Source organism: Glycine soja, chromosome 18, assembly GCF_004193775.1.
Source record: "Glycine soja cultivar W05 chromosome 18, ASM419377v2, whole genome shotgun sequence".
Taxonomy (NCBI): domain Eukaryota; kingdom Viridiplantae; phylum Streptophyta; class Magnoliopsida; order Fabales; family Fabaceae; genus Glycine; species Glycine soja.
The window spans coordinates 9118582-9190670 of NC_041019.1; the positions used below are offsets into that span (position 1 = coordinate 9118582).

At 30.4% G+C, this 72089-nt stretch overlaps 4 protein-coding genes and 1 pseudogene across 6 annotated transcripts; 2 read left to right on the forward strand and 3 right to left on the reverse strand.

Moving 5' to 3' along the window:
- The first annotated feature begins 13327 nt into the window (after positions 1 to 13327).
- Positions 13328 to 15197, forward strand: LOC114395048 (annotated as a pseudogene).
- Positions 15198 to 29808: 14611 nt separating this feature from the next.
- LOC114394599 lies at positions 29809 to 31137 on the reverse strand. Its single transcript, XM_028356231.1, has 2 exons — positions 30916 to 31137; positions 29809 to 30359 (listed from the first exon to the last, which is right to left on the reverse strand). Exons 1-2 carry the CDS (start codon positions 31006 to 31008, stop codon positions 30138 to 30140), a joined length of 315 nt encoding a protein of 104 aa, XP_028212032.1. The 5' UTR covers positions 31009 to 31137; the 3' UTR covers positions 29809 to 30137.
- Positions 31138 to 34455: 3318 nt separating this feature from the next.
- LOC114396879 (zinc finger CCCH domain-containing protein 65-like) lies at positions 34456 to 38330 on the reverse strand. Its single transcript, XM_028359054.1, has 7 exons — positions 37785 to 38330; positions 37621 to 37701; positions 37073 to 37126; positions 36733 to 36861; positions 35927 to 35977; positions 35682 to 35822; positions 34456 to 35528 (listed from the first exon to the last, which is right to left on the reverse strand). The coding sequence occupies exons 1-7, from the start codon at positions 38328 to 38330 to the stop codon at positions 34689 to 34691; spliced, it is 1842 nt and encodes a 613-aa protein (XP_028214855.1). The 3' UTR covers positions 34456 to 34688.
- A 14421-nt stretch (positions 38331 to 52751) lies between these two features.
- Positions 52752 to 56792, reverse strand: LOC114395643 (WRKY transcription factor 6-like). Of its 2 annotated transcripts, XR_003663077.1 has the most exons (7): positions 56407 to 56792; positions 56228 to 56323; positions 55770 to 55910; positions 55198 to 55491; positions 54638 to 54751; positions 53055 to 53723; positions 52752 to 52972 (listed from the first exon to the last, which is right to left on the reverse strand). XR_003663077.1 is itself a non-coding variant. In XM_028357473.1 (6 exons), exons 1-6 carry the CDS (start codon positions 56608 to 56610, stop codon positions 53136 to 53138), a joined length of 1437 nt encoding a protein of 478 aa, XP_028213274.1. In that variant the 5' UTR covers positions 56611 to 56792; the 3' UTR covers positions 52752 to 53135. The 2 variants fall into 2 exon arrangements, 1 of the variants encoding a protein (XP_028213274.1); XM_028357473.1 differs by having other exon boundaries at positions 52752 to 53723.
- Positions 56793 to 68782: 11990 nt separating this feature from the next.
- Positions 68783 to 70763, forward strand: LOC114396733 (protein transport protein SEC13 homolog B). Of its 2 annotated transcripts, none has more exons than XM_028358871.1 (2): positions 68783 to 68972; positions 69656 to 70763. In XM_028358871.1, exon 2 carries the CDS (start codon positions 69663 to 69665, stop codon positions 70566 to 70568), a length of 906 nt encoding a protein of 301 aa, XP_028214672.1. In that variant the 5' UTR covers positions 68783 to 68972; positions 69656 to 69662; the 3' UTR covers positions 70569 to 70763. The 2 variants fall into 2 exon arrangements, with proteins under 2 accessions (XP_028214672.1, XP_028214670.1); XM_028358869.1 differs by having other exon boundaries at positions 68784 to 68972; positions 69659 to 70763.
- Positions 70764 to 72089: the final 1326 nt, after the last annotated feature.

A 72089-nucleotide genomic window follows, 5' to 3' on the forward strand; every position in this document is an offset into this window, starting at 1 on the left:
GCTTATTAAAAAATAAATTTAAACTTTTAAGATAGCATGTCATGTAATCCGTACAAGAGATAATAATTTCTAAATGTATATTCAATTTTCGTGCGCGTAGACTCATTTGGTTTTTCACGGTTGAATCGATGGGAATAGTTTTCATTTTTCAGCTGAATTGGAGTAATTTAAAAAAAAAATAAAGATTGACTTATATACTTAGTGACAGAGAAGTAATCTCAACTAAGTTGATACTATTATCTAAGAATAAGAGAAAACACAAGTAAAAAAAATATCATTACAAAAAAAAAAGTGGGGATGAGGTGTACAAAAAGTCATGAAGGATAACAACCAAAACCCATGAAAGTTCAACTAGTTAGAGAGACCTATCTTATTTCTGTTGTATTCTGTTGTCACAAAAGGAAAAATTTAATTCCACTAATAAAAATAAATAACTGTAATTAAGTAAGAGAGGCACGGGAATCTTCACAAGTATTGTCTTCTTTATAAATGTAGTGCAAATTAAAAATAAACTAAGTTAAATAAAGATACAAAGAGTAACAAGAGAATTGGACAAGTTATTTAGCACAATGCCTAATTTTCCTTCTAATTCTCCGATTAATAAATATATTTGTATAATTTTCCTTCTAATTTTCAATTGACTTGTTGTACGAATTTGACACAATCCTAAGATTCATATATCCTATCATTTCACCATTATTTTTACCTAATTGTGGGTTTTTTAATAATAGAATTAGATAAGATCAATGCCTTGAGTCCACTAAAAGGGTTCTCACTCCGTGAATAGAGCATGAGTTTTGTCCCATTAATCTCTTTTTGACTTAATTAGAAAAATAATAGTATCATACAATTAGAATAAATTAAAAAAAAACATGTTAATTTATGTTTGTTCTTATATTTTAAATTCTCATAGAAACTGAGCTGAATGCATCTTTTTATTTGAGACAGTATTATTATATAATTTGTGTTTGAATTGGTGTTAGGGAAGAGAGGTAGGTACCTTGTTGACCTTTGCATAGAAAGAAGATAAAGAAGAAGGGTCAGAAGCCAAAAAATGAGGAAAAGTGTATGTGCAGGTTTTGACCATGCTCATTGCCCAGATCTCTTGCCAGAAATTGTTCCTCACATAACTTGCAATCCAATTTAAATATTCTCCTACTTTTGCTTTTCCACCCTCTCCATCAAGCTCAAGAACACCAAAGGCTTGCATCCAAATTCAAAAGGAGTACATTTCACAAGAAAAGAGAAAAGGCAAAAGAATATATATGTTAATAATCCAAATTGAATTCGCTGTATTGGAATCAGAAAATGTGCTGCAAACTGTTGTTTACTATCAGAGTAAAGGACTGGTTTTCCCCATAGTGATGTTGGAGGGAATTCCAAACATCATCAAGTTCTTGTTTAGATTTTATTTTGAATTTGATTCTTTATTCTACGTACCAACCAATTGTATAACAACTTGCAACATACAATTTTACATTTTAAAATCATGTACGACAAATAAATTTGTTATAAAAATTGTATGTTAATGCTATATATGTATTTAGTTTAGTTACAATGTGTTTTAGTTCCACATAAAATCAATATCCCAAAAGTACGTAAGAATTAAGAAGCTATATAGTACTGTTGCTTGTACTTAGACGTGATAAATAGATACACATAGTGCATGTCTGGTTCAGCGTTTTCAACCACAGATCCAAGTCTAATTCGAAGCAAGTTTATAAATTGAGTTTTTATATGATTTTGACCTGAAAATTGATAAATATGCACGTTCTAAACTTGAATCCAAACGCACCAAAAATCTTTGATGTGATGCTGAATCAAACACTCACTTTAATTTGATTGCATGTTCCACGTTTGGGCTAAAGCATAACAAGTTATGGCTTCTGTGCATTTCTTGATGATTAACCTGGAAATTTGGCAAAACTTGAGTCATCACGAACTTGTGTCCAAACATAGTTAATGTGTTTGAGTGAGAGACAGATAGAACGCTAAAAACAACAACATTCTCTTTATTAAATTATAAAAATGCATTTTAAGAAGTCCAATTCAATTTTTTTAATGTTGACAGGAGATTGCCAATATACACTGATACACCAACTAAAAAATTAGAAGATGGATCTTAGTATTCACCAATTTTTCTTAAAATAAAAATTAGGTTAAAATTCAGGTAACTAACTCTCTTGTATTAATCAATCTTAATTCTCATCATTATTTTTTTTGTTATCACGTCATTGATACATAAAATTCATTAATTTTTTTGACGATTAATCTTTATCGAAAAAACTGACGGAGTATATTTAATAAAATTATTTTCTTTCAATCATATTTTTTTATCTAAATGGTTTGAATCGAGATTTTACTTAAAGAAATCTTACTACTGGTATCAACAATTTATTGATTTATAATAGCCAACTTATGCATTCAAACTCAGCGTCGGATACCTTGACAAGAGTCAAGCTGTTGAATGTTAATTAATCATATAGAGGAATTCTCTGCATTAGAACTTTTTTTACTTAAATGAAATTTCTTGCATTGTAACTGAAATTAAAGATAGTGTGATAATGGGCCCTACCCGAGGACGACAGTTATATTATATCATGCCCGTATTTTTTTCACACTTGCTATTCGCATCCCAATTTTTTGTACAACTCCTCCCTTCTCTATATTTTTTATGCCAATTATACCTTTTATTTATTAAAACATAGTTTTGGAAATTATTTTTGGAACAACATATATTAATTATGAAAACTAATTTTTGGAATTATGTTTTAACAAAATACACATAATTCCTGAAACTATTTTTCAAAACAACATATATCAGCTCTAGAATGTAGTTTACAAAATTATATATATTTTGTTAAAACATATTTCCTAAAATAACTTTATGAAACAACACATACCGATTCCAGAATATAATTTCCAGAATAATGTGTTAACAAAATACACTTAGTTTTGGAAACTACTTTTCAAAATTAAAATATGTTGTTCTAGTAGTCATAAAAACATGTGAAATATAGAACTTTCCTTAAGGAGATGCGATAGTTGCCAATTGCTAATTATTGGACAAATACTTATTTTGACGCTAAATACAGATAACCCATATAAGAATTTTTCGATGCACGAAACATGAGAAGACGCCTAATAGTGTGTCAGCAGCTTTGTAAAAAAAAAAAAATGAAGTATAATGTACACCATATGATAGATGAAGTCATCCATGGGCATATGTTGAAACACAGTATTACATGAACGAAAATGCACATTATCACAAAACAATTGATGGAAAATGTGGTATTACAACAAGATTTAAAAAGTAATGAATAGGAATGACGACCGAGGTTCAAAATTATGCTTTAAAAAAATAATTAAGATAGGGTGAAAAATAGGATTTAAAAAGTAACAAACATGATACTTATATGTTGTTTTGAAATGTAGTTTCTAGAATTGTATATTTAGTTAAAACAATTTCATAAATTACTTTCTGAAATTGCTGTATGTTGTTCCATAAAGTAATTTCCAAAATTATGTTTTGATATACACAAAGAGAAAGAGGAGTGTACTTAATAAACGTGGGATGTAAATAGCAAGTGTCTGTAAAGTTGCTATTTAGGCCTGATATGTTACTTATGCACCCCACTTAATTTTTTTAAAACACCCCCTTAATGCCTTCATCTTTTTCTCCATTTGGTTCTCCTAACTCTGCCTCATTGCATCCCCAATTCATATAATACCCCAAGTCTATGAAATTGTGCCTTTTAGCATTCTTTAAAACATATTCTTCAAAGTATATTAAAAAAGAGTTTTCTAGTAAGGCAATGTCGACATCAAATAAATTGAATCCCGTATCCAAACTCCAAGTCTTTGAACAATAATGGATGATTGAGTTTTTCAAAAAGGCTAGTGAGGCCAATATAGTGGTTCATCAATGAGGCTATTGGCAACCACCCACAATGGTTGCCTTTGCAATTAGGAGGTGGGGATCGAGAGAAAACTTGCTTACTATAGTTACATGTTTCAATGTTGGGGTTGAACATGGTAAGGGAACTCATGCAACACATTGTCTTGGCGACGTCGAAGGCAATGATGCAAAGGGTCTTTAACAGGAAGGGGTTGTTGTGGAAGAAGAGTTTCTCATCCCAAAACTAACGGCCCATGTTTGGGGGCTGCATGCAACGCACAAAAACTTGAGTTAAGTGTGTTTCTTAGGGTAGTTTAGGAAAAACAATATAGGAAGAAGGTATATTTAGAAAATAAGAGAGATGTAAATAGCAAAAGCCTTCAAATAGTTTTAAACCTTTTAGCCCAATGATAAAGCTTGTGCTTTGGATGTCTTACCATGACTTTCTCACTACCTAGCCTTTTTTTCTTCTCGCACCTCCTATCTCCTAGCACCCCCACCTCCTCGTCAACCCCACCTTATCATCTTCAAATATCTTCGCACTTTCACGAGGAACATATAGGTCCAAAATCCATTGTCCAAATGTAGATTATTGCATTACAACTTCAATCTTTTTTTATTACTACATTTACCTATTCAGTTGAATGATGTTACTTTTTGAAGATTTACAAGCTAATTATCGTTTTAGTAAATAGCTGTAAAAATGTATTAAGTGTGATGCTGCATAGTCTTATTAATCTTTCTTAACATAATTGGTCACAATCACAACAGACCTTTATTTTTTATTTTTTTTGAGTGGATAGACCTTTAGATTTTAAAAGTATCATCTTATGTTTTTCAATTTATCGAAAGTATTTCATACAAATACAAAATTGTACTCTTACAAAATTTTGTCTCGTGCATCGCTGTCCATGCTTTATTTGTCTATATTTGTATTTTCCTTATTATTTTAGAGTTAGATTTAGTTGTAAATAATTATTATCATTGAAAAGTAATTTATATACCATTGTGATTGTGGGGTGGTTTTTAAAAGAAGTTAAAAGATAAATTGGTAAAAAAAATTATGTACGTTAAAAATGGATATCCCCTTCATTATCAGTCTAGATTATTACATTATACAAAAAATATTACCTGATTTTTATTTTATTTAAGATGTTTGGATAAAAAATTGTAAAATTGTTTTTTTTCATGCTTTATGCTACATAAATGTTCAAAACCATAAAATAAAATAAAAATAATATGATATTTTAATAATTAAACATTAACTTTTTTTCTAAAAAACATTAAATTAAATAGAAAAATAGGAAACAAATATATATATATATATATATATATATATATATATATATATATATATATATATATATATATATATATATATATATATCCCTCTCCCTCACATTCACTCTCATTTGAACGTTATCCTCTTATGAAGTGACATATTTCATTTAGACATGGCAATGGAGTGAGGCGGGGACGTGTATTGTCTTCCTAATATCCGACTCTGACTTTCCAACATATTCCCATGCCCGTACTCGATATCCGACGGGTTAAAATTTATTATCCCATCCCCGTGCTTGTTTAGTATCGGGTATCCCTGATCCTGTCCCGTACCCGATTCAAATTAGAAAAATAATTTTTTTAAAGAAAATATTAAAAATTTGATTTTAGAAAAAATAAATTGATTGTTAAACATTTATTTTTAACTACTTATATATCAATAGATTTATTATAGCGCATGTGTCTACACAAATCTTTAAGAAGATAATATTAAATTATGTAAAAATTCTAAAATAAAATTAACTAGTAATAAATATTTTAGGCCTTTTGATTAAATTATGCAAAAAATCTAAAAATTTTAAGTGGCGAGACGAGTCTAGTTTCGGGGTCGGGGCAGATGTAGTAATCTCATACTCGTATCCGTATCCGACTTTTAGTTATCGGAGAAAATCCGAACCCTAACCCATACCCGATCAACTCGGGTATTACCCGTCAAAATTGGGACGGATTCGGATGGATACCCACAGGTACAGGGATATGTCTAATTTCATTCTTCTCACATGCATATATCTTGGTACATTTTTAATATCAATCAAATAATTTAAATGCAATTGAATATCATAAATTAATTTTAAATATATATATATATATATATATATATATATATATAAAAATAGTATTTTCAACATTTATAAATACTTCTAACATGCATATGATATATTCTCTTATACTTTTAAATTAGCATTTAATCTTTTTTTTTCAATCTATCATTTTTAATATCAAAAATAAAATCTTTAGTTCTAACTTGAATTTTAATATTTTTAAATGAAATGATCAATATTTAAAATAATAATATATCACAATTTAAATTATTTATCATTAATATAAAATATAATTTATAAGTACAAATATATTTATTAATTACATATTTTAATCATAATCTAATTTATATACTTAAAAATATTTTTTATTGTAAATTTTAGTCGTATAAAATAAACTACTAATATGGATTATTTAAAAGAATAAGATATGTATTTGGATATTTCCCTTCAATTTAACAAAAAATTATTTTTTTCTTCACACGCAAATAGTTGAAGGGAACTCTGAAAAAATTAATTATGAGAAAGGAATTTGTAACAAAAACAAATAGATGGAATCTAAATTCTAATTTAAAAATAAAAATGAATTGAAAAATTCCACATTTAGACCAGGAATACACGGTCAAAAATACTAGTAAATAGTGTAAAAAAACACTCCATCTCTAGACTTGAAAATTATTTATATACGTGTAACTTAGTTTGAAAGATGTAATTATTGTTATAAGTTAAAATAAAATGTTATAGTGATTCATAATAGTTGATTTTAATAACTTTCAAAAGATAGATGACGCCAAATATGATTATTGCTTTATAATGATTATAGATTTATAATAGTTATAGATAAATATTTTGTCAAAGAACATCTTAAAATTTTCTTTCGTCCATGCTTCCATAAGATTTAAATTCAAACTTGTAAGTTGTAAGTTCTAAACAGTCATGGGCTCATCGTCATTCAGATGAGAATTGGGCTTACTAGGCCCAACGAATGAGTTTTGTTAGGTGCACCCAGCAATTTAAGTAAAGAGACGAAATTGTCCTTCATTTAAATTTTTAAAACCTGAGTCTCTCCCTCTTGTCCGTACACCCTGGTGTTGCACCTCCTTTCTTCCTTCTTTGTTTTCTGCTTGTTGTTGTGTCGCTACTGTCATCTGCCTCCATTCACGTCATTTAGCCAGTCCCCGCCGCAGTTATCGCGTCCGCCGTCACCGCAAGTGTCTATCTTCCTTTTCCTCGTTGAAAATGGGTGTGTGTGTGACTTTATTGGATTCGAAATCTGTATAACTCATATGGATTGACAATGCTTATGAGTTATACGGATTGGTAATCTGTATATTTATATATTTTATTTTAGTAATTAATTAATTGATTGAATTAATTTTGTATAAATAAAAATAAATTAGTTATTTTGTTGTATATTTTTTTGATAAATAAATATTGTTGTATATTTTTATGTGTTTATACTTAATTAATTATACTTGTTTTTTGAAGTAGTTTTTTAATAAATAATTTAACAATTTTGTTTATTTAAAAATGAATGTATAAATATTATTGTTATTTATTGATTTTTAAAATATAAGTAATTTATTTATATTTTCTATTTAAGTAATTTATTTTTTTATTGATATAGTGGTATATATATTATTACACTCATAATATTAAATATTTATATAAATAGTGGTTGGAAGTATAAAATTAAATTTTTTTCTTTTGTTTAAAAAAATTAAAAGTTATCATCTTAGTAATTTGTTAAAAAATGAAATAATCAATTTGTTAGAAATAAAAACCAAAATTGTACTTACATTTTGGTCATTAATATAAGTTTACTAGAATTAGTGATGTCAACTCTTTAAATTTGAAAAAATAATTCTATATTCATTTATGAATTTATAAAATTAATAAAAAAATTATTTAAAAATAATAAATTTTTTATTTATGAATTATTAAATAGTAATTGATTGTAGTATTGTTTGAATGATGACTTTAGTTGTTATGACAGTTTAAATGTGCAAATTATGGTTAGAACCAAAGGTTTGAGTCGAACTTTAGATAGGGTTATAGGAAGAGTCCTAGGACGAGAAGTTAATCATGATTCGGATGAAGCCCCCCAATGGCAAAGGCCCACAACATCTATACATAGACAATGAAAAGTTGCACCTGCTGTTGAGGATGTTGAGCATGTGGATCATGCAACTAACAAGGTCCATGAATAACCTGAAGAGGCAGATGCTGATGATTTAGTTGTTGATGAGGGTTTTCCAGGAGGACCCTCACGATACATAAGTTTTAATGGACTATGTTCATCATGTGACAGTGATAGTCTGGAATAGAGAGATATTTATATTTTTAATTAAATAATATTTTGATAACTATTTCTTATTGTTGTTGAAATGATTTAAATTTTTATTTACAAGAGTGTTCTGAGTTGAAGTTGTCATCCCATGGAAGGAAGGTAGAGAAATTTGGCAGGCCTGATCCAAAGATTAAAGGTTTAATGGTTGCCACAAGATTAAGTCCTCTAATCGCATGTTCCTTGGACACTAGTGATCAAGGACTTATATCTGCTTTTGCGAAGAGGTGGCATAAGGAAATTAGTAGTTTCCAACTTTCGGTAAGAGAGGTGACCATCATCTTGGATGATGTGGCATCGTTGTTACATTTGCTCATTACAGGCGCATTCCATAACTTTGAGGATCTTCATGTGGACGAAGTCATCTTCCTATTAGAGGAATTGCTTGAAGTTATTTCAGAAGAAGCAAGAGCTAAGACAATACAATGCCATGGGGCATATGTTCGGCTATCCTAGTTACGAGACATTTATCCTAGCAAATGTGACACAAGATAGTGGACTATAGCAGCTTGAGCATATCTGTTGCATCTGGTAGGTAGCACACTCTTTGCTAACAAGACTGCCACACATGCGCATGTGGTATTCTTGGATGCATTTCGTGACCTTACCCAGGCTGGAAGCTACGCATGGGGAGCTGCAGCATTGGTCCATATGTATGAGAGTTTGAATGATGTGTCAAAGAGCAACCCTAGAAAACTAGCAGGATATATCACACTATTACAGGTATTTGTAATCTATTTTAAATTAAATTTTCAGTTTTGTAGTTTATATTGAGAATTATTTTGAATTTTTAAATATGTGCAATGTTGGATCTATGAGCACTTTCCTTATGTTGCTTCTTGTATTGTTGCTGATGATTATCATGAGAGAAAACCATGTGCCTGCCGTTGGAAGTATGGGAAAACATTACTAGTGTCGATGCATCGTAAGCGTTTGGATAAATTGACGTCTGATGCTGTGTGTTGGATTCCTTATGGTGACCACTGTGCATTAAGAGACTTTAAGTTGATCTCTTTATTTTCCGGACATACCCGATGGGGTCCTACACCAACTAGAGAGGGTTGTGTGACAGTTTGGGTATGTGCATACCATTCCTTCACACCCTGCTGCTCTTTCTTTATGTATAGAAGATATTGATGATAGATGAATTCAGTTTTCTAAATACCTTGCACCGATGGATCAGATATGTGCTATGCTTGGACAGTGTGTAGCAGACTACATGGAGTGGTTCTACATGATATCTCATCCCTTCATGAGTCTGACATAGCGTGGGATCATCTTAGACATCCACCCGTTGTGCACGATGAGACATTTTTTGAACCAGATATTCCTCAGCAATCGGTGGCCGTAGAGGCTATGGATGAAGCACCTGCAGATGCACCTGCTGCTGTTGAGCGGCCTCGACATGCAGTGGTAAAATATATTTTCAATTAAACAGTCGCTGATTTTATGTGTCATGCATTAAGTGTAAACTTTTTTCCTTGTTGTCAATGTGCTAGGAGGCTTGCTAAGCAATAGCAAAAAGGTTAGAATGGTTGATCAACCTAAGGGTTATCACTGAAGGAACAAAAGCATACACAGTCACCGAAGGGTGCCTAAGGATCGCAATAAGTGTGACTGCAAAACACAATGTATATGTTTGTTCAAGATGAAGGCGGCGTATGAAAGACGCATGAAGACTTTTAGGATTTTTTAGGTTTTATATGAATCATATTTGCAATATGACTGAATAATGTTTATTATTTAATGTTATAGTTTTTATTTATTTATTTTAGTTTGTGTAGTATGTGAATTTTTAATTAATCATGTAACAATAATCGTAGGTTTTCAAGTAAACATAAACCCTAATTACTCTCATATCCTTAAACCTAGGTATTCAAGTAACACTAAACTCTAATTAGTCACGTACCACTATACCCTAGGTATTCACATAAGACTAAACCCTAATTAGTGACATACCACTAAACCTTAGGTATTCACGTAACACTAAGCTGTATGTATTGTAGTAACCCTAAACTCTCTTTAGTTTGTCATCAAAAAACACTAAAACAAATAATTATATACTGGTTGAAAGTTAAGCAAAATAAATAATTATATGAATGTCCAATGAAACACGCATATATTATCGTATTACATGACAACCCCAAAAGTAACTCCATGCTCAATCTTTCCCTAAATCAACAAAGTCAGTTTTTAACGTCGACAAATTTGTATACTGCTGCATTTTACTAATGTATGATGTAGGTCACTGCTTTGTCTGATGATGACAATGTGTAGACCATAACAAAACTACTGGCAGTAAGGGACAATGGTCTCTTAGAAATACTTGTTACATATGAACATACACATTCAAAGTATCAGAAGACAATTTAATACATAAATTAGACAAACAGAATGATCATGCTTTTACATGAACAAAATGATTGTCATACACATGACCAATACATATTACATTTTAAGAAACGTCATGCTTTGTTGGAGAGATAGAGAAACAAGGATGACATTATACCTTGACGCAATCACACATCCCATGTCGATTATATTCATCCACTTATCCATGGTAACCTGCATGTAACAATTATAATTACATTTATTTAAACCGAATTTAATCCGATGAAATGTAACAAAAATTATATACCATGGATAATCCATCAACAAGTAGGGACCGCTTTAATTTCTCAAATCTGTCTATGCCACCAAGCAGGTTGGTATACTCATCAGACCATTTTGCAAGTTCTTTAAGCAAATGGTTACGCACCAAAGACCATGAATCTTTACCCATACATAATAAGGCAACAATTGCACGACATCCACAATTACAATCAGCTTTGACATCAACAATGTTTTCAATGGAATCATGAAAACATGGATGAACAAACAATTTCAAACTACTTAAGGCACTCATCGAACTCTTCCTCAAAAAGACAATCCACCAAACTCCTTCAAGCTTCCATGACATAATCTTATGCATTTTTTTGACCTACCAGGATTTTACACATTTCCTTCACATTTTTATCAATGTGAAACCGACACAACAAATTGGTACATTCAGGGAATACAATTTGCACTGCATTCATCAATGTTAGATGTCTGTTGGTAACAATAACTCCAAGGAGTGCACAACGTCTGAGGAAAATACCACGAAATAGTTCTAAAGCCCAAACAACATTATTTACATGTTCTCCCTCCAAATAGGCAAAAACAACAGATAATGTCATTTCTGTTGGTGTCACACCAACAATGTCAAGTAATGAGAGCTTATACCTGTTTGTTTTGTAGGTACTATCTATAAAAAAAATACCAAATTACATGCATTGGATAGCTTCACTGCATCAGGATGACTCCAAAAGATATCACATACAACATCATCATCCTTCAATCCATGCCAATGAATATTCTGATCTCGTTCAAGAAGCTTCATTAGTTGTTGTATTTCAATGTTACTGTCTCTTGTCGAAGAACGGTATGCATTTCTTGCATTGATACTTGCTCGATTGTTGTATAACTATTGACATTGTGCTCCTTCAACGTTAGAAGAATATTTCTTGGTTTCACCATTAACTTTGTCATATAAGCAATAATAATCTTCTCATCCTTAGTCAGTCGACCAACATATGGATGTCCAACTAATGACTTGCCCAATTCATGATTGTGACTCCCACACATTAATTTCACCATCCATCCTTCACCTCCCACTACTTGTTTCGCACGTAACTTAAAAGGACACCCATATTTTTTACTGCCAGGAATTGTTCTTACTAAATCTTTCTTCCTGACCCTATACTGACCACTCTTTTCACAACCAATTAAAACAAATGAGGTCCTTCCTCTGATACTAGTATCAGTGTCTAACCTCATAATGACTACCACAAAACCAATTTCATAAGCAACAAATCGAGCCCAATGCAAAATATCATCACAGGTAGCAAACACCTACAATGCAATCCATACAAGTTTAGTCTTCAAGGGACATTCATTTACTTACTTTAATAACAATAAATCATATTAATACTTGAGAAGTATTGAAGGCATCTGAACAACTGACGTGTTGATGCACACTATGTTTCTCTTCATTTCCTTCCTTCATATCAACTTCTTCAGACATTATGCTCTCATGCATCCAATGATCTTCGTCCATCTTAACAAAACATTAAAAAAGAATTAATAACAAGCAAACGACCACTAAAAGATACAAATGAATTATGAAACTATACGTATTTAAATATATTTTAAATAATATTACTAATTATTTTTCAAATAACAATAAAACAAAGGTTACAAAAATCAAACAAATAAATTTAGAACTTATGGATTGTCAATCTGTAAGGTTCTTATGGATTGATAATCCGCATGAACCTTACAGATTGTCAATCCATAAGAACCTTACAAATTGTAAATCCGTAAGTTCTATAAAACTTATGAATTATCAATTCATAAGTTTTATAGAACTTATGGATTAGCAATCCGTAAGTTTTATAGAACTTACGAACTACTAATCTCTAAATTTTATAGAACTTACGGATTACCAATCCATAAATTATATATGCAAAAATAAAGTACATCGAAGAGAACTACCTTACCTCCGTTGCCATTAACAGCCAAGCCAACCACCATCACTTGCTGACGAACCAGCTTAATGCTATTACCTCGACCAAAGCGGACAAAACAACGAATGATCTCTCCTCTCACAAAAATAAATGAGTAGAAACCAAAACCAACAAAATGAATGAGTGAATAACAAAAAGGAAGAATTAAGCAGGGGTATTTCTTGAATATCGAAAATATGTTGGGTGCACAAAGCAAAAGCCCCAACGAACCCATTCATCGGATAGCCCCAGCAAAAGCAACACGCAGAGGAATCCTAACGGTCCAAATCTGAATTCTTTAAGAGACCCTTTCACAATCACAATTTTATCAGAGCGTAGATATACGAAATTTGTCAGCGGTAACGAAAGGGGAGAAGAGGCATTCATTTGAAGAGTTAGAAGATGTCAGGTGTAACCAACAACAACGAGGAAGACAAGAAGCCAACCGAACAAGGAGCACACATCAACCTTAAGGTTAAGGGGTAGGTTTGTTTGTTCGCTCTTTTGTTTCGTTTAATTTCTAGGGTTTGATCTTTTGTCGGATCATGTTGCTTGAGTGCCATTGATTTTTGTTTTTTTACCTATGCAAATTATTGTTTAATTTTGTCATCGGTTTGTGGGGTTTATTATGATCGTGCATCAAAGATTTTTTTTTTTGTAATTATTTTTTAAAAAAATTGGGGTTTGATTGTGGGGTGGCTTTGATTACGGTTTATTTTTGGTTTGGGTTCTTGGGGTTGGGTAAAAATTGAAAATTGATGATTTCGCTTTGAAAAATTTTGGTTTTGTTTTCACTTTATGGTGTCTTTTTCTTTCTCTTGCAAATCTGTTTTTGATTGTTTAATTGATTAAGGTTTTTGTGTGGTAATTTAATTTTGTATTTGTGTTTGGGTTTGTTGCATGTCCCTGATGAAATTCTTGCTATGGTGATTTTGTTTTTTGATCATGATGATAGAGTTTGATGACTATCTATTGGAGTAAATTAAGTAGATTTTGTATTAGGGTTTGACTTTGTTCCATTTTCCTGATGAAATTCATGCTCCAGAATTTGATGATGATTTCCTCTAAACTTGTTTGTGTTAATTGTTTACTTGTTTTTTTTTTAAAAAAATTTGTGTTTATATATTTTTCTTTTATGATTGAATTTGTTGTAATTTTTTGTGTTACATTGATTAACTTGTTGTTTGTGGATGGATGAATTGATTCCGGGAAAGTTCAAAATGCTTAGTTAGTGTCTTTTCCTGAGTAGTTATTGTTATTTCCAGTAGTTTGAAATTTTGAATACCTGTGTGTTGCATGGGTAACTTGGTAAATTTATTGTACATGGGATACTTTATATTATCTAAACATGTTTTATATTATCTAAATTTGGTATTGATATTTTGGTTGGCAATTAGCATTATAGTTGTGTTCGTGTGTGTTGTACAACTTGCATTCCTCTATTTCTAGCTTTTGAATGCAAGTTTTATGGAATGAGATAGGCTTTAGTTTAAGTTTTTGGAAATTGAAATGATGTGTATGTGTATTTGAATTAATACTAAATTGGTTTTGCCAATGGATCAATTTTTGTGGTAAAGGATGAAAAAATCCAACTCAAATTATGCAAATGATTACCTTCTCCTATGTTTACTTTGTCTATTTCTACAACATTGGTATGCATTTATATCAATGATCAATTTGTTATTGTTCAAAGAATATACTTCTCTTTATGATTGAACTGAAAGTGTTAGTGACTGATCAAAATTTACTCTAAATTTTGAATTTTAACAATTTGCCATATTAGGCTTATGATGTTATAAATTGTAATCATGAATTTAACATGAGTAATGTGTTAATTTGTGATTCGGATGTTGTAGGATGGGAATGAACTATTTTTCAGGATCAAGAGAAGCACTCAACTAAAGAAGCTTATGAATGCTTACTGTGATCGACAATCGGTGGATTTCAACTCAATTGCTTTTCTGTTTGATGGACGACGCCTTTGAGCTGAGCAGACTCCAGATGAGGTTTGTGTTTTCTTCCTTTGTTCATGAATTCCTTTTCAACTAACTTCCCACATATTCATATTCTTGGTTTGATGAAGTGAATTTCTTTTTGTTGCAGTTGGAAATGGAGGACGAGGATGAGATTGATGCCATGCTTCACCAGACCGGAGGTTATGTTGTTTGAAGGATGTGATTCACCCTTGTCTTTGCATTATAAGTAGAGAATTAGTTAACTGAGAAGCTAGGTATGGCATAAGATACATATTTTATTATTTGCCATTATATACAAAGCTTTTGTCGGTGGATTTCAGAGGCATTGTGCTTCCTCTATCAATATGATTATGAATGGATTGTTATATTTCTGCTTCATTTGTCTTAAGTTGCCATTGTGAGTGTGATATAATCTCAACTCTGAAGTGTGTATTGGATGTTTTGTACATGTCCTCAAGTCTTAAAATGAAGTATACTTTTGATAGACCATTACATGTGAATGGACATGCGATTTTTAATTTCCATGGTTACAAATTAAATTGGATTATGCTAATATATGAAGGGCATCATGGGAAGGTTAATTTTATTTAATTGTTTAAGTAAATCAATTGTTTAGATGAGTTTATTTCAAAATCAATTTTGAAATTCTCAAAATCATTGCCAAAATATGTTCCTCCAAATTTGATTTTGTGCTTCCGTGTTAATTTGTATAGTACCTAAAAATGCTCCCCCCTTAATTTTGCATGCTTTTGCGTTGATTTAGTATTTTTATATTTAGACTTAATTAAGTTTTTCATGAATGAAAAAAAAATCGTTTTCAGATTCCTACCTAACATTTATTTTTTTTCCAATTAAGTACCTGAAAATTTTTATGTTTTAATTTAGTATTTGTCATTGGTTTCTTTTCTTTAAGTGGTGACTTAATAATGAAGTGTTACATCATTAAACTATCAATGACACTTTAGTGTCATGTCATCACTTTTTTTCCTTTCTCCTTATTTCCTTTCTCCCATCATTCTCCTTCTCCAACAGAAACCACCCCCATTGCGCCACCACTATCGATCGTGCTGGTGCCACCACTGTGTTTTCTAACCCCTTCTATCCTTCTTCCCCTTCTTCTTCCCCTTATCAAATAGAAAATAACCCATCCCTTGCCACCAGTAAAAAACAACTCACCATTCCCCTGCCAAAAAATTGACCACCATCACCATGCCATCACTATTGATCTTGTTGTGCCACCACTACGTTTTTTAACCCCTTCTCTCCTTCTTCCCTTTATCAAATAAAAAATATCCCATCCCATGCCACCAACAGAAAACAACTCACCATTCCCCTGCAAATAAATTGCACCGTCGAGTGGAACGTCGCCATCCCCCTACTTTTCCCACTCGCAATCTCTCTGCCATCGATGGAGCTAAAATTGTTGCAAGATTCGCTGCAGTGGGAGGTGGAAAAGGTCACCATGTCGTTCAATAAGTGGTAGCACCTCACCGCACCTTTCTGTTATGAGCTCACTCCCATTGTGCCTCTCTTTGTTCCCATGCAGATATACAAACCAATGAAAAGGAAGAAGATGAAGGAACATAGAGAGTTTTAGGATGCTACTATCTAATGGTTCATACTACTATTTAGATAAAATGAAGAAGATCTAGCGCTGTATTTTTAATTAATTATTATTGTTCCTTTTTTTTGTTGGGCTATGTTTATGCTTCATCTATACATGTGATATGAATGAACATACACCCCCTTTGGTGAGGTGAGTTGTTTTCTATTGGTGATGTGGGGTGGGTTGTTTTCTGTCAGATAAGGGGAAGAAAGGGAGAAGGAGTTGGATGACACGGTGGTGACGGTTGATGGCAGTGGTGGCACAATGGTGGTTGTTTTTGTTGGAGAAGGGGAAGAAGGTGATGGTGTGACACTTATGTGTGAATGATAAGTCTTGATGATGTGACATTCAATATGTTATATCATCACTTAACAGAATGAAACTAATGACAAATACTAAATTGAAACAAATTTTTTTAGTTACCTAGTTGAAAATTTTTTTTTTAAAATAATAATATGAAAATGACTTATTTTCAGGTATGAAAAATTCAATTAACCTTTTTTTATTCGATTTTGGAAATAGTCAAATTTTTTTATGGATTATATACTAAGGTTCATTCTAGGGTGGACCAACACTTGATAAGTGATCTATAATGAATCATAATTCTTAACCATTAAATCAATCTTGATACTATAGATTTGTTCACACCAACTTCCTTGACCACCTTTGTCCCAATTCCCTCAACTACCTTGGTAGCCCGGTTGGTGGTGACACTTTTTCCCTATTTTTCCTTCCTCACCTTCACCTTGTCTCTCTCTTCTCCGACAATCACTTTAGTTATTTTTTCTTTTTTTCTACCTTGACTTCTACCATGAGGGGTCGATGTGTGGATAGATCCACTTTGATACCAATGCCCCAAAAATCTTGTATTTGTATTCTCTTTTACAGGTTTAAGTGTTTTCATCACAAGAGGAGCATGTAGAGAAATTTGAAGTTGCTGATGTTGCTGTAAGATTCATACATGAACAATGGAACCCATGGGCGCCTTGTCCAAAACTGTTTCCCATTGTCATGGTTGTTGCTCTTGTTCTTAATCCATGATCTAGATTCATACCTAGATCTGTTTGTGAGTGATAGAGACACTCATCAAAGAGAAACAGAGATGGATAACCGATGGTGAAAGGGGAAATGCAGTTTCTTCTTGACAAACTGGTATTTGCATTGGGTTGTACCAGTGAGGCCCAACCACGTCTTTTGGGTTGGTAAATACGACTTTGTTAGTTGGCACATATGCAAATGGACTTGGGTGCAATGATGGCGTACGAGGGGTTGTCAGAGAATGGGAGGGGGAGGTGGTAGTTGCTGTCTCGGTGAAGGAGTCTTCATGGAGAATAAAGAGGAGGTGGGAGGGGTTCAAAGTGGGGGTCATGGGTTTTGAAATGTAAACTGAAGCATGATAACACATCAATCTAACAGTTGACAATTATTGTTCATATTGGTCCACCGAAGCAAATACTATATACTAATGTTGTTCAAGGTAAAGACTATATACCAAATTAGTGAGTGCTCTCTCCTTGACCTTGGAATTTGTTAGTTATTGGGAGTTGGTTTCAATTTGGTCCTTGATTAGGAGTAATGCTTTTAATGGAAACAGATCAAGTGCTAAACTGTTGGGTATTACACTTGTCCCAAATGTTTTGGTCTCATATTAGAGTTGGGATTCACTTAAACAATTTGCTTTCCCCAAATCAAGAAGATGAATTCCTTTTGGGTAAGGATCATAGTGCCAATTCTGCCATTCATAAACTACAAATACTAAGCAACAAACATGTACAGCCTTTTCTTCATACACCCTATAAAAATATGCACTCCCTTCTCACTCTAAATTTTCATGCAATTCTCAAAATGTTCCGAATTGTTTATTCTGGATCACATATTCCATAATTATTTTTAAATGCAGTATATTACAGAATAAGCATGCTGAAAGTGTTGGGGAAGAATTACTCCTATCCGGTTATAAGAAAAAGAAACACCTATCCGTAAGGTTTTTCGAATTACTTATTCCGTAATTATTTTGAATGTATTCCAAATTATGTGTTCTGGAACACGAGAAAAAAAAATGCCTTTTGGAATTAACATTCTAGAATTGCTTTTTGAAATGTAATTTTTTAGTATTCCAGAGTATCCTTTTTGAGTATTTCACTATTTATTTTGAATGTTTTTCAGAGTTATAATTCCGGATAAGGTGCAAACTAAACAAGGCTTCCGTAATAGGCATTCCACAATCCCACAAAATTGTCATCATGTAAATTGTAGATGCAAGGTGATAGCAAGGCATATAGAAAAAAGAGGTATTGTTTATCGAAATTGCAAGAGCAGGTTTACAAAATCTTAAGGTTAGTTTAGGAATTTTAAAAATATTAAAAGAAAGATGGGGTGCAGGGCGAGCTTTGAAGGGTGAAGGAGGAAAAACCCCAAGCTCCGGCACAAATAAAAAATACAGAGAATGTTCTATCGCACTTCATTTTTGGGCCTATACATGACTTTATTATTCCTTTTCTCCATTTCGTTATATTGTGAACTTCGACTTTGTATTTAAGACATTTAAATATGTTTTTAATCTTTTAAAGTTGAGTTATTTTTTTTAATTCTTCAAATTTGAAGTTATTTTTTAGTGCTTGAAATCTGTAAAATACTTTTTTCAATCTTTTTGTATAGCATGAGCCAAACATAGAACGAGACATCTGCAATTTACGACAACTTTTGATTATTAAAATTTGATTTTTTTTTCTCTGTTATATTTTAGCTTCTGGTGGTTAAAAATATCATAATCAAATCACTAAAAGATTAATAATTCATTAATCGTTTTAAAAGCTTTTTTAATTTTTTTATTGGCAAGAAATAGCAACTTCCAATTTAAAGGGTCAAAAAGAAAATTTAAAGGACTATATCACTAAAATGATTCATCATCAAGCACATCAAAACATTTGATGAAAGCAACATGTCCTCTCTATTATGATGTGCGAAGAAGTGTGGCATATACCAGTAGAAATAAGATAGGTGAAATAAGACTTTGTTTTAATATATTTAGTTTTTTTAAAAAAACTTGAATATCTCTTGGTTTTAAAAAAAAATAGAGAAAATTTTATAGTAACATCCGTACAAAAATATACTAGTAAATTTTATTACCATAATTCTAACAACACACTCTATTTAACATATTTTATAATAGGTTAAACTTTATTGAAGAATACAAAATTAAGGGAGAAAATAAATAAAGTGAGACTCACAAAAAATGTAATTTTAAATAAATTTTAGTCAATAATAAAAAGTGAACAAAAAAAAAAAGTATGCTTTTAGCATTTTTCATTACAAACTCTTCGTGATAAGTCCATGCACTCCTTTTTTTTTTTTTTTAATTTTTGTAGGGAATTACTATATGTGGCTGAATCCACAAGTAAATCTCTACATGTAACTTTAATTTCTGTGTAATTCTTTAAGGTTGATTATTTTTTTCACTTTGGCTTAAGGGATGCCAAAACGGGTTTGACTCAGCAGATTGACTTGTGTAGTCCATCCAAACGAGTTCAGTGTTGGTTTGAAAAATTCAGTCCTTCAACCCACCAACCTGATAGGTAAAAAAGGATGAATCCAAGAGGAGGGATCATAATTTTTTTTCACAATAATTTAAATATTTAATATTTTAATAAATAACTATTTAATAAATAATGTCCTTTATAAAAATATTTAATAATAATTTTATGTGTAGAACTAGAAATAAGATCTACTATAAGAAAATTAAACAAATATAAATTCAAAAACTCAATACCCTATTTTTCTTATTATTTTTTCTCTATAAATATTTTATTTTTTTTTTAATTTTTCATATTTTTCTCATACATATACATGAAGAGTCTGGGGGAGTCCATGCTTGCCCCCTAAATCCATCCCTGCACGTAAAATGACCAGTTGGGTATAGTTGATCCCTTTTTTTTCTTGAATGAAATGAAAATTCAGTCTTTAATGTAAATGAGTAATTTATTTAGCTTGATTAACTTCTATTTGTTTAAAATTATGAAGCCCGATGAAGGTAACTTTTGTAGTAAATAGAATTTAAAACATTATCATCATCTCTTAAGTATCAACTATTAAGTGAGTTTCTTGATTTACTAGTTCTATAAATTTTTTAATTATTTGATCATAAAATTTAGAGAAAAAAATGATTATAATATTTTTATTATGAATTGGGTTGAGATTTTCAACTTAATGAGAAAATGGATTCAACCTAACTTAATCCATTTTATGGTGGGTTGAAATAGGTTAGATTGACCTATTTTTTGCTAGAGTGTACTTTTAAGTTTTTGTTTGATTAATTATTTTGATTGTTACAATCAGGTCCTTATGTTGATTTTCCTCTTCTTAAAGCTCATGAATTCTCATTTTCTTATCCAAATTCCTATAAATTAATTATTTAAATATTTAAAAGATTCTTTTGCTTCAAATTCACCAATAAAAATATCATATTTTGTCCAAAATGAGAAAATTTATTTATTTTTCTCACACAAAACTTTAATCTCACGTATTAAAATTCTTAAAAATTTATCAAATTTATAACTTTGAACTTTTACAACTACTAGTTTTCTTATCCCGCGATGGCGGGAACTTTTTATTTTTATTTTTTAATCTTTCTACTTTAAATATAAAAAATTAACATGATATAAAGTGAAACTATTATAAAATTAAAAATACTTTAATTTACAATAAAGTTACACATTAAAATAAATGATCATATAATGTAAAATTTTCTCAATTTTAAATTTGGTTAATAGTATTTTAGATTTAAGTCAATAAGATTTTATTGAGTGAATTCTCTGTTAAGAACACTTTTAGCTTTCCAATTTAATTCAAAAGTATTTGATAATAATAAATTTTTGTATGAAATTGATAAAATAATAATAGTATTAATTCAAATTGAGTTTAATTTATAATGATTATCATTATAATTTTTTTACCATAGACATCCAATAATATTTGATTATTTTATTCATTAATAAGACTTCAAAGTAAAATAAATTTGTATTGAGTATATGCATAAAAATATTTTACAGTAATAATGTATATAAAATAAACACTTCAAGCTTAACCATCAATAGTTACCATAAAAGAGAAATATTACTAAAAAAATTTATTTAAATTAAATATACTTTCTTTCTCATGTATTCATTTTTAAAAAAAAATACGAATGTATATTTAGACAATACACTTTCTTATAATTTAAAATGTATTTTAAAAAATATTTAGAAAAGATATTGCTAACAAAATTAAGCATATAAAGAATTCATGAAAAAACATTCAAATTTAATTAATAGTTTAATACACAACACTTATAAAATGTACCTTATTAAGGTTGTACAATCAATGTGCCTCATATATTAACTATATTCTTTATTATCTTAATATAATTTATTTTTTGAAAAAATGATTTAAAACTTATTTTTTTTATGCAAATAACAATGTTCTTCCCTTGTGGATTTTGAAATGGACATATTTTTCCTTTATAGATCATTATTTATCTCTTCATTCTTTTCATTACCGATACAAAAGGCTGGTGTTGTTAACTACAGCAATAGGTGACCAATATTATATGAATCACTTGCATTTGAATATAGACGAAATGTCAACTATGACGTCAGGTCCATAAAAAAAAAAGACAATGAACGAATTACATTATTGAGGTAACAGTAAAAACTAAAAAGTCAAGACTTAAACATGTTGTTGTGACTCATAAATACCTATTTTTTTTATCTGATGTTTAATAACTTTTTTTTAAGTTGAGTTATTAAAATAATATTTATTTTATTTTATTTTAGTCTCTAATAAACTAGTGAATTTTGAATTTATTTTTTAATAAATTAATAAATTTTATTTTAATTCTGACTAATAACAAATAGAAAAATTTATAAAGAAATATACATAAATATTTTTAATTTATCTAAGATTAAAAATAAGTGTTAAGGATAAGAAATAAAATTATTATTTTATTAGAAACTAAAAAAAAATTATTTGAGAACAAATATAAAAAATGAATATTTATTAGAAATAAAAATATATTTAGCTCAAAAACTAAACCCCTAAACCCATAACAATTTGACACCCGGTCAAAGAAAGATTTTAAATTTATTAACATAGATATATACTCCATCCATTTCTTTTTAATGTTAGATTTTTGAAATTTTTTTATTTCTATTTATCCATCATTTATAAAATTTAAGATCACATATTTTATCAATTATACTCTTACATATTTTTTAATATATATATTTTAAATTTTTTAATATTTATTTATTTTACATATTTATTTATTTATTTCTATTTTATCAATTATACTCTTACATATTTTTGATATTATACTCTTTTACCGTGGAATGAAAAAAAATGATAAAGAAGAAAATCTCATGACTGATTTATTAGAATAAAAAAGTTTTATTATGTTTCTTATTTTCTAAAAAAATCTTAAACAACACAGAAAAAGAAACGGAAGTAATAATAAATTTGCTATGTTAACTCCGTCCTGAACCCTCGATATTGATCATAATAGATGAAAAAACAATTATACCTTTCATTTTTATTCAGCGGCTCCATGCTTATGATTTGAGATTTTCTTGTCGATTAATGATATCTTAACATCTTTATACTTCAAACACTTTATTAATATCTATTTTTTTCATCTCTTTCTATCACTTCATCTCCTTTTTATTTCTTTTTCTTTTTCTCACTAGATATCAAATAAGTTTTATTTGACTTCCACCAATTATTTTTGTTTCTTACTGCAAAGTAAAATGTTTTTTTTTTGTTGAAACAAAATTTTGATAAATTAAATTTGAGGGATTCACAAGGATTAGCAGACTTCAAAGCTTCAAAAATACTTAAAAATTGCACACCAAAATTCTTATATAATAGGATTCAAACTCACATTCATTGAAAATTAAAAAATAAGTCTATTTCTTACCAAATGATCAACTAAAGTTATGATGTGTACTCCTGTGATCCAGAAACAAGATGCTGTTACAGTTTTATGTTGGGGGAAGCATACTTATTGCGTAAAGAGACTAATGAAATATGCCATAAAGATATACCACAAAAAACGCTATTGAGTTAGTGGTTCATATTGAGTGCTAGTTTCTTTGATTGATTTTGCCCATAAGCATTAGATATGTGGTCCATCTGAGTATAACACACGGGCCTAGTGGAAACATGGATAATTGATTCGATAAGGACAACTATAGATAATATATATATAGTAGTTGATATCCCCTAAGTCTTATAATATGAGGCTGCCACAGGTACAATATATGTCCATTTTGATAATTGATTGTTTTCCCTGCCATTGATGATCATTCTCGATGAAATAACTATTAATTTGAAATTTCTAAACGTTATCTCAGCAAATGGATAAAGGTTTAACAGTTATTAGCATATTTAGATAGAGTTTGATTAGAATATATAGTAAAGAAGATTTTTTACATGATCATAATTATATATTAGCATATATTTAAAATCTTTTCACCAACAAATTATTAAAATTAAACTCATTTTTATATGAGTTTAATGTGTATACAAATCGATTTTATCTTATCATTTAATCATAAGTCATCATTTAAATGATTTTAAGATAATTATTTATAAAAAAAAAAGAGACAAACGGCTCAGACCCTTAAAAAATTGAATTTCACAATGGAACTCAGTAAATACAAGTTTTATCTTTCCTGCTAAGATCTAACTTTTGCACGAAATAACACAAAAAAGTCCACAGGTAAATTCGAAGGAGTCTCCCCGAAGCTATCAAAAGTGAATTACATTCAAAAAAACGGTAGTGATGGCGTGAAAAATTAATGATGCCAAAAAAAGTACTTACGTGCTTAATGATCAAGTGGGATGATACGACATTTCATTTGTCACATATTATTTAATAGATGTTAGATAATTTTTTTTTTAAAAAAACTATATTTTAAGTACGAACTTAATTAAACCATTAAAAAATGGATAAAAATATTTTTAGTTCTCCACTTCTCCCGCTGATAATGATAGCTTGTACCTTTCTTAGCAACGGCTAACAGTTGATTGCTGTGAAATTGCCAGAGTTGATAATTATCTCTTATCTTCTCTTAACCTTACATGGGTATCCAGATCGATAAGCTTTCCTTGTCTCCATTTAGATCTTTATTTTCTTTTGAAAAACTCTTGATCGTAATTGAAGCTTTGTTATCGTTGATTGATGTTCAAGTTTTAAGGATATAGTCACAAGTCACAACTGGGACATGTAAATTGGATTGAATTGACTTCACAATTTAAATGGATGCGATTAAATTGATACACATCATAATTCAATTTAATATGATCCTTAGTCACAACCATAATTTGATTTGATTCTACTGAGGTGTTTGGTTGAATTGACTTGATAGTTTATTTGTTAAACCATGTTCTAAACGATAATTAATATTAATTTCATAATTTTAATATTATATAATATTTTAGGTGATAAAATAATATAATTAAGAAATAAAAAAATTCAAATTATTTTATATGACTAATTAAATTATATATTTTGTAAAAAAACAATACTACTTTACAAAATAATTTATACTGTTATATTTAAATATATGCTTTTTTGTTTATCTTAAAAATATTATAGATTAAAATAACATTTTTTGAAAAACCTTTTTTAGAAAAAGTTTTAAAAAATGACTTTACTGGTTTTACACTAGTTCAAGTCATTCCTTATTAATTCTGAAATGAGCCAAGTTTTTGAAGTTAATGAACTAAGAACAAGACTAATTCTTAGTCAAAATGATCAAACTAGCTAATTCAAATCCATTTTTTTTAAAAAAATAATGATGAAAACTCAACCATTTTCTTTTTGCCGAGGGAAAACTCAACTATTTACTCTCCAATATTTGTGTACTTCCTACAAAAATAATTTAGAAAAATAAGTCATAGGATCCTAAATGAGAAAACCCTAAGCCACCGACTCCAACTAATTCATACTAAATCTAATCAATCCTATCTCCTCTATGTTATTGATAGTCCATCTTAATTTGTCTTAGTAGAGAATTTCAGTGAGCTACCGTTTCATATGTACAAGATACTGTAATTACTGTCAGGACAAATTAGACATCCAACTTGTGTATTCACAAAGACCTAATTGCAAGAGAGTGAATCATGCATGAAGGAATTAAGTCCATTTTCTATTCCTTTTCTTGATGCAGTTGGTCTATACTGGACTTGGACTAAGCTGATTCTAGTAGGTTAAACTGTATTTCTTTTTAAGAGAATGTTAACTAATCCTTTAAAACATTGCTATTAAAAAAAATCTCGATAACACCATTTTTTTAATTTTCATTTTAGACAATAGTGCGATGTCATATATTTATTTTTTGTATTGCTCAATTAAAATTGAAATTTTATGAGCAATGCATGCAAACCTTTAATATATTATGAAATATTGAGATAAATTTGAGAGAATAATTCCAAAATAGATACTTTATTGCACTTTTATTTTTCTATTTCTATATAATCTTAAAGAATAGTATCATCAAAATAGACACTTTATTACATCTTTGGATTTCTATTTCTATTTTCTCGTTATTTTACATAGAAGAACCTCTACTTTAATTAGGGATATAAATCTTAGAGAATAATATCAAAAATAGATACTATATTACACTTTGGTGTTTCTATTTCTATTTTCTCGTTGTTTATTATAGAAGAACTTCTACTTAAGGAAGACAAAAACATCTGTTCCATCAAATATTTGTAGAAAAACTTGTTAGTTATATATAGACTAAAAGTAAGGATAGGATGGATTACTTAACCAAAGACTAGAGTTGGATCTCTAATTTAAACATACATTTGTGATTAAAAATACTATTTTACCCTAAAAACTAAAAAGGGCTAACTTCATAGAAAAACAATTAGTTAATGCCAAAGAAAATATCTAGTTACCTGTTAGTTACACACACCAAAAAAACTCGTTTATTAATAGATCAGGGATGGATAATAAAGTATTTGTACTTAAAGGATATTTTCACTTTGAAATTATTTAAATACTGTTAATTATATATTAATAAATTGTTCTGATTTATAATATTAATATAAAAGAATAATTTAAAATGATATTTTTTAATATCAATATATGTTATAAAATTATTTTTAATATTTTTTTGTCTAAATCACATGTGTCGATCACCGGAGATAGTCGTGTTTGAGCAGAATAAAATCATTGAATAACAAAGCTCTCTCCCTCCAAATATTCAATATAGTTACATATTGGGGACTTGAACTTCAAACCCCTAAAACTATTTTTTAGTATGAATATATGATTGAAAATATTTTTTATTTAAAACTTATATTTTAATAAATATTCATAAATACTCTCTCTCATATATATATATATATATATATATATATATATATATTTTTTTTTTTTTTTTTTTTGCTTAACAATTATCCTGTAAGTACAAACAAATATGAATGTATTATATCTATCTGGCCTCTTTGCCATCTCTAACCAAACTTAGAATATATTGGTGGACTTTCCAAATGAACCTCACACGACTTATGTGATGCCGAGAAGAAGAAAAAAATAACAATATTTTTTTTAAATTTAAATATATTTTTAATCTCTATAAATAATTAAAATTTTATTTTTAATCCCTCTAAATAAATATTTTTTTCTAGTCCCTCGTTTTATAAAGTATCACAATTGAATCCAATCACTTACTCCATCCAGGGGAGAACCTAGTAAAAGAAGTTAGGGGGACAAATATAACTTAGATAATTTTATAATAATAAATTATATTAATTATTTATTTTATAAAAAAATGCCTGAAATCTATTAAAGTAAATTTCCATAAATGTTGCATACAACTTAATATTTAGTTTGTTTTTCCAAAATTTATTTACTGATATATATCCATTAAAATCTATAAATTTCTTTCAAATTCTTTAAATTCTTATGATATATATTTATTAAAATTTAAATTATTATAAGAATGTGATAAATTATAATATTTCTATATAATCTTTAAAATTCACAAGACTTTTTTTATGCTAAAATAATATTTTAAAATCCTAATCTAATATACCCCTTAATTCCTATAGTAATTATCTTATAACAATGATCATAAGGGACTGGTTCAAGTTCGATACACACAAAATGGCTATCTATAATCACAATTTCTTATGTAGTTTATAGTTTATATCATAGACAAAGATTAATTATAAATAAAATTTAATTCTTCAAATCAATTATAATTAATTCAATATAAAATGAAGGATAATAAAGCCATTTGATTAAAAATGTAAATATTTTTAACCTTTAAAATAACATTATTACATTATAGAAGGAAAACATATTAACAAATGAAGTATATTTTGTTTTGAAAAAGGAAAAATGTAAACATTTCAATGATGAAGACTTTAAAAGAAAAAAGTATTTATAAAAATATAGAATAGTTGTCTAAAAAGAAAAAATATATCATTATTCTTTTAATGAATACTATAAAAAGTGAATAAAATAAAGAATTAATACTTAAGTACTATAATTTCTATAATCAAAGTCTTTAAATAAAAATAATTAATTTAATATTTAAGTATTAGTATATATATATATATATATATATATATATATATATAAATTATAATTAGAAAAAGCCCCTCCACTACAGGTAGGTCCACCCTTGATCCCATCAATTAGCATTAACAATAATTTAATTTTTGACGGTAAAAAACTGCTACAAAATATGAATTATAAATTACGAAATGTGACTATTTTTAACTAGCACAAAAATCACAACTCTAAAGATTATCTTTATTCACAACATGCTTGAAGTATGAAAAGTTATGATTTTTGTGGTGGTTAAAAACTATCACATTTTGTAGTGATTTTTGCCGACCAAAAAATTAAATCACGGTTGACTTTAGTTACCAGAGTCAATAACTGATTTCAATTGCTGACACATTTTATAAAATGAAGGGAAAAAAAATCAACAATGTGAAATACAGGACTAAAAAACGAACTTTTTTATATTTATGAAGACTAAAAATAGGTTTAATCCTATCTTTTATTTAGTTGAAGAGAAAGTGAAGGAAAACATATTCTAAAAACAAAAGTTCAATTTTTTAAGTCTTGCTTACCACTGTCCTAACTGGTTAAAGAATTAAAAGAAGAAAATTTCTAATGCGAAATTATATGAAAGCGCATTTAAAAATCATAGGAAAATATATTTTCATGCATCCTAACAAAAACCTTTACCTTTTTACTTTCTTAAGTAGAGCCCTTTGGACACTTGTTAATATTTGTCATTTTTTTCCTCTCACGTTTTTTTTTTTCAATTCAAATTCATTTTGTTTTTCTTTTCCTTCACTTGATCTCCAATGTTTCAAAACACGCCTATTTTCTAAAAAATTCTATGCTAAACATTAGAGGAAAAATGAGAACCCGTTTAGTCTTCCTATATAGACCCTATACAATTGTAATGCACCTAACCCACGTATGGTTATTTAACAAAGTTCCTTTCTATATGTGCGGAATCCTCCTATGGTTATAAGGAAAAATAACAAGAGTATGCATCACATGATTTGTTTTTTAATCAAATCTAAGTAGTCAATCTATGTTTTGGCCCACTGCTTTATTTTATGTGGTGCCATACAAGTCATGTGGGGCTGGTCACTCTCTTTTGAACCAATTTCAAAATCGGATAACAACTTCCAATCTCAAAGGAATTGGATAAGAACATAGCTTATGGAGGGACCCATTGGTCCTTCTTTCACAATAAAAGACACATCTAACCCAGCTACCACCCTTAAGAGATTCTAGTAAAAATAGTAAAAGAAGAGTGTTTCAATGGCCCCAAATTCTCATCCTTTTATGTTTTAAAATTTAACACCAAAAATAGAAAAGCTATCCACATTGAATGCCAAGCGCAATTTCTGGTGATGTGTTTGGTTGCTTTAGTTAGACATGAATCCCCCACCAGCAGTACAACATATTCACCAATGATACACAAAACAACACGCATAACCAACTAGAATAATGATAAACTACAGAACAAAATCACTAACCTTTGGCTTAGAATGTCCTTTTGTTTTTTCAAAACATAATAATAAAATATGCACTAAACCTATGAATAAAAAAGCCTAATAATTATTCACCAGGGTATTCCTAATTGGAGACGGAGACTAATCATTCAAAATAAAGAAATTTATTTAAAGAATTGATCTTTCAATAGATGTTCTTGACTTAGGGATTGAACCCCTAATCTTAAGGGAAGTAATGACCATTCCACACCATGTTGGTAAAGCCTAATGATATCTCAATCATTCAACCAAAATAATGAAGCTTAAGCACCCCCCAAACCCAGAATTCCAAATTAGTTACATAGAACTTTCCAAGATCCAATGAGCCGACACGAATTAACTAAACAGACTAAAAGTTTTCAATTGTTTGGTCTCTTTCTGCTTCAAAAACACTGGCAATTAAACAAGCTTTTTGGAAATACAAGACACTCCCTTATTCTCTGGCTGCATATACAACAGCTATATATGTCACAGTTTCAAGTCAGCTAGCACAAAAGGTTCCTATATATATAATAATCACCCCCTCCTGTGGTAACCAAACCCTGCTTTCATTCATGCCCTTTGTACCTATTCTTAACTGATTCAACCTTTGACTTACCTATTGAAGCCTCTTCTGCACCATCAATTGCCTTGCCAAGACTCTGACTTGCCACCCCCTTTTGAGCTTCCTTGGCCTTCTCCTCGGCAACCCTCTCAAATTCTTCAGCTGTGGAAGGTGCCCTCTCTTCCATCAAACGGCTATGCTTTCCTTTGCTTGCTTGCCCATAATTCTAACATGCATGTTCATATATTCATTTAACAAGTAATTAATCAAAATCAATCACTGCATTTCTTGACCACTTTAATAAGCAGTTTCAAATATCACCAATTACATCGAACTAAACATTTTGCATGATTGATTACTTTTTGTAACAAACCCCATTTGAGTAGAGATTGCATGATTTATTTTTCATGGGCTTTGATAATTTGATCCACTTTTCAGCCCTTAATTTCTACCCCCAACCAGAGGATCATGCAAACTAAAATAAAATAAAAATTCCTTTTATACATGTACTCTTCATCCTCAAGCACCCACCAAGTACTCTAACACTCAAAATGAACCAAAAACAAAGTGAAATTCAAAATAATCAAAACCCAACATTTGCTTTCTCCAACTTAACTTTCCCATCTTAAACAAGAAAATAAAATTCACAGCGAGTTCCTTAAAGAAGAAGGAAACAAAAAAAAAAAGAGTAGAAAATTGTCATAGAACTTGGTGAAAAAAGTTTTAAAAATTAAATTAAGCACAAGCAAAGAGACAACAAAAGTGAAGGATATATAAAATACCTTAATGGGGTTGTAGAGAAGTGGCCTAGAGGGCTTGACCAAGGAAGATCGTGAAGAGGAGTTGAAGAGATTCAGGAATTGGGCACCAGCCATAGAGAGTGTTAACTAGCTAGTGTTTTTGAGTTTCACTGCGTTAGCAAAAAAATGTTTATGTTGTTCGTTTTGTTGGATAGAGAGAGAGTGAGAGACGATGTTGTTGTGTTGGGAAATGAAAAATATTGGAGTTGGGAGAGAGTGGGGACGTGTCTGTAGGTGGAAGCCAATGATAGGCACGTGGTGCTGTTGTTGACATGCGACGCTTCATGCAATCCAATAGGACAACATTGCAGACTTCGAAGGAGTAGGATATGCCCCCTATTTTTTGTATCAATCTCAATCTAAGTAAATCCAATGAATCCATGAATCCAAGTTTATTGTAGTATATTAGTTGACATTACTTTTTATTTTTATTTTTTACTATTAAATAGATTCTATATATGGATATGTCTATATATATATATATACTTATGTTAAAAGTTTGATTTCTATATTTGTATATATAAAAAAATATCTTTTAGAAGAGTTGAATTTCTTAAATATTTAATGTCCCAAAGAATTAATCTGAGCTTATATATAAAAAGGTTTTATGGGCTTTTCAAGAAGAATAAACTTGTATATTTAAATGAGTCTTGCATAAAGTTTAATGTGTAATGTGTTAAACTTTAAAAGGTGTATTTCAAGTCATGTAATGCTGTTGGGATTTAAAAAGTTTTGATGATTTCATAACCTTTAAATGATGAATAGATGAATACATCGTTAGATTAATTCATGAAGTTGTTAAGAGTGCAAAATCATGTGGAAAACATGATAACTTGAATTTTAGATAGTTGAAATGTGATTTATCTGAAGCTAATGTCATCATTCAATATTTCTCATGTCTTTTAAAGAAAAATGAGAATTCCATATGTAAGTTAAGAATCAAGGAGTTATATGAAGTGTACGCTAGTAAATCAAACTAGTAAGACAGAAAAATGTGCTACAACAGAATTGTGCGTGCATAAAACGTGAAAAAGCACAATCACAAATACACCTAATCTATGCAAAAACTGTTTGCAAAATAGATATATAAAAGCACTCTGCTACTAAAAAGAGGCCATCCAACATCTCCATACATTAATCACCAGAAAATATTCATCATTTTCTTATGTTCATAGTCTTCGATATTCTTTTTTCAAAGGACTATTTATACGTGTGAGATGTTAATAAGAAAACGAGAGAATGGGCAAGCAAGTAAAGGTCAACATTCTTTTATTCTTTCATTTATTTCTCTAATTTCTATTGTATTATTTTTCTACACCTCCTGTGTAATTGGAAAATATTTGTATGTAGCTTTTATTATGTTTTACTATAAGATTTTTAAGATAGCATCAAAAGGTTCTGTGTTTCGTTTATTATGTTGTTGGTGTTGTCCACACAGCAGTTGGGGTGTATATACGAGTAAGAAATACTAGTACTACATTGGATATTGATAAGCATTTTGAGCAATATATATTCATCATCTATCAATCCATCAAGAAAAATGGATAAAATGAAACGAGATTAATTAGGGAAAAATTAAATCGTATTACATTTGATTATAAAATCAAACAATGGAATGATCATGAAGTAAAACTGAAGTGATAAGATCGAACCATTTTTCTCCTTAAAATTAATTAGATTCAATTGGTGAACACCCTATTTTTAGGGTAACCTCGTCTCCTTGGTATAAGGCCAATGAATTAAATAGCACAACGAATTTGAATGAATTGTTTCACCTTATATATGCTTTATGTGCTGTTAATAGTCCTTTTTTTTTTCTTGGTTGGGAGGGTACAAAGAGAGGAGGGGACCAGAAAAAAGAGTCAATGTAGTGGCATTACTGCCATCATGCCATGTAGAAGATGCATAAACTCAAGTGGTTTCTCAAAGAAGGGAAAGTAGATTCCTTCATAATATGAACCAATAATCCATTGGAGTTGTTATATGTCATGATCATATATTTGGGCCTCCTACACAAGGTTACATGAGGAAAGGAGTAAAGCCATTTACTTCTTTGAGCCAAGGTGCAACAAAGGGCCTCTTTGTTTTAAAATAAAATAAAATGAATTTTAAATAATTAAACATAGTTAATAAAATATGTCTAAATTAATTTAGAAATGAATTTATATTGCAACATGTCTTTTTAATTAAAAGCTGCGAGAATTGCTTTTCTAATAGTAGGGGCTAAATCCAATTAACGAAGGTAAAAAAATAAAGAATCTACATGATGTATGTTTCGATTTCGCAATAATTTTTTTAATAATTGATTATATTTATAAATAAATTCTATTATAATGAATATTGAAAATAAGTTTTATATTTTGAATGTAATAAATGTAGGATAATCGATCTATTTCATTTAAATTATATATATATATATATATATATATATATATATATATATATATATATAAGTAATTAGTAAAGTTACAAAAGATACGTAGTTATTTTTAATAGCTGAATTTGAATTTAAAATAATAAATTAGTGAGAATAAAATAAAAAGTTAACTATAATAATTTGATAGCTTATAGTTAAAAAAACTAAAATATTTTACTCCTCATAAAAATATATTCATAAAAACTTTCTTCTTTTTATCATTTTATCCTCAAGTTTTTGATATTTGAATTTGAATCCTAGTGAGATAAAAACTGTTGTTATTTGATTATTTTACAATAAGACCCAATTTGACCAAAAAAAACTTATCTTCAAAAATGTTTTCTTTCCTTAAATATAGTATGGGCAGGATTATTTCTTCACAAAATATCATTGGTTTTGGGTTCAATTGCTTTAGAGTGAGCTTAAATCATAAACTTATCCTCAAAAATGTTTTTCGTTCCTTAAATATAGTACACGCCATATATTGTAAAAAGTGTAAAAACAAAGAAGAGCCTTAATCATGACCATGTTGAGCTGAATACTATGGTTCGGCAGATACAAGTTATTTTATTTTACTTTGGTATAGTAAGTGCATTTTGACTACATGCATAGTTGTGTCAACCTTCAAGTGTTTGATATTTTTTATTTTTCATGTACAATTTTTTTTGCCGTTTTATATACAAATTAATAACGTGTCTCTTGTGTGTTTGTATTGATCACTGTTTTTTTTTCCTTTTCTTTTAACTTCACTATTATAAACAATTGGTACATCGCATAAAAAATAAAAATTGGTACATGTTATAGTTTAGACAATCCACATTGAACGGTTGAAACAGTGGAGAAAGAAGCAACTTTGCGAATTTTCAAGTATCAGCAAATGCAGTTTAGAATATATGTTGAGAGAATCCTTGTCATAATTAATGCACCAATATCAAATATTTATGTAAATATGCAAAAAGTGCCTGCACTCCCCAGTATCAGCAAATGCAGTTTAGGATGTATGTTGAGAGAATCCTTGTCATGATGTATAATTAAGCGTTAATATATTTTTTTATTAGAAAAAAAACTACAAAGTATGGAGAGAAGATATAATGAAATTTGGAAGATGAGTATAAATGAGTGCTATTATATACACTTTACCTATGATATTTCATGAACTGTAAATGAGTGCTATTATATACATTTAATCATGTTCCAACTTCCAATAAAAAAATAACGGTTCCAGAGTAAAATTGCTAAAAGATTTCAGCACAACACATAACTAAACAACCGTCTGGTTATCATCTACCAAATTGGGAAGTGCCTTGTTTTGAAACTTCAACAAAACTTTGTCCTCTGATCATATCGGCAAACCACCAATAGGGTATTTCATCTTAATGTCAGATTCATGTTCAGCTGCAAATGCTAGAGTTGATAAGAATGCCTTTTGTCCCTTTGAACTTTGAGAATTATCAGATGACTTTATCCCCTCTTGAACTGATTTACTATGGCTGTAATCCCTCATAAAAACATCTACGGAGGTTTTCTCTGGAAGCTTTGATTTCATTTCTTCTGCAACAGATTGATTTTTTCCTAAAATCTCAGTTAAGAATATATCAGTCTGCGGTGCATTTTGTTTTGTTCTGTCACTAGCTTTGTTGTAATCATCTTTATTTAGAGAGGATTTTGCCTGCTCGGGTAGACCAAAATTGAATAACTGAGGCAATTTGATACCATTGTCCCTATTCACACTTTTAAAACTGCAGACAGAGCCTTTGCCAAAAGAAAGAAAGTTTATTCCCTTAGGTGTCACAGTTGGCAATTTCTTAGGAATATCCACCTTGTTTTGAGTTTTGTGAAACACACTTTGATCTTCACGGGTCCCAATTTGTACAGGACTTTCCTTGGTTGTTACTGTGCCTTGTTTCAGTGAACTAAGGCTGGGTGATAATTTTGCAAGATTGATGAAACTAATTCCTTTAGGTGGTGTAGGCTGTTTAAGTACAGTGTTTGTCACCTTATGTTCAACACTGGTGCAAGAATGAATTCCTGCAGAATTCGTTAAGTGGTTCTGCTTGACAGAACTAGAGCCATGATTGTTGTTAAGTGGTGCGCTGGAATTTGCATTTCCAGACAGAAGTGGAGACAACTCTGGTCTGCACATATTTGAAGGTGTAGGGATATCTTCTTTGGTTGATACCTGAATCAGAAAGTTCCCATTTTAATCTATGTGGTAATATATTTATACAGTTCAGATGCATGCATATAAAAATTTAAGCTTGATATCAAGTTTATATTAAGTTCATTAGCACAGGCATTTACGAGTGAAAGCAAGTCACATAGGATGTGGTACCTGGTGCGAAAACAAGCAAGCATCACCTCTATAACAAGGGCCTTTGGACACAAAATTGGTACAAGGATATTTTGAAAGCTGGTGATCAAATGGGCAATCATCCCCTTTCATGCAAGACTGACGAGCAAAGTGAGTACATGGCTGCAATTTCAAAATGAATACAAGGTCTTGTAAATTTCTCCTGGTTCTTATTATAACTTGGGAAAAAAATATAATACGGAGTAATGTTTTAGAAAGACCAATACCTTGGATTTTGTTAGAGGCACTACATCATGTGAAAACTGACACTTGTCACCCTGCCAAGTTTGTTTAATAAACAAGTGAAAAGGAAATAAGAATGATTTGATATTTTTCCCATATGGATATCAAATATATATACTATATAGCAGAAATTGCAAAAAACATACCACTCTTACAATAATGACCTGGATGGGCTACTTTAACATAACCATACCAAACAGATTATCAAGGGCTCATGCCAATTTAAATGTCACATAATATAAATATTGAAAATGAAGAACCAACAACAGATTTTTAATCTAACTTTTAAATATGGAAATCTTCTTGCATAACAGACAATTGCATTTTACCTATTAGATTTGCAGATAATTTTAGAAAAGTGAAATTGAATGGATTTGATGAAAATGTACATTGACTCTGACTTACAACCCTATATATAATGTCAGCAATCATCTAACATAAGAGTCAGTTAAAAGTTATAACTATCTGACAGTGACAGTTATAACTGACAAGGACAGCTCTAGCAGAAAGAAATACAGAGAGTGATATAAAGGAAAATAAAGAAAAATACATCAGAGTGATCATAAATTAATTTCATGCAAGTTCTAAGTTAGAATAAGTGAATATATCAATTACCTCTTAAGTCAGTTAAATGAATTATCAACACCAGAATAACAAACTGTAATATTATCGTGCAATGGCTCAATGTAAAATAATCACAACAATTAAAATCAAGAATAAAGATAATGTGTTCCATATATGCATAAAGAGAAAAATATTTCATTGTTTAATATAATTGGGTAAAAAATACCTCATGGCACCTTCCGTTGAGATAATGGCGACAATGTGAGACAACTTTTGGTCTCTGTACATGCTTTAACTGCAATCTCTTGACACCGAGTTGTTTGTTCTTTTCTGCTCTCTTCTTTCTATTTGCTTTCTACAAAACAAAGTTTTATCAAATAAAGAAATCAGTCACATGCTGAAAACATACAGATTTATAAATTATTGTTCACAAATAACAGAATATCATTTAACTGATATTGAAATGACTTCAAAGGAGGTTGACTTAACAAGCTTCAAATTCCATATCAAAAGTTAACAGTAATATAACATCAAGAAAGAAAATCAAAACAATATCAGAAGAATACCTTCTTTTTTCCTTTGTTCCCACCACACTTATTCTTTTTACTGGCATTATCCAACTGCAGCAGATGATCAAACGTAGCAAAAAGAGAATCAATGTAACTAGTCTTATAATCATTACACGGTCCACAATATGGAGCTCCACATAAGGTGTCCAAAGCTATGGTTGAACATATAATTCTTATCATGTATCTGATTTTTAGTTAATTTTGCCATAAAGCTAAAATAGGAAAAATAACTGGGAACTGAAATATAAAGACATATAGACATACAACAATGTGACGACACTTTTTTTTTTTTTTTAATTATTGGTTAGGGGAAAGGGAGGGGAACTGTGTAAAACAATGCAATGCTAATCTAAAATATTTTGAACTCACTAAACTAAATATAACAAAAGGATCATCATGGGATCAAAATCTTTAATTCACATGGGAGGTACATACTAAGAAAAAATTGAAAGTAATGAAAATAAAATGAAGCTTAACGTGATGACAAGTTAAGAACAATAATACAACATCGAGGAAGAAAATTAACAATAATATTAGAAGAATACCTTTGTTTTATCTTCCTTCTGACATTCAATAGTTTCTTCAGAAATTGCTACTTCAACTCCGCATACAATCCCTTCTTGCCACTAGTTCTAGGCTCCATTTGTCCACTATTATTGGCATCTTGAAGTGCATTTACCATAGAGTATTTAGAGTCACAGCCTTTTACCTTTTCTTGAATCTCAATCTTAGAAGGATATATCATGTTTCCAGTTACATTTTCTGGCTCCTGAACCTCGTCTACTTCCATCTGTTGTAATATTAAAGCATTTGCAGAAGCCACATCAAATGAATTGCCATCTATTCCCAAGTCTCCAGAGAGTTCTCCTTCTTCCATTTCTGCTTGGTAATCCATCAACCCAACTTCACCACCATCACACTGTGTGTTATCTAATCCCAAGTTCAAGGGGATGAATTCACTATCACAAATAAGATCCTCAGTTCCTTTCATAACCTGCTCAAACTCATTCATTAGCTCCTGCTCCTTATCAAAACCATTTGCTTGGGTAGACATGTCCTCCATTCCCATCATATGTTCTATATCATCTAGGACCATCTTGTTGGTAGTGAAATCCACATCCTTGTCTCCAACCCCTTCAATGATTTCCTGGACCTCCTGTATATCCTTCAGGCATATAGGATCCTTGGGATCCAAACAATCAGAATGAACAACTTCATAGCACTTAGGCTCCTTTTCCGGGTTTTCTTGATCCATTCTACCACTGCCATTATCTTGAAACAGAGGAAAAATAGCTTTTTTTTTAACAAAAGAGAGGTAATTAAATATGAGAAGCACACATTAAACTGAAACTAACAGCAAGTTGATCCATAACCAAAACCCTGATCTTAAACTCCAATTCCTAACCCAGGTGGAAACTTAATAAAAAAAGGGTGCCCTTTTGATTTCAGTTTACCAAAAATTCAAAAACACTGAATTGAAACAACTTTCAAATAAATAAATATAAAAAAGAGCACAATTAAAAGCAACAAAATTATAAATAAAAATATAGTTAGAAAATAGTATAACAGAAAGAATTAAAAATATGATGGAAATATAAAAAAAACAATTTAAAAGAATAACATAATTGAAAAATAAAAAAATTAAAAAAGAATTAGAAAATATATTTAAAACATAAAAAAATAAACAAAAAAGAATTATATTATTAGAAGCAAATAAAAAAATTAAAAGAATAATATAATTAAATAAGTATTATCATTAAATAGTCATGCGACAAAGTTTAAAAGTATGGCAACGCTTGAGAGATTTGAAGTTTCAAACACATTCTCCACATAAGGGCCACTTTTCACGGAGACCCGAAAGCCCAAACCACACTAAACCTAAACGCCCACGCGCCTCCGCAACACGACGCCGTCGCGATCGCATTTGCGGCGAAACCCGCTACTACGCTATGGCGTTTGTTCCGCTATTTAACAACACTGATATCCGGTTCATAGCAGAGCATAATCATGAAAAAATAGAAAAAATAATAAAAAAAAGTAGGGTTTTAAAGTAGAGACACATACCGGGAGTGATGAGGGGTTGAGTTGAGGCTTGAATTGAAGCGTTGTAGGTGAGAGAGGAGGTGAACGAGGGCACGGTAAGTGTTGCTACGCAATTGGGATCGACGGTATGGTGGGAAATACATTGCCAATTCAGAGGCTTTTGAACTATCCATTTTCAGAATTTTGGAGAAGAATGTTTTACCTGTGATGAAAACGCAATATTTGCGGGTGTCGTTTTGGAGAGAATAGCAATTCCTTGGTTTCCTTGTCGTTTTGAGAATGTAAGAATTTTGGGAAGACAGGATTTATGAAGCTGTGAGAGTGAGAGAGCAAATCATGCAGAGGGATTTTCTGAGACCAACAAGGCGGTGGTGTTTCCTTCCTTTTTTTTTTTTTCGACTCCTTTTATTTATCTAATTTTACTTTTGGTTAATTAACATATTAATTTAGAAGAAATATTAATAATAATTTTTTTTCTCATACAGCATGAAATAATTTTGTTAATTAATTAAGATTTGAAAAAGTTTGTTTATAAAATATATTCTAAAAAAGAAAAATATATATTAATATACTACATGGAAATTGATAAATACACATACATAATATAATAATAATAATAATAATAATAATAATAATAATAATATTATTATTATTATTATTATTATTATTATTATTATTATTATTATCTTATCCCTTAATTTTTATCCTTGATTATTATTTTATATAAATTGTTTTCAACTTTTCTATATATTTAAAAAGTCCTTGTTTTCAATTCTTTTTATAGAACATATTTTAAAATATTCAAATTTAAATGGTACAATATATATATATATATATATATATATATATATACGCGTTTAAATTTTTTAAATATAATAATTTTAAATAAATGGGTACAAAATAATCACATAACAATAATAATTATAATGATAATCAATCTATATCTATATTCTATATACACATATAAAATAATAGTCTAACAAAAATATTAATTTAATCTTATTAAATTTGTGACGCATGTCTAAATTTGAGATATTTTTGTCAATATCTCAAAATGATGATGAGTCAATGTCCGGATGGTAACAACACATAATATAATATATAATATATACATATATAAAAGAGTAGTCTAGTAAAAATATCAATTTAATCTCATTAAATTTGTGACACTTGTTCAAATTTGAAGTCATTTTTGTCAACATCTCAAAAGGATGACATGTTGCTGTCAATATTAACAAGTAAAACAATGACATGTTAGTGTCTCAATAGAGTTATTCATATATATATATATATATATATATATATATATATATATATATATATATATTAGAGATAAAGAAGAAAGAAAACTAAAATTTAGAGATCATAGCATCGTTGCATTACCACTCACTACTACTCGCTTATGTTTTTTTCATTAAATATTTTCTTAGTAAGAAGAAAAAAAACACACACACTCACACTCACACACTCTAGAGATAAAGAAGAAAAAAAACTAAAATTTAGAGATCATTGCATTATTTTCTTAGTTTTCTTAGGGTTAAATATATTTTTAAAATTTGATAATTAATTTTTTATTCCTTCAAAAAATATTTTTTTTATTAATCCTTTAAATTTTTTATAAGTTATTTTAGTTTCTCTTATTCTTTATGTTAATGATCTCACAATTTATTTAAAGTAATTTCTCATTTTTAAAAATATTTTTATAATTTAATTCATATAATATATACATACACACATATATAAAAGAGTAGTATATATAAATATATAAATGAGTAGGCTAGCAAAAATATCAATTTAATCACATTAAATTTGTGACATTTGTCTAAATTTGAGGTCATTTTTGTTAGTACCTCTAAATAATGACGTGTTGCTGTCAATGGTGTTGCTGTCAATGCTGGTATGCTAGCAGCACATAAAACGCCAGCATGTTGCTGTCTCAATGGAGGTATTCATATATATTAGAGATAAAGAAGAAAAAAAACTAAAATTTAGAGGTCGTAGCATCATTGCTTTACCACTCACTATTACTTGCTTATTATTTTAGTATAAATATTTTCTTAGGGTTAAATATATTTTTAAAAATTTGATAATTATTTTTTTAATTCCTTCAAAAAATAATGTTTTTATTAGTCCTTTAAATTTTTGAAAAGTTATTTTTAGTTTATCTTATTCTTTGTGTTAATGATTTCATAATTTATTTGAAGTAATTTTTCATCATTAAAAATATTTTTATAATTTAATCTATATATATATATATATATATATAAATAGTATATCTAAATATATAAGAGTAGACTAGCAAAATTTTATTTTCCCATGCTAATTAGGATTACTTAAGAGTCTACTAATTTTGATTCGAGTTCTTCTCAATTCGTGTAATTTTGCTAATAATAAGCGTGAACAATTTTGTCTTTTCAGCTTTTTCACTATAATAATATTTGTAAACATTGACCGCAACTCTATGCGTTTTACTCTGCCCATTTCTACTGTACCACTCACTACTACTCACTTACACTTTTTTTTTTAGTATAAATATTTCTTATTTTTTAGGCTTAAATATATTTTTTAAAATTTGATAATTATTTTTTTATTCCTTTAAAAATAATTTAATTTTATTAATCCTATAAATTATTGAAAATTTATTTTTGTTTCTCTTTTTTTTTAATGGTCTCTCAATTTATTTAAAGTGATTTCTCATCATTAAAAATAATTTTTTATAATTTAATCCGTATAGTATATATATAAAAGAATAGTATATATAAATATATAAAAGAGTAGGTGAAAAAAAACAAAAAAAAACAGGTACCGTGATGCACGGTAGCCACGTGTTATAAGAAGGAAAATACAAATTGAGATATCAATTTTTTAAAAGCATGAATTGAGAGGATTTAACTCTTTTTATTCATAAAAAATAATTTGAGAAAAAAATACACATGATTTTTTTTATATTTTTTCTTACAATTTTTATCCTTTTTTCTTGCATATTTTACTTTTCAATCTAAGTACAATTTGAATACTAAAACAAAAAATAAATTACAAAGCGATTTAAATTAGCTAATATCCTAGTTCAAAATCCATAGGTAAGCTCCAGAACTTGGAGACCTTGATTGGTAAAGAGAAATGGTGAATAATCTTAATCAATAAGTGCAGAATCTTGGACCAAAATGCTATGGTACGGATAGGTGGATATGGGGGCGCGGTTGCAGTAATAACTTTATACTTTGAGCAATGGCAGGAAAATGCGACTCATGATGTGGTCACAATTACAATTGTAATGTGGTTGTGGTGGGTCGAAAACCTTTTACATTATGCGACAAGGAAGATGAGTAATCTTCACAAGGTGGCATTTTGCGGGATCATCTTGGGAACTGGTTATCTTGGCATCACTACTAGCCTTAAAGCTGAACTCTGTGCTTTGTTTCATGCCTGCAAAAGGCCTGGAATGACGGATATAGAGATATTATTTGTGAATGTCTGCCTGTAGCATACAATGCGGGAAACAAATTCTTGTACAAATTGGCTTGCCAAGCATGAAGCTGATGGTGGTTTCCAATATTTTTGGGTTTTTCATTCAAGTGACTGAAGTGAGTGAAAACACTTATATGAAGTTTGTTACTGCATGTGGTAGGTTCATTTTTCAACCTGTATTCAAACCCTTATCAATGTTAATGTTCAGAATGAGATCATGTGTACGGATTTTATGGTTCCCACCTATATCTCCAAGTTTTAAACTCCATGATGGGCAGAGTTCCATATAAGATATTCCTCATTCTTTTGGGTCACTAAGCTTATGGCTCCCCTAAAAAATGAAACAACATCGATCACTTTCTGCTAGTGAGGTTTTAGAAGAGCTGAAACTGAACAAGTCTACATACATATGAGCTTTGTAATGGTTGGATGTTAGTTTTCAATCTGATAATACTTCCGCTTTTAGTTTGATCTGAATGTGTTTATTTGTTTCCTAACATGTTTGGATCACATGCATGTAGTCTACATTTGGTATTCAAGTCTTGTATATGCCTCTACCTTGTTTAGTTTGATATTTTCAGGACATGAACTTTATGTTTGAGTCTTTTAATTCAAACTAAAGTAAAAAATTGAATGAAAATAATTTCTGAAAATATATGATTCGAACTTAGAAGTAGCAATTCTTATTTATTTCAGATTAATACTTGATAACCTAAACTATATATATATATATATATATATATATATATATATATATATATATATATAAAATAGAACGTAAAAAAAGTCATTTCATTATTTTTCATTCTTAGTAAAGCTAAGAAAAAAAATTGTCCTTTAATTTCTGTTTTAGATCATCACTTATTCAATGAATAGATATAATAAAAAAAATTAAAAGAAACATTTGTCCTTTGATCAAAATAAAAATAAGCTCCAGAAGTTTGATAGAATGAAAATTATTAAATTTATTTTTACAACTCTTTGAAAAGTTTTTTAAGTAGTAATGTTAAGGAACAAATAACCACCAAGCTATAACACCTCTTCTATAATATGTTGCGTTTAAAAGCTTTATTTTTAGACGTTCTTTTATTTAATTTGCACATGCATAAGAGTGTATATAATCTATTTGGCATACAATTGTATGTTTAATTTAATTAAATGTTTTGTATACATTTGTGTGAATGGTTTACGTACGACTTAGTTTGTTAAATAATTTATGCATATATCACTGTTTATTTAAAATTTGTATGTATGAATGGATTTGTTGTTATTGTACATTTCATGCATTATTATTTATTTTGTTTGCATTACTAAGGATGTTAATGTAAATATTTAGCTCTTTAGAGATTTAATGTTAAGTAATTTTAACAAATTAGAGAATAGCCACAACATGTTTAATTGATTAGGATTATATTTAAGTTTTAGAACCACATTAGAAACATTAATTGTAATTAATCATATGTAATGTGATGAAATATACCCACATAAATTTTATTATGTTTGTATAATTAATTAGCATGAAATATCATATCATATTTTTAATCTACCCACAAGAATTAAGAAAAAGAACATAATTTGATAGTTTTTTCATAAAGTTATTAAACGAGTCTAATTGAGTAGGACTTTAGCCTATGAACAAGTTTTATGTCACTAGATTCACAAATTAAGATGTGTTTGCATTGGCGAAACATGACATTTATTTAGTCTCAAATTGTCACGATGAACATGTATTTTTGAACTTTGTAGTTTCTCAATCTGTGAATATTTCTAATATCAAATGTGGTATTCTCGAGTTAAGGGGCGATAATTATAAGGTTTGGAAGGAAAAAAGTTCTTTATTTGGGTTGGATGGACATTGATTATGCTATCAGGAAGAAAGAACCATCGGCTATTACTAAGGCCAACACTTCAGATGCGATCGATCTTTATGAAAAGTGGAAAAGGTCTAATCACCTTTCTATGATGTTCATAAAGACCAAAATTTTCGTTGGTATCTTGGGTTTTATTGACCAACAATATAAAGTCAAGGATTTTTTAAAGACTATAGTAAACAATTTACTACTTATGATAAATTTCTTTCCAACACCCTTATAATGCAGTTCTCATCCATGAAGTTCACTAGGATAAGAGGAGTGTGTGATCACATCATGCACATAAGGGTTATAGTGGCTCAACTAAAAGCCTTGGAGGTTACCATGTTAGATTCCTTCCTAGTACATTACATTGTGTGCACCCTACCTCATCAGTATGCCTATTTAAGATCTCTTATAACACACATAAGGATAAGTGGTTTGTTAATGAGCTTTTGACCATGTGTGTTCAAGAGGAGGAAAGGTTACTAATTGAAGAGGGCAAGAGGGTGAACTTGACTACCTTTGAAAAAACAAGAGGAATCATGCTAATCACAAGGGAAAGATTCTTGCTTAGCCAATGATAAAAAAGGAGCTAAAATGTTTCTTCTGCAAGAAGAGACATGTGAAGAAAGATTGTCCAAAGTTTAAGAGTTGGCTCGAAAAGAAAGGTACTCTATTTACATTTGTTTTTTATGAATCTAATATGGTTAATGTCCATCATAACATATGGTGGATTGATTCTAGTTCTACAATCCATGTTATTAATACCTTGCAAGCTATGGAAAACCTAAGGAGGCTAGTGGGAAGTGAGCAATGCATCTATTCAGGAAGCAAGATGAACTTATATGTGGAGGTTGTTGGGGCGTGCGGTTTAGGTTTAAGTAGTGGTTTTATTTTGATTTTAGAAAAGAATTTTTATGTTCCTAGTTTTTCTAAGAACTTGTTTTCTATTTCAAGACTTGTACCTTTGGGATTTTATTTTAATTTTTGGATTATGGTTTTACTTTATTGAATAAATATGATATTGTTGCTTTTGGTGAACTGCTTGATGATCTTTACTTTATTAATTTACAAAATTATGTTGCTTATAATTCTATGCATGTTTTTGCTGGGTTAAAATGATGTGTTACGAACGAGGATTCCTATATGTTGTGGCACCAAAGATTGAGACACATCTCCATTGAGAGAATTAAGTGATTAGTAAATGACATGGTACTCAGTACTTTAGATTTTGATGATTTTGAGACTTGTGTGGTTTGCATTAAGGGTAAGCAAACTAACAAGTCTAAAATTGGTGCAAAAAGAAGTTCAAACCTATTGGAGATCATTAATACAAATATTTTTTGCGCAGACAAGGATGAAAGTAGTATGAGATACTTTAACACCTTCATAGATGATTACTCACAATATATGCATCTTTACTTACTTCGTTCTAAGGATGAAGCTTTGGATGCCTTTAGATTTTTTAAGGTTGAAGTAGAGAAACAATGTGGAAAACAAATTAAGATTGTGAGATTAGATAGAGGAGGAAAGTACTATGCTAGGTACATAGAGAGCTGGCAAGCACTTGGTTCATTTGTGAAATTTCTTTAAGAACATGAGATTGTTGCTCAATACACTATGCCTGATTCTCTATATCTGAATGGTGTGACGGAAAGAAGAAATCAAACTTTAATGGATATGGTGAGAAGTATGAGGAATAATGCAAAACTTCCTCAGTTCTTGTGGATTGAACCACTTAAGATGGTTGTGTATATATTAAATAGAGTTCTAACCAAGGCTGTCTCAAAGACACCTTTTGAGTTATTCAAAGGTTGGAAACCTAGTTTGTGACACTTACACATTTGGGGATGTCTGTTTGAAGTGAGAATTTATAACCCACAAGAGAAGAAACTAGATTTAAGGACTATTATTAGGTATTTCATTGGATATGCTAAAAAGTCTAAAGGTTATAGGTTCTATTGTCCATCTCACAACACTAGGACTATGGAATCAAGAAATGCAAACTTTCTTGAAAATGACTTGATCAGTGGGAGTGATCAATTTCTAGACATTGCTTTTGAAAAGGGTCACTATGAGGCTCAACCTTCTAGATCAAGTGAAAAATTGGTAGTCATTCATGCCCCTCAAGTTCAGGCGGGTGTAAGACAACCAATCATTGACGTTCCACAATTTGCTGAATATGATCATGTAGATCAAACTATTGATGAGGAACAAGTTCCGCAACAATATGATAAGGCAACTTTAAGAAGATCTACAAGAGCCAAAAGGCCAACAATTCCTATGTAGTGTATCTACAAGAATTAGACTATAATGTTGGAGTCGAAAATAATCCTGATACATTTTCACAAGCCATGAGTTTTAAGGAATCAAATTTGTGGTATAATGCTATGAAAGATGAGATGGATTATATGGAGTCTAGCCGAGTTTGAGATCTTGTTGAGTTGTCTAATGGTGTAAAAGCCATTGGATGTAGACGAGTCTTTAAAATAAAGACTCACAAGGAAAGACTTGTCGCCAAAGGGTTCACTTAAAGAGAAAGAATTGATTATAGACAAACATTTTCTCTTGTGTCTAAGAAATATTCTCTTTGAGTAGTTATGACATTAGTGGCTTATTTTGACTTTGAGTTACATCAAATGGATTTGAAAACGACATTCCTCAATGGTGAATTGGTGATCTAGAGGAAAAGATTTACATGAAAAAACATGAAGGATTCTTCTCTCGTGATGGTGAACACTTCGTCTGCAAGCTTAATAAATCCATATATGGATTGAAACAAGCTTTCAGCTAATGGTATTTAAAATTTCATGAGGTTATCTCTTCATTTAGTTTTGAAGAAAATGACATGAATCAATGTATATACTGGATGGTCAATAGTTGTAAGATTTGTTTTCTTATTTTATATATGGGTGATATTTTGCTTACGACTAATGATAAGGGTATGTTATATAAGGTGAAACAACTTCTCTCAAAGAACTTTGATATGAAGGATATGAGTGAGACATCTTATTTCATAGGAATTAAGATCCCCAGAGAATGACCTCGAGGCATTTTGGGTTTGCCTCAAGAGACCTACATCAACAAAGTTTTAGAAAGGTTTAACACGAAAAATTGGTCATCGAGTATAACTCCCATTGTGAAAAGTGATAGACTTGAATTGGGTTAATGCCCGAAAAATGACCTTGAGCGAGAACACATGAAAAGTATTTCATATGCGTAAGCTATTGGAGGCCTTATGTATGCTCAGGTTTGCACCAGACCTGACATTGCATTTGCTATTGGAGTTTTGGGAAGATATTAGAGTGATCTAGGTGTTGACCACTATAAAACTACAAAGAAGGTAATGAGATATCTTCAAGAATTAAAGGACTACATGCCCATGTACAAACGAACTAATGATTTGGAGGTGATTGGCTACTCCAATTCAGACTATATCGGATGTATTAAGACCAGGAAATCCACTTCTGGTCATGTTTTTATGCTAGCTGGTGGAACTATATCTTGGATAAATGCAAAGCATTTTTTGAATGCTACTTCCACTATGGAGGTTGATTTCGTTTTTGGTTTTGAGGGTACCTTGCATGGTGTATGGTTGAAGAGTTTTATATTTGAGCTTAGAGTAGTAGACTTTATTTCTAGGTCATTGAAATTGTACTATGACAACTTTGTTGTGCTATTTATGACTAAGAGCAACAAAAGTGGAAGTTGAAGTAAGCATATCAACATTAAATATTTAGCCATAAGAAAACGTGTTAAAGAAAATAAAGTGGTTATTGAACAACATTGAGTTGATGATTGTTGATCCTTTGACTAAAGACATGACACCAAAAAGTTTTAAGGATCATGTAATACGAATGAGACTTGGTTCCATGATGTGATATTCATTGTGTATACATTTATAGTTTTGATGAAACTCTTATTCAGTTTGATGTTTTTTCAGTTATTTGTGAGCACATATTTATTTGTTTTGAGAAATATCATTTAGTTTTGACCTAGAATAAACATGTGATTTATTCATTAAGTTAATAGCTAGTGTTGATAGACTTGATATATTATGATACATAGGAGAGTTCTATGTTATTAACTTATTCTCTATTCTCTAATTTCATATAAAGAATTTTTGTAATCCATTGGAATCCAATGAAAATCCTAGAAACTGACTCCTCACCATTTTTTTATATTACAGATTAAAAAAGCTAGAGATTATAATATGTAGTGAACTCATTAAACAAATTAGGGAGAGACAAGTATGTGACTCAACTATTCACATTAGGTGCAAGCACAATGGCTGGCAAAAAAGACAACTATCAAGTTCACATTCTTTAAAGTCATATTAGAATATTATTATTTTAATCAACAACATGGTTAGTGTGCAGCACAATCTTTGCTTAAGTCAAAATTTCTAATGAAACTTACATAAAAAATCCATACATACTTCTCAATTAAATTTTTCATGAAATTGAAATTTAATTATCTCTTGTAATTATTTTTAATCAATTAATTAATTAATTTTTATTAAACCAAACTAATTCATAAAAGACTAAGTGAGAATTTTCACTCAATTTATTAATCACAATAGAGAAAGTAAGGAGGGTACATAACCAATGGGTGTAGATATGAAATTTATTAAGCAAAAGCAAAAAAAGAAAAATGGATTTCAACATAAACACTACAAAAAAAGGTATTTCTAACTGTAAAAATCCATTGGTAACTCCCAAAATCCGTTGGTAATTTAATATTTTCGACGAATCAAAATCCGTCGGTAAAATGCTCGTAGGAAATATCAGCTGACGAAATTTTATGTTTGTCGATAATTTCCTACGAATATATCCATTGGAAATACCAAAGACATTTTTCAACGGATATATTCGTAGGAAATTACCGAAGGACATATCTGTGGGAAATTTCCGAAGGATAGATCCGTTAGAAGTTACCGACGGATATATCTATCGGAAATTGCCGATGGAAATATCTGTGGGAAATTTCCAATGGATATATCTGTCGGTACTGCCCACGACCATATTTCTGATAGTAAAACCAGTCAGTAATTCTTTTTTTTTCTAAGAATTTATTGCTTCCTTTTTTCATTTTTATTATTTAACATCGGTAATTTAGGAATATATTTTTTCATTTATATTATTTAACATCAATATTTAAATTAATAGATACATGTAATTAGTGAAATGCTCAAATTCATAAATCCAAAACAAATGCTAAAACAAATTCACTTAAATTAATAAATCCAAAATAAAGCACAATGTCTAATATGTCAATAGTAATAAGTGTTGCTTAGTCAGTAATTAAAATATCCAGTGGCAGAGTGTCTCTGTTGGTCATCGTGTTGTTGCTGCTGGTCATCTGGTTGGTCATTGTCTTGTTGTTGCTGCTACTAGTCAGATTGTTGACGTTGATCAATAATGTTTCGCGCTTTAGGTGGTAAGAACTAAAATACAACTAACTAAAACACTTGATTCATAAAAATTCATTATTTCATAAATATAATAAACATTTAAAAAATAAAAAAACATGCAAGATAATGGTCTCACATGTGTCTGCGTAGATCTATCATCGACAAATAGACCAGTATCTTTTTGTAGATGAGTTTGCTGAAAGACCTCATCAATGTATGTAGATCGACCAAACTCCTTTGACTATTTACGAATATTATAAAATAAACATTAAATGGTAAATTAAAAAAGTACAAAGAAGTATATATTATAATTTTAATGTACATACCAAGCGAATGGTGTGATCTTGCAAGCTAATAGAACCACAAGTGTGCATACACCTACCTTTTTCGGATGTCTGATTTTTTTTTGGTTTGTGCACACTTGGAACAATAACTAGGTGCATTCCAATTTGATAATAGATCATTCCAGACACAATCTCCAATCCAATATAGCTTTTTATTTTCGTTTTGGGCATCCCTGCATATCTCAGAAAGTCTATGAGAGACTTTCGAGTTAAAAGCTTTCTTAATTTCATTCTCTTCTTTAGGTCTCCATACCAATTTTTCCTAAAGTATCACAAAGTTATGAAATTGCACACATTTAGCAAAATACCCGTTTGACCATTTCAAATGAAATAAAATAAAATCAACATTACTTATTATTGATTTTCCTGCACAAACGAAGGATATTAAATATAGAGCACAAATGAAGGATATTAACATGTGGAAGGAACAACCACATCATAATAACTTGAAGAAAACCTCCCTCATTCCCAATGTTTATGAATATTAAAACCATCAATTAAGCCACAAACAAAACGACAAATAAGTTATCATCCCAATTAAATTCCTTCCAATACAAGATCGCATCCAGCTTCTCATATTCCAAGATTCAACCAAAGACAAGACAAACAACACATTTTCATATACATATAATTTTGAAGTCTAAAGAATGAAGTGGTTCTTATCAAAGTTTCAATTATGCTACAATCTTATTTCCAAAAGAAAAAGCATTACCCAATTTTCAAATGAAAAAAAATCCTAAAACATGAGCTACCCATTTCAGCCATTGAACTAATTCATTAAGAGGTGAATAAGTTACCTTAAAATGCTGGAAGAAGAGTTCTTGATGATCTTTTGGAATTGCTCCCCAAGTAGGCCATGACTTAGCAAATTGTTGCCTAATGGACAATGTGATAGCCTTTGTCACAACCTTAGATGGAAGAAACCTAAATAGAAAAAAAAATCATGAAAAATTAAAATATAAAATGATGTACGATATATAATGATAACTATTTCTTTTACTACTTACGGTTCATTGATAAGTGTAACCATAGGACAATCATTGAGGGGGGTCTTCCATTGCCATTTTTGGAACATCTTCATCAGTAGGCATGCTCCCTACAGTCGGGGATGAGGATGGTGTGGATGTAGATATCAGGGACGATCCATGTGCATTAATTGGAGATGGAGATGGTGTAGGTGCAACATCAGAAGATCTAGTTGGCATAGATACAGTAAACGAGGATGGAATAGATGATGGCAAATTATCTCTAGGTGGTAATAGTTTAACCGCATATCATTTTCTATTTCCACTTGTCCTTTTCCTACTATTGTCATGTGTCAAAATCGAGGAGGGTCAGAGTGATATATCTATATATAAAAAAATAATATTAAAATTTCATGAATCAAATTGAATGGGATGAATTAAAATTAGATAACTAAACTAATTTTATTTCATACAAAAAAATACACTAATAAAGTGTTTAACTATCGCAACAAAACAAAGATGATATTAATAATAAACATTAAGACGAACCAACAAACATCATGTCACTAAAAAAAACTAATACAATTACATAACAAAGGCAACAATTTCAAGAAAAATTATATAGTTTGTCTGATTCTTTTTAGAATTGTAAACTTCAAAGTCATCTTTTAATTCCCTTACATTGTCTTCTTCGAAATTATTTGATTCTCTGTTCAAATTATTTAATTCTCTTTGGTTTGACAACATATTAGTGGGGTCCACTTCTTCAACCCTACCTCTTAAATTTTATAATCCAGAAACTTGAACTTTAATGACTTGGTTGACATGTGATATTTTCTGTACTTGGTAAGGCATGTCATCTTCTACATTATTAGATTCTATGTAATTCCTTGGATTCGTTTTAATTGCAACACGCTTGTCCCTTCTCTTATTGCTGGATTCGGCATATAAGACACTAGTCTTTAGTTATGTGGAACAATGGATGCATCAAACAGATTATATATCTTTTATTTAAATAAGCGAACAAGTCCAGATCTAGATTGTCGTCTTCATAAATTTCTTGAAAAGGCACTGTCTGTGTTGCCACGTATTTCTTGACCCTGAATGGTACGTGGACCCACAGATATCTGTTATGCCAAAGGTTGCTATCCAAATCTTCAATACACCTTTCTTAACCCTGAATGTTATATGAAGTTGCAGGATGCCATTTTGAAGGCGCTGGAGGTGACCTTCAAGGCTCTGACCCTGTCCCTCAGAATGTTGGATGCGACTTTGAAGGAGCCGGAGGTGACTATTAGAATGGCGTCGAAACTGTTCTTCACAATTTTGAATGCGACTTTCGAGGTGATTTTCATGGTGTTGAACTTGTACTTCAGGATTTTGCATGCGACATTCATGGAGCTGAAAATGATCTTGGCAATCTTTAATGCGCCTTCCAAGGAGCTGAATGTGACTTTGAAGTCACTGAAATTGGTTAAACTGTTCCTCAGAACGGTGAATGTGGCCATCATGACGCCTCTCTAGTCGATCACGGTCTTGATCCTCTGTTTATGGTGTTTATGTTTCATTCATGTCTTATTTATAAAGGTATATGAAGAAGAGAGGAACAAAACTGTTCCGATATAGTTCTATTTTATAACTCAGTTAATTACACACATCTAAATAGTCATTGCAAAAGCTTAAATAGAAAAACTATGAAGCTCCTTATTGGGAAAAGCAAAAAGTACTCTTGACTAAGCTAAAAAGAAAGCATAATGAGCCTGCAGCTACAACTTCTTTTTTTGAGCAGAAGCACCAAGCAATCATGTAAACTGCAAGGACATTAAAATATTTTATTATAACAACTTGGAAAAATCTCAATTGCCAACAAGTGCTCTAAAATTCAATTTCTACCTGGAACAATAGGAAAATGATTAACTGCACTTATTCCAAAACCAAGTGAGACTCGTAATTACAATTATTTAGTCTTAAATGTTATTGCAATGCTGGATCTCCACTAGTACCATTAATGTTTGGATGTGAACTTCCAATTATAGATGTTATGGCAGCCATAACAGCTGCACTGAATTTCGGGTCTCCAGTGATAGCAGCTGTAGCTGCATTTACCGTGTCCACAAATGAAGCAGTTTCTGTTCCCTGAGACCCATGCAAGCTAGAAACCTTAGTCTGGTGATTCTGATAAAAAATGTTGGTAGCTGATGACATAAACTTCTGAGCCAAAAGTGGGGAAAGGAGGCTATATATATGTTGGTTATCCTGTGGTGCCCCTTGTAGTAGCTGTGAGGAATTATTGGTAGTACTTTGAGTGAGATCCAAAGTTATAGTGGGAAATGGAGCTGAAGTTGAGAGGGTTGCTAAGTTCTGAGAAAACGGAAGTGATGCACTTTCTAATATGTTTGGGTATATAAGGCCATCTGAGCTTAGCATTGATCCTGAAAGTAGCATTGATGCAGCTGCTGATGTGGTGGATGCAATGGCCTTTGCAGTGGGAGGGAGTACATGATTGTGTTGCCCTTCATATGTTGTGATCAACACACTTAGATCCTCAGCATTCCTTTGTACCTTTAAATTAAAGAAACATCAGTCCACTAGTTAATTGGTGCAACTTCTTGGTAGCTAGAGATAAAAAAATCATATGTTCTTCTTGGTAAAAATTTCTTTAAGTCAAGTGGCTTCCAATTTAATTTTTTCTTTATATGGATCTCAAATTTTATTTGTAATATGTCTAAATAGCAATTTGTCACAATTAGTTCAAAACTTATCCTACACGTGATTTATTTTTTTGGCAGATATTTTCTCTGGGAAATAACACTATTGTCAGATACTAAATGAGTACTGCTCTTCTAACAAGAATATGAATTCGCATAGTTATTGGAGTCTAGTCCCTTTACACTAAATTCAAATCTCATGTGATTTAATATACTATATAACTCAACACCTTAAACTTGTCAGGCCGAAGGGCGTAGTCAATGGACAACAGGTGAATATTCCTGTACTACCCTTTGTTGGTCCCGAGGGACGGAGGAGGCTAGGTTAGCCGAAAGATGGTTATCGGTTCAAGGATGCAAGGTGCCCCTGCTTTTTCAGAGTAATAAGGGATAGAAAAAATGTCTCGAGTCAAAGTTCCAGTACTAGGCGCTACAGCGCTGAAGTAATCCATACCATACTTTTAGGAAAAGCTCGAACGACCTTCAACAAATGGGTACCTGTACCCGAAATCGAAAAATAATGTATTGAGGTGTTTCCCTATTCAAGTTTTTTTATTAGTATTTTAAATGCTCGAAGGGTTAAATTAATTATATGCTATGTACGGATTGGTAAGTTCACGGAATCAAATTGAGTAATCTTAAATCACATGTAGTTTTCTGCTAGTGGCCTACGATTGGAGTGGGTTGTTTGCAGTTTAGCCTAACTTTCAAAAAAAAAAAGTAAATAAATTTTCATAAAGAGTGGATAGATCGAGAGAGAAAATATACTTGCTTCCGAACTGGACAAGCAGTTCCCATTGAGCAACGATAATAAGATCGCGGACATGGATTCCCTTTTGCCATCTTCTGCCCATACTTTCTCCATTGACATCCATCTGAAATCTGTGATGAATTCATGAAAAGAAAATTAATATCTAGTTGCAAGTATATATAAGTTATATATAACAGAAATTTTTAGCTTAAATTAAAGATATGCAATATCGCATGCAAAAATCGCTCTAGATTTGTTAGCGAATGCCATGTTTCAATATACAAATCAATTAAGCATTTATTCAATAAGAAATTGACATTTTAGTTACCAAGAACATGGCACGGATAGGAATATACATGCAGTTCGTATAAATAAATGATTCATCGTTTTTACATTATTATATTGTCAGAATTTTCGTTTATTTGAAGAGAATCTAGCTAGTACACATGTATGTAATATGGTGAGAAAATCTGGCATCTCGCACGACATCTTATAGTTTATTTTGTAAGTTTCCCCATTATACTTGTTGAAATAAATTAAAAGGAACTCAACTATATGTCACTTATTTTATACTAACCATAGATGAATCTGTTTTTGTTCGAACTGATACGCGAGCTTTCTTGATCATTGACATAGTTTCTGAACTCTCATGCTTATCTCTCCTAGATTTTGCACTATCCTTGCCAGAATTCCACTCAACAACATCTCTATTCTTGCACTCCATCAACTCAGTAATGTTTTTGCTTTCTTGCAGTTTTGCTTCTGAATGTTGTTGAGAAGGATCTTCCTTCGTAGCAATTCCAATATCCAAGAAAGACCTTGAAATAATCATATCATCTCTCTTATCCTTCTCCTCTATGGCTCCATTAATCTACATCAAAAACAATTTTGTCAGCAATTTGGAAACTGTAGAGGGATTTTATATATAGTTTATTAGATCATATTCGAAATATCATAAAAACATTCACCTAATATTTTTAAGTGGTCATAAAAGTAACTGTTAATCTTGATTTTATGTATAGTGGTACGTATGATCTAATTTAATAGTCTTTATTTCTCCAAATTATAAAAAGTATTTTCACTTACACACATGAATTACATGTATGCATGTGTATATCTTTGGTTTTCGTGAAGTAAAATTTTGATTACCTCATTTTTATGTTGTTTTTGCATAAGTTTCGTAAGATCCTTGTGCAGGTCATTGTACTTATTGTTCACCTGGTCAACCAGCTCTCTCAAGTGTTGATTTTCAGCATTTATGATGTGCAACTCAGCTAACATAGCTGCAAACTGTATCCATAGTAGGGAAAAAATATTATTCTGATATAAATCTCTTTCGTAAATTAATTATCCTAGAAAAAATTAAGATGCAAAGTAAATACGTGTGATGCAATTCAGCTAGCATAGCTACAAAATGCACCCAGAAAAGAAAAAAAAATAATTCTGATATAAATTTCTCTCATAAACCGATTATCACAAAAAACTTAAGAAGTAGAGTAAATACGCATGAACAATCTTGTATTATATCTCAAAAAAATTTCATCTTAAAAGCTATATGTTTGACAAAATTAAAAACTTATATACATGGCACAAAATAAGAAAAGTACCTTATTTCTCGTATTATCCCTTGACTCGGACGGTCCTTCTTCCATATTTGATCTATTGCTGGTTGAACTCTTCGTAATAAGGAGATCTAAATTGGTCTACAGATTAATAAAGAAGAAAATTAAAATAATTAATGCAGTAAAAACCAGAGAAATAAAGAAATATTCATAAGCCAGCCTACATTAATAGGAAGCTCCATTTGGTGGTGCACCAATTGATTATCAACGTCTTCACTTTTCTTCTTCTTCTCTGTGAAGAAATCTATCTCATCCACGGCAAGTCGTTTCCCATTGAACGACATCATTGGAGAAGACTGTGTAACTGCAGCATTAGAGAGATCATTGTTGCAGGTATCTTCAATGTTGTTAGTTAATTTTTTATACATAACGAAGTTTGTATATATTTGAACTTTATGGAATGAGTGTGAATGTTGTACTAGGTTTGGGTATAGAATTACCACAAGAAAGTTGCTTGGGGACAAAGAAAGTGGTTGGATCAGTATTAAAGAAGAGTCCTATGTCTACTTTCTGCCCACAACTTCTGAAAGGAAGACGTGATAAAGAGAGAGAAGGGTTGAAGTCAGAGATAATGAGATGCAATAGACTCGGCTACAAATATGGTTTGGACTAAGACCAAATATTATGTGATATGAGTATTCATTAATATTAAAGATTTGGAAAATGAGGTAAGATGGTGCGTAATAGTGTCCACGTGGCAGTTTCCCATAGGGCTACAATCAGAAATATACTAACAAAGTCGTAACGACAGGTGTTTCAGACACAGTCTTATAGTAATATTGTTAATGAGAGACAGATCTTACTTCTAAATTCTCAGAATTCAGGGCAGCAACCTATGCTTTGTATAGAATTATTATATTATATATTAATTAGAATTTGGTTCCTATATTATGTGTATGCAAAATGCTTTAATATAAATAAGTTAAGCTGAACTATTCAACCTCAACTCAATAATAACTTTATGTTTGTCTTTAAAGACAATTATATATATAAACAAAGTCAAACTTTATATAAGTCTTATACTTAGTTAAATTGCAATTTCATCTAAAAATGTTATCATTTCATATTTTATCTTCAAATATTTTTATTACTTTTATCCCATTTTGTACTATGAAAATGTATAATAAAAAATACTTTTTTTAGAATAAATACTAAATTAATAACATAGAAAACACTTTAAGAATAATTAAGAAGAAATAATGAATTTTTAAATGAGTTAAATAATTCAAGTTTAATTTTCATATTTTCCCTAGAAGTCAAGCCTAATTTTTAAATTTGACCGTATTAAATAAGTTAAATTTAAACATTTTTCTTTTTCTTTAATCAAACTTGAAATTTAAAAATTTAATTTGACTCAAAATGTTTTCAGTCTTAGACAATTAAACCTATCAATCTCTGTATATCATAATTAATATTCCCTTCGTTCCATTGTCATAGTCATCCCAACTTATTTAATTAACACAAATAGAAGAAAAACTAATAAATAAATAAAAATAATAATAATTTTATAAAATTAATCTTATCACATTTAATTCATTTTTTTATTGTAACTCATATCATTAATATTATAAAGAATATAAGTGAAAAGAATAATTAATATTACATTAAAAAATTAAAATAATAATTATTTTAGAACAAATTTTTTCTTGTTACATGATAAGTATTATGAGAAGGAGGGAGTAATTAATTTTAGTTATTGAATGAGAGATAAGTGCAGACCCAAAAAAAGAAAGGGAAAAAGAAGATGGAAATCCTAAATGTACTTTATCCTCAGCATGTGCATATGCTTCTACACTAGAACTACCCTATGTCTGTCGCAATGACTTTCATTAATCATAGTCATCGAAATTAGGTGATCAGCAATGAGAAGCATGCTAAAAACAGTGTTACATATGAAATGAATCCTTTGTAAAGTGTATTCCTTTAGAAGCATACATAGGATGAAGTATTCAAGATTCAACAATATTCATGAGCATGGATTTTGGCTTGGTTACATTGTCAAGGTTAAGAGGAGCTGCTCATCGGTCAACCACGTTTAATTGGAGAACTAATACTAGTAGAGATCTATCAATGGAGGAATTAATGCCAGGAAGAGGATCCAATAAAGATCGATATGAACTATATAGCTACATAAAAACATGCAGTGTCATTTAAAAATGAATGTATTCAATTACTACAAAAAAAAAAAAAAACTAATATCAGTGACAAAGCAATTTACATGTAATTTTGAAAATTGTCACCAAATGTTTTGTGATGTCAATATTAATGAATGACAAAAAGTATTTTCCGTCACTAAATTTTGTCACACTTTATCAAATTCAAAAAACTTCAATAAAAAAACTTTGATAATATCATATTTGGGTCATTATCTGGCATGCATATTTAATCTTTTTAACAACTAATTAAATATTTTTCTTCCTTGATCACAAAACCTATATTTGATCACCTAAAACAAATCTATTGACAAATTCCAACTTGTTTTCGAGTAAAAATAAAATAAAAATTAACAAGAAATAAATCAAAGAATAAGAATCGAACCGAACAATGAGAAGATTGTTGTTTACTGTACATGCATTGCTATTTATACCCACACTAGTTGAACCAATCGATCTGACTAAGAATCAGACTAGGGACTAGGTCGATTCACTTATTGGATTGGATATTCTAGAAACCTGGTGGTAATTAACGTCATAAAATCGAATTCAAACCGAATTAATCTGGTCTGTAATCCACTCAATCCAAATGACAAGGTTAGTGTCTATTGTGCAACACAAATGTCAAGGTTGTTGAACTAATAGCCCAAGGTATGAAAGTTGAATTAACGCGCAATCCTAATTCATGCAGTTCAACATTTGACTCAGTGGTTCTAATTCATGCAGTTTAATTATTGACTCGCTTGTTTAATCAATGATTCATCAATTAACTCAGTGTATCAATTAAGTGGATCACTAGTACGTCCAAATTCTAAAACAGTGGTTATATGATGATTTGATGACCAAAAGTATCATTAAAATATAATTTTATTCTCATTAATAATAAATTAAAATTCAATGAATTAATTACCCCAAAATTACTTTTTCCTCACAATTTTTAAGACCATTAAATCTTAATGATATATTTTTCAAAATTTACGTTTCATAACTAATTTTCATTTTTCTAGTAAAAACAAAGTTACTAATAAAATTCATTCGTATAATTTTTAATTTTTTAGGAAAAAAAAATACAATTGACCTTTCCTTTTGAGTTTTGTTATACATAATAATCTTATCTTACTCAACTCTAGTAGAGAATACTTAGGTTTATACTAAAAAAATATTATCCTCTCTTCTTTAATTTTTTTAAACTATATTTCTAGCTCTCTTCTAAGATATTAATATGATATCATTTAATTCATTTTAATGTGGGTTTGATGGGAAGGGAGAAAGGAAAAGAGATATCATGAATTTGAATTTCTCCTATTAACAAAAACTAAAAATTAAACATTTGATTAAAAAAAATCGACTGTATGAAATTTGGGACTTCAAAGAATGGAAAGAAAAATTGTTAGTCAATTTTCAAAGTCAATAGAATACTTTGGTAGAATTAATATCTCATGTAAGAGGCATGTGACTTATGTAGGGACTAATAAATAAATAATTAAGGATTAAATTGTAATTGGGTTTAATAGGAAAAGTTTCTAATGCTACTTGATGAGAGTAATGGTTATAAAAGGGGGATAATACCCACTGACGTAAAATAAGGTCTCCTTCATGTGTTTCTCTCACCCATAGTCATCACGAACTTAGAGAGAGACAAAAAGAAAGGTCTAAGGAAGTGAATCTTATTTCTCTTCTCTTTCAAGGAAATCAAAGTACAACAGAGAGAAGTCTTCCTATGGAGAAAGATACAAGTCTTCAAAGGTACGCATTATCTATTTATTTATTGTTTATGAGAATCATAGATTTTAAGATCCGGTTGGTTTCCTATAATTGATGATCTAGGAAATCCCTTAAAGTTTTTACATGTGGTATCAGAACATGTGTTATGAAATTTATGATTATCCAAGAATAATTTAATTTCTCCCAATTATGCATGAACCCTAATTATGAAATTTAGAAATTTTATTTTCCGTTGCATGTATTGTTTTATTGGCAATATTTTATTATTGTTGAATACCATTTTTTTTTGGAGAAAGATTATTTGAAAAGCTACACGACATTACAAATTATGTTTCGTCTTGGAACAAAATGGAAAAAAGCACATATTCTTTTCGCGGTATGCCTGTAGGCCTACTTGTAATTTCAATGTTTTTGAAAAGCCGAGCGGCGTAGGACATGTAGGTAACTTTTAATTCCAATGTTTTTGAAAAAACTACCCCGGCTAGTAAGTTCGTTGTAGGAGAGAATGAATATTTTGGAAATTGCTATTTGCAACCTTTGTTTGCTATTTCTAATCCCACTTGCCTTTTTTCTTGAATGTTATTGAAGGATTGAAAGTTTATGTCTTAGAATTAAATTAATGTGAATGTTTTGAAATTATTGGTAGTAGTAAATATGTATATGTTGCATATTTCTTTGAATGTGTTTGAATGCAAAACACAAATAAATGTGAATATTATTTTATGGCCTGAAATGAAATTAATAGAATGGCTATGAATTGTTAATAACAATAATTATGTGCAGACCATACATTTGGTTGGAATTAAATGTATGTTGAATTTGTTAGTCACCAAAGTGGCCAAATTTGTAAGGTTATTTTATTCCAAATTAATGATTATTTCAATTACTCATAGAATAATGGATGTTAAATTATATGATTATTGGTTTATGAGTAATGGAAATTCATTGTTATAAGGCATTTATGGATTGTCCAAAGGTTGATTAGTTGTTCTTATAATTAATGAATATAATTGTAAGCGATTTGTGTGTATCATTGGTTTTATTTATATACCCAAAGGAAATAGATACTACTAATTGATGCATATTTAATTGTCAAATAATGTTAAGAATTTTTATTAACATCATCATGTTTGTATGTTGTGTGTTGGTGTATCACCCAAAGGAGAACATCAATATACATTGACCGTTACCTAAATGAATCATATGTATGACATGTATTTTATGTCTCAAAACACTTATGTGAATTTTATTATGTAATACATGTTCTCAATTAACTGAATTCTTATGCATCATCTGTGTCAATTTTAATGGGCTTAACTTCTCTGACTAAAATGAGCAAGTCCAATTTCACCTCCGTGTTTTGGATCATGATCTTGCTATGTTGAAAGAAAAGTTTGTTACTATTATTAATGCTAGTAGCAATGAAGAGAAAGCTCATTATAAAGTTTGGGAAATATCTAAGAGACTCACCCTAATGTTCATGAGAATGGCTATTGCAGACAGTATTAAAACAGGTCTTCCTAAGACCAATAATGCTAAAAAGTTTATGGGGTTAGTGGGAGAACGCTCTCAAATAGCTGATAAGTCTCTTGTTGGGACATTAATGAGTACATTGACCACCATGAAGTTTGATGGTTCGCGTACTATGCATGAACATGTCATTGAGATGAAAAACATTGCAGCAAGACTTGACCTTGGGAATGGTTGTGAATGGGAACTTTCTTGTTCAGTTTATTCTAAACTCATTATCGTCTGAGTATCACCCGTTTCAAATGAGTTATAATACCATGAAAGATAAATGAATTGTACATGAATTGCACAGTATGTTAGTTCAGGAAGAAATGAGGCTTAAGAATTAAGGAAGTCACTCAATCCATTATGTAAGCCACCAAGGAAATCAAGGAGCTGGAAAGAAATTTATGAAGAAGCATGATAAAGGCAAAGGGTAATTAAAGATCAATACTCTGTGCAAATCCAGAGGAAGGTATCAAAGGGAAATAATTATCAATTTTGTAGGAAATCAGGACATTTCCAGAAAGATTGCCTAAAGTGCAAGTCTTGGTTCGAAAAGAAAGGTGAGCTTAATGCTCATGTATGTTTTGAATCAAACTTAACTGAAATTTCCCATAATACATGATGGATTAATTCTGGATGTACGACTCATGTTTCTAACATTATGCAAATATTCTTTACAATCCAAATCATAAACCCAAATAAGAAGTTCATTTTCATGGGGAATAGAGTGAAAGCTCCAGTGGAAGCAGTTGAGACTTATTTTTAAAACTCGACATTGAACATTGTTTAGATTTACTGGAAACTCTTTATGTACCTAGTTTATCTAAGAATTTAGTTTCATTATCTAAACTTGATGTTATTGGATACTCTTTTAATTTTGGTAATGGATGTTTCAATTTATTTAAGCATAATCATCTCATTGGTACTGATATTCTTTGTGATGGTTTATATTAATTGAAATTAGACAGTTTGTATGTTGAAATTATTTTAACTTTGCATCATAAGGTTAGCACTAAACGTAGTTTAGTGAATGAACAATCTGTTTTCTTGTGGCATAAACGTTTAGGTCACATTTCTAGAGAAAGGATGGAAAGATTAATAAAGAATGAAATTCTTCCTTATCTAGATTTTACAGATCTAAATATTTGTGTGGGTTGTATTAAGGGAAAACAAGCAAAACATGTAAAGAAAGGAACTACAAGAAGCACTCAGCTTCTTGAAATTGTGCATACTGATATTTGTGGACCTTTTGATGTTAGTTCTTTGGGAAAGGAAGGATACTTTATCATCATTATTGATGATTATTCACATTACGGTTATGTCTACTTACTGCCTGAGATTTCTCAGGCAATGGATGCCTTAGAAATTTACTAGAATGAAGTAAAAAAGGGAAATTAGACAGAAATGTGAAAATTATTAGATATGATAGAGGTGATGAGTATTACAGAAGATATGATGAAACTGGACAACACCCAGGTCTATTTGTTAAGTTTCTTCAGAAACGTGACATTTGTGCGCAATACACAATGCCCCGTACACCACAACAAAATGGTGTATCAGAAAGGCGTAATAGAACTTTAATGGATATGGTTAGGAGTATGTTAATCAATTTGACTTTACTCATATCTTTGTGGATGTATGCCTTGAAAACTGCCATATATTTGTTGAATAGGGTTCATAGTAAGGTAGTTCCAAAGACACCTTTTGAATTGTGGACAAATAAGACACCTAGTATAAGGCACCTGCATGTTTGGGGTTGCCAGGTAGAAATAAGGATTTATAATCCGCAAGAAATAAAATTGGATGCAAGAACAATTAATGGATATTTCATTGGTTATCTAGAAAATCAAAGGGGTATATGTTTTACTGTCCTAATCATAGTATGAGAATTGTCGAAACTGGAAATACAAGGTTCATTGAAAATGGTGAAATCAATGGGAGTGCAGTTCCACAAGAAGTGGAAATTAAAGAAGTTAGAGTGCAAGTCCTTTTAGTTTGTGCCTCTAGCAGTAAGGTGATTGCTCCTTTTAGTTGTTGTTACAAAATTAATGAAGAGGAGCAACACAATAATGAATCCATGATGCATAATGAACCTATTATGGAAAAACCACAAGAAGTAGCATTAAGGTCTCAAAGAGAAAGGAGACCAGCTATTTCAAATGATTATGGGGTATACCTACATGAAATAGAAACAAACTTAAGCATTAATGATAATGATCCAGTTTTGTTTTCACAAATTGTAAGTTGTGATAATTCTAAGAAGTAATTAAATGTCATGAAAGAAGAGATAAATTCCATGGAACATAATGGTGTTTGGGACATTGTAGAATTACCAAAGGGTTGTAAGAGAGTTGGTTGTAAGTGGGTCTTCAAGACAAAACGTGACTCTCATGGCAACCTTGAACGTTACAAGGCTAGACTTGTTGCTAAGGGATTTATTCAGAAAGATGGCATTGATTATAAAGAGACGTTTTTACCGGTTTCACGAAAAGATTCTTTCAAGATTATCATGACATTAGTAGTCCATTATGACTTGGAGCTACATCAAATGGATGTGAAAACCGTCTTTCTTAAGAGAGATTTAGAGGAGAATGTTTATATGGACCAACCAATGGGTTCTCAGTTAAAGGAATGGAACACATGGTGTGCAAATTAAAGAAATCAATATACAGTCTTAAGCAAGCTTCCCGCCAATGGTATTTGAAGTTTAATGATACCATTGTTTTCTTTGGATTTAAGGAAAATACTGTAGATCAATGTACATATATCTGAAGGTCATTGGGAGTAAGGTTATTTTTAATTTTGTATATGATATCTTACTTGCAACTAACAATCTTGGTCCTCTTCATGAGACTAAGAAGTTTCTTTCTAGTAACTTTGAAATGAAGGATATGGGTGAGGCAAGCTATGTGATAGGGATAAAAATATTTCGTAATAGATCACAAGGATTTTTAGGCTTATCTTAGAAAGCATATATCAATAAAGTACTAGAGAGATTCAAGATGGAAAGGTGTTTAATATCACTTGTTCTAATTTAGAAAGGATACAAATTTAGTCTCTCACAATGTTCTAGAAATGATATGGAACGAAAACAAATGGAAGCAATGTTGTATGCATCAGTTGTTGTTGCATCTGAAAGCTGAATTTGTAGTATGTTTTGAAGCTACAATTCAGGCTAATTGACTGCGGAACTTTATTTCAGGGCTTGGAATTGTCTACAGTATTTCTAGGCTGCTGAAAATGTATTGTGATAACTCCGCAACAGGATTTTGTAAGAACAACAAGTACTCTAAGGGTGCTAAGCATATGAAATTAAAGTACTTTGTCGTGAAGGAAGAAGTTCAAAAACAAAGAAAGTCGATAGAATATATTAGCACAAACCTTATGATAGATGACCCTTTGAATAAAAGATTACCGCCCAAGACATTATAGAACATGTTGAAAGTATGGGCATTATTGTTATTGATGATCATTAAGTGTAATTTATCTTATGCATTTTAGTGACACTCTGAGCTCAATTATGATATGTTTCTGATTACCTATTCTTTATGTTTGCATGCATGTTTGTGTTAGAGTAATGTTAATAGGTTTTATCTTGAATAAAGACATTATGTTGGACGAGTTATGTATTCCTAACTAATGGTTATATTAAGGAGAAGACTAATTTGTAGTACATGGAAGAGACTATGTCGATTAGATGATGTACAACTGCCATGACTCGAATTGGTTCATATTCTTAATTATGAAATTATGATGTACCCAATGTATAGAATAATTTAGTCATTTTTAATGCGCATTATGTTAGTTAATCTATTTGTTTATTTAGTCCATAATGTTTATTAATGTCACATGAGTCAAGTGGAAAAATGTTAGAATTAATGTCTCATGTAAGAGGCATGTGACTTATGTAGGGACTAATAAATAAATAATTAATAATTAAAGACTAAATTATAATTGGACTTAATATGAGAAATTTCTATAGTTAACTATTACTTGATGAGAGTAGCGGTTATAAAAAGGTGATAATACCCACTAATGTGAAATAAGGTCTCCTTCCTGACAGAAAAGTGTTTCTCTCACTCATAATGATCGCGAACGTAGAGAGGCAGAAAGAAAGCTCTAAAAAAGTGAAATCTTATTTCTCTCCTCTTCCAAGGAAATATACACCGAAGAAAAATCTTCCTACAAAGAAAGGTACAAGTCTTCTTATAAAGAAAAATACAAATCTTATTTATTGTTTATAAAAATCATAGATAATTGATGATCTAAAAAATCTTTTAAAATTTTTACATACTTCTTCAAAATATCATTCGTGACGTACATAATCAAATAGAACAAAGTTTAAAATTAGTTGTTAGTGCTATCAGTAATTAATAGACTCGTTTACATTGAAGTATTCTTCTTCTTTTTTTAAGTATGCTAAGTATATATACATTAATTTCTTGTAGGAGATATATAATTATAACTTTTGGAATAATAAAACCCAGAAAATGAAAATATATTTTGCTCTGAAAATAAATACAATATTTATGAAAATATTATTTATTTATGAGACATCATCGCTCACAGAGGAAATAATGGAGGAAAACTAAAGAAGGAAACATGACCTCATTAAGCAGTAACATCAATTTCTTTTTCATTACAATTTAGTAGTTTTTTCGTCTGCAAATAAAAAACATTTTTATTAAAGGTACCAGGAAGGATTATAAGTCAAAATTACAATGAAGGTAACTACTACTATCTCAAGTATATCTACATACTGGTCAAAGCTTTCTCATGAGTCTCACTTTTCTGCGCCTGCAACGATCAATTCTCAAGAAAGAAGAAAATATTGGCCATTCCTAATCAATCAGTTGCGACATTTTAGATAAATAGCTATGACTTTCACGCTCAGATAACTAAAATGCATTGTTTTCTCTCGAATATAAAATAGAAATTATATTTATACGATAAAATTGGTGCACGGTAAAGTTGTGCCTTGGTGACTTGTTGGTCATGGGTTCGAATCCGGAAACAGCCTCTTTGCATATGCAAGGGTAAGGCTGCGTATAATATCCCTCCCCCATACCTTCGCATAGCGAAGAGCCTCTGGACAATGGGATACGGATTTTTTTTTTAAAAATTGTGCAATATTCTTTTATAGTAATACAAGTGAAATAATATAGGAGAAGAGGGAGAAGTATAAAACAAAACGGCAGGTTGGTGAAATAATAGAGAGAAGTGTTGAAGAAGAAAAAAAGAGTATGTAAAAAAATATTATAAAAGCTTATGGATAATGTTACTAAAAAAAGAAAAATTCGAATGAAACTGCTAATGCACCACGTACTCTTTTATGGATCATTCGCACCTCCTTTAAAAATTCATTTTTTAAAATAAAAGAAAATTTAAATATAATATACGTTATGCATTCTTATTAATTGATAGAGATGCAATATTATACTAATATGCATATTGAAATTAACAAATTTAGATTCGTAATAACTTACGTATCATGCATGAGAAGTATAGATAATGCGAGAACAATGTGTACCAAAATATCTACTATGCGCATTACTTAGTAATGCTTTTGCGTCTCTTTCAGAATTTTGAGGTGGGTTTTATCCTTCAACATTCGTTTTCCAAACACTCACATATCTAAGGTGATTTTTAAACCATAGCCTTTTACTCTTCAATTTCATGCTAGGTAGACCACTTTTATAATGATCAAACGTGGTTATAGCTTTCACATTTTTGTTTTAATTCTCGCGTAACTAATATCAAACCACCCACATTGCTTACGTAAATTCAATGTTTGCCTGAATTGATCAAAGCTTTGGAATCGATGTCAACAACATCTCTCTCTCTCTCTCTCTCTCTCTCTCTCTCTCTCTCTCTCTCTCTCTCTCTCTCTCTCTCTCTCTCTCTCTATATATATATATATATATATATATATATATATATATATATATATATATACTTAAATATCTTGAAGTTAGTGCAAATTATTTTTTCAATCCTTATAAATTATGTTTATTCTATTTTTTATTCTTAAAATAAATTAAATAACACTTTAAACAATAAAAAAATATATTATTTAAATCGCTTTAAAAACAAAAAAAAACAAAACAAACATAATTTACAAAGACTAAAATAAATAAATATAAAGACTAAAACAAAAAACTACTAAATTACTAAGAACTAAGGATATATTTATTGGTTTTGTCATCCAAACGAGTTTTATTTTTTTACTATTGATTATGTCAACAAGTGTTCTTATCACTAATTTCTACCACTTCTTCTCAATATGTCGAGCTCTTCCGAATAGTGATAGATATCTATAAAAGAGACTTTGATACTTAAGTCAGTAAATAAATTATTAGAGTTAATATGTAATTGGAAAAAAAAATTATTTGTAGTGTATCTTTGTTATTTGAAATGGTAGTGTGTATGGGTAAGTGAGATAGGTAGTTACTTATAATGTATGGATTTATGGGATACATATAGGTAGTAACTTATCCTAGCTAGTACACAAATCCCTCAAGTCACAAGTACAATTTGTGTAAAGTGGCTTAATAAAAAAGTTGGTTTGAGTTCCTTCTGACCAAGATGTTTCATAACCCTACAATTTGTGAGTGTTGTAGGCAAGAATTGTAAGTCAAAGTGGCCTAATGAAGAAGTGAGGTTGAAAAGTCGACATATGTAATTTATGGCTCAAAGTCAATGTAAGCAATGTAAGACTGAAAAGCTGATGTAGGTGTATACTGAATATGACATAATTGAGTAATAATAGAAATGTAATGGTAAAGTCCAAAATGAATGAACATGTTTGAAATTGATGAATTGGATGATATATAATAAAGTTTCTAAGTTCAAATTGAATGATGAATAATAGGTACTGATTTGAAGATGCATGTAATATGCGTGTTGATTTTAACATGTAAGTATGATAAAATGATAAATGAAATTGACTAAGTTGTGCAAGCATACAACAAAATTATATTTTCATTTTGTTAGAGAGTATAAAAAAATTACACAATAAAAATATATTTCCGTTCCACATGCGTAATTATACAATCGGATGTTTCCGTTGTAAAAATGGGGGTAGTTACACAAAATCAGGAAGTGCCAATAGCAGCTGCCTTATTAGAACAGTGAGAGACTCCTAGCCCATAAAATTAAAACAAATGAACAAAACGACAACGCTTCTTCTTTTTCTCTTCTCTCATTTTTCAGTTTCTCAGTTTCTTATTCGTTAGATCTCATCTTACACTCGCCGTCAAGTTCGTCTCGCGCCACCGTCGACGCAGCTCCGACCACCTCCTTTGGTTCCCTCACTTTCTCGCTCTTCTTCTTCTCAGGTTCCTTCTCTATCCTCTATCTCTCTATCTGTTGAAATCTCAACTTAGATCTTCCGATTTCGTACCCATTTCACGATTCTTCCTGATCATTAGAAATCTCTTTCTTTAAGGGACAATTTTCTCATTTAAATTCGCTTACGTGATTTTCCCCAATTGTTCTCGCAAGATTTTTTAAAAGAAAAATCTTTTTTTTCCCATTTCTTTTTGTTTTAGGGGGTTTGGTTTTTTTAATTTTTCGAATTGTTCGCGATTCTGTGATCATTTACCGATCAAGATTCGCATGAATTTTCGTTTCAATTTTTCCAATGTGAAATTCGATGTAATTTTGTGCAAAATTAAACAAATTGTCTGGGTTTTCAGCTTTTCATCTGCGTGTGAATAGGGTTTGACTTTTGGGTATTATCGATGGATTCGTAATTATGTAAAGTGAATTGTTGTTTGAAGCTTGAATATCTGTTTACTTGGAAAATATTATATGTATATTGTATTAAATCTTATGGTTATGCTTTCGTTGATCCTTCATTGTCTTTTATTTGAGATTTGTTTTACCTTTTCAACATTGGACGTAACTAGTTAACATAGAGTTTAGTTTTGTTTTTGTTTTAGTTAGATTTTAGGTTAGTTAGTTTTATTTGCAAATGGTTGTTTGGAACTAACTGTTTGCATTATGTGTGTGTTGATAGCAGAAATATGCCTTCTCAGAAGGTTGAAACGGGTCATCAAGACACGGTCCATGATGTTGCGATGGATTACTATGGTAAGAGGCTGGCCACGGCTTCATCAGATCACACAATTAAGATAATTGGGGTCAGCAACACGGCCTCCCAGCATCTAGCAACTTTGACTGGTCACCAAGGACCTGTATGGCAAGTGGTGTGGGCTCACCCTAAGTTTGGTTCTCTTCTTGCGTCGTGTTCCTTTGACGGCCGTGTCATTGTTTGGAAGGAGGGTAACCAAAATGAATGGACTCAAGCTCATGTGTTTGATGACCACAAGTCATCTGTGAATTCGGTTGCTTGGGCGCCTCACGAGTTGGGTCTTTGCTTGGCTTGTGGCTCATCTGATGGGAATATATCTGTTTTCACTGCAAGAGCAGATGGTGGCTGGGACACTGCAAGGATTGATCAGGCTCATCCAGTTGGTGTCACTTCGGTGTCATGGGCGCCATCAATGGCACCCGGAGCCCTCGTCGGTGCAGGGTTGCTTGATCCTGTACAGAAGCTGTGCTCTGGTGGTTGTGATAATACTGTGAAGGTATGGAAGTTAAACAATGGACTCTGGAAGATGGACTGCTTCCCTGCTCTTCAGATGCACACGGATTGGGTCCGAGATGTTGCTTGGGCACCCAATTTAGGGCTTCCTAAATCTACCATTGCTAGTGCATCGCAGGATGGTAAAGTGATCATATGGACCGTGGCGAAAGAGGGAGATCAGTGGGAAGGCAAGGTTTTGAATGATTTCAAGACCCCTGTTTGGAGGGTCTCATGGTCATTGACAGGAAACATACTGGCTGTGGCTGATGGGAACAACAATGTGACATTGTGGAAGGAAGCAGTAGATGGGGAATGGCAACAGGTGACTACAGTGGAGCCTTAGAATGTGATTTTTCGTTTTGAAAATGGTTAGAGTTTTCGTTTTGAAATATAGTTGACATCTTGTTTCTTTGCATATTATACAGTTGATTAATTGTGCTTCATAATGCCACTAGTTCCTTGACGTTTGTGATCCATTGAGTATTCTGTGCTTGGAAGAATGAAAGTTGATTAGTTTGAGTTGTTTTAAGATTTATAATGATCGTTTCCAAGTATATAATTTGACAATATCTTATATTCCGGCAGTTGCATAAATTAATGGCTGTTGCGTTTAATTTTGGATTATCGAGATTAATCAATCACCATTACTGAATAATATCCTTGATAATTCGTTTTATAATCGAGACTAAATACATAATATGATCCATGTAATCAACCTTATCTTATGTAGTGGGATAAGGCTATTTTTATTGATGCTGCATTACATAGCTAGGGTAAGGGTAATATCTTTTATTTGACAACAATATATACGGTTAGTACTTCACTAATTATAACACAAATTGCTCTTTGTCACTGTCCTGTGATTCCAGAACTGAGTTGATGTATGGCAAAAGAATAATTTACTTTTAATACAGACATAATCAGAAGTGATATCTATGCAATAGAAGGGAACTACCCGTTTCCCCATTTTTTTGTATTCATAGGACAAATTTCTAACTTGTTAGATGCCGCAGCATGCTTGTTAACCACTTAGGTATAGATTTTTGCCCTTCAATTCTTTTAGGAAAATAGTATGCTATTAAAGCGAGAGTTACGAATTCACATGTAGCAGTTTTATTGAAAAGTGTTGTGCATCTTTAGTCTCCAATCAATAAGGGTGGTCAGGTTGAGTTTAGACCAATTCACTAAACTTATCATTCAATCTAATTAAAATTTTATAGGTCTGATAGTATTTGTATAATTTTTTTTTAGGTCTAATCCAACCAACCCAATCAGAAACGAATTGGATTGATTGGATTTGAATATTTAAAATTTATTTTTAAATTAAAAATTTTTAGAACAAAAATTTGTTTTTTCCTAAAGATGTGTAAATATATAATGATTAAATGTATTTAAAAGAGGTCAAATTATGATAATATTATTAATAAAATGAATGATTTCAATGCTAATTATTTTAGATAGAAATAAAATATTATATTGACATGAAAAACATAAATAAAATCAAGACAGATAAAAATAATGGCATAAAATCAAGACAGATAAAAATAATGGCATAAAAAAGAAAAAAATCATAGATGATTTAATTTAATAAACGATGTTAATTAAAAATTAATGTGTTTATGTTTAATAATTTTATTAATATCTGATCAAATTACTTTGATTTTCTTAATTAATTATCTAGGTTTGATAAAAAAAATTTAAATCTGATTCAATTCAGTTTAATTTAAACCGATTTTGGTTGAATTAGTTTTGAGTTTCAGTCTTATTTTTATTTTTCTTTGAAAAAAATACTAAATAAATAGTAATATATATAATAAACACATTTTTCTTTAACTAATAGTAGTATAACTCTCCAAATATATAC

Excerpts from the sequence above, each read along its gene's own strand:
- LOC114394599 (XM_028356231.1), bottom strand. The coding sequence starts at position 31,008 with ATGGCTGGTGCCCAATTCCTGAATCTCTTCAACTCCTCTTCACGATCT. Across the intron at positions 30,360-30,915 it reads TTCTCTACAACCCCATTAAG|AATTATGGGCAAGCAAGCAA; the intron begins GTATTTTATATA and ends CATGCATGTTAG.
- LOC114396879 (XM_028359054.1), bottom strand. The coding sequence starts at position 38,330 with ATGGATCAAGAAAACCCGGAAAAGGAGCCTAAGTGCTATGAAGTTGTT. Across the intron at positions 36,862-37,072 it reads GGAACAAAGGAAAAAAGAAG|AAAGCAAATAGAAAGAAGAG; the intron begins GTATTCTTCTGA and ends TTTGTTTTGTAG. Across the intron at positions 35,978-36,732 it reads TCAACGGAAGGTGCCATGAG|GGTGACAAGTGTCAGTTTTC; the intron begins GTATTTTTTACC and ends CAAACTTGGCAG.
- LOC114395643 (XM_028357473.1), bottom strand. The coding sequence starts at position 56,610 with ATGTATAAAAAATTAACTAACAACATTGAAGATACCTGCAACAATGAT. Across the intron at positions 54,752-55,197 it reads CAAAAACAGATTCATCTATG|ATTTCAGATGGATGTCAATG; the intron begins GTTAGTATAAAA and ends AATTCATCACAG. Across the intron at positions 53,724-54,637 it reads CTTGTCCAGTTCGGAAGCAA|GTACAAAGGAATGCTGAGGA; the intron begins GTATATTTTCTC and ends TTTAATTTAAAG.
- LOC114396733 (XM_028358871.1), top strand. The coding sequence starts at position 69,663 with ATGCCTTCTCAGAAGGTTGAAACGGGTCATCAAGACACGGTCCATGAT.